This window comes from Vombatus ursinus, unplaced genomic scaffold, assembly GCF_900497805.2.
Source record: "Vombatus ursinus unplaced genomic scaffold, bare-nosed wombat genome assembly UNPS02014841.1, whole genome shotgun sequence".
In the NCBI taxonomy this organism is placed as follows: Eukaryota; Metazoa; Chordata; class Mammalia; order Diprotodontia; family Vombatidae; genus Vombatus; species Vombatus ursinus.
In genome coordinates this window covers 14,729,866-14,801,954 of record NW_020954619.1, presented here as the reverse complement: position 1 = coordinate 14,801,954, position 72,089 = coordinate 14,729,866, and positions in this window count along the sequence as shown.

Genomic DNA, 72,089 nt, shown 5'->3' with positions numbered 1-72,089 from the left:
AAAAAATTCATTTATTATGAGATATTTGGGGTAAGTTACAAGCTCCCTAAGCCTAGGTTGCCTTCTTTATAAAATGGGGAGAAGTATATTTTACATCTCTGCAGGCAACAAAATGAATCAAGCTATCTTCTAAGTTTTCTTCTAGTTCTAGGATCAAGGATTCTTTCTTTTTAGCAACCATTAGCACATCAGCAAAGATTAATTTATCAGATTCACCATGAGTCAGCCATCTGGTATAAATCTGTTCCTTGAGAAAAGAGGACATAGGATAGATAAGCTTTGATGGGAGAAGGAAAAAAGATGGCTAAGAAAAATCCTAAGCATGGAGTGATGCTTCTACCTGGTATATTGTATTAGGGGACAATGGACAGCTATTGAGGTTAGGAGGGGCAGCACAAGGGTATTCTGTGAAACACTGAACCAAAATACTAAGAGGGGGGGCTGAAAAGGGCTGGAAGATATTAAAGACAAACTCTTTACAGGTCTATCTAAGCCTGTCCCTGACACATAACGAGTCAGGAGATATACTGAATGTTCTCAGAATACTCCTAATTTCAGAGCAACATTAAAAATAAAGTGGATGTTTTCTCGGTAAAGCGCACTTTTTTGTTATCTTGAGCTATATTCCAGGTCTAAGCATAGCAATCCCCTGGAAACTGATGAGTGCTGAGTGGTTCAGCATAGTACAGATCCAAGCTATAGGAGAAAGGCTTCAGGAGTTCCTAAAGCTTCCTCCCCTCCCCTCCTCTCTCCTTCCCTTCTCTTCCCTTCTCTTCTCTTCTTTTCCCCTTCCCTCCCTTCTCCTGTTCTTTCATCTTCCCTGTCCTGTACTCCCTTCTTCTCTTCTTTTCTCTCCTCTCCACTATGCCTTTCCCTCTCCTTTTTTTTTCCTTTTCCTTCCCTTCCCTTCTTTTTCTATTTTCAAGAGAAACTACAGCTTTTCCAAGTAGCAGTGGTGGTGATTTTCTCTTCTGCGTCACAAAGTCACACACTACAATGTTTTTCTCTTTACAGTATTTCAAGCTTACAACTACAAGGAATCATTTTCCACTTTTATTTTCAACTCCTCTTTGGGGCTTTGTCTCTTCTTTACAGAAATGTTGGTTTCCATGGTAACTGGACACAACGATTCTTCCCCCCACTCAGTATAATAAAGGTAGACGTGCATTGGGGTGACCTGAAATGAGACACTTAGCTCTATTTAAACTTATCACTTGTGTCTTTTGAAAAGGATCAAAGCAGTGGATATAAACTTGAGACACTGAGTGCCCAATAAAGGAAAGAGAAATGAAGCTGAATGCCAAATATCTTAGAACTCAAAGGTTTAGATTTCAAACAGTAGAATTGAAGGTTCCTGCCCTCACCCTCCCAATCCCCTATGCTCCTGTCACCCTCCCCCCCAAAAAAACTCCTCATATTTAACAGTATGCTAATAGAAGATTACATAAGAAGTCACCAAATTTAAAACAAAGTCATATGGTGAGCTCTTTGTTTAGGGTGGGGGTGGGGAACATAACTTAGGAGTTTTGCTTTCAAATCTTCACGGAAAGTCCTTTGTGAATGGTCCAAATGTAACTCTATATCACTGAATTGGTATTTTCCATTTAACTTGAATTTTGTATTTGTATTTTCCTGTGTCCTTGGTGACCATACTTTGTGTTTCAGGACAGGCTAAAGTCACCTCAAATACAAATGGTGGCCTCACTACTCTCTATGTATATGAGAGACTGGATCAATTTCAGGGGAGTGCACATGGGTCTATAGTTAGCAGAGGTTTGCCTCCACGCATTAACATAGATAATCATTTTGAGCTTTTACAGGGCTTTATGTTTATCAAAGAATCTTCAGTTATTCAACCCTCCAATTAGTAAGGATTTGTTGATATGAAGGATCGTAGAGGTAGAGAAAGGGATCATTGAGGCCAATTAAGCATCAAATGCAGTAATTCACATATGGGTTGTTGAGATATGAGGTAAAATGGCAGCAGGAGAAATGTAGTAATTGAATGAATTTAGAAAGGATTTGGTGACTGGTTAGACTGACCTGGAGAATGAGAGAGGGACATTTGGAGTTTGAGTGACTAGCAAAATTCCTGTACTTTTGACACTAAAGTCGGGAAGGGGTTTTCACATGTGTTATCTGTTGTAGAATCATAAAATCATAGATTTAGAGCTAGAAGGATCCAGGGGCCAGCTAGTCCAACCTCTTTGTATGATGATGATGATGATGATGATGATGATGATGATGATTATGACGATGATGATGTTGATAACTAATTTTTACATGGCACCTTAAGGTTTACACATGACGTAACATATTATTTATGTTAACATATTATGTTATATATAACATATATGTTATATAATTAACATAATATGTTAACATATTATCATTTGCTATATCATTTTTGAACAATTTTGTGAAATGAGATGATATTCTCCTTTCATGATTGAAGATCCTGGGGACCCAGGTGATAGGTCCAAGATGTAAGACGGTATCACAGCTAATTAGTGGTAGAACCAGGACTAGAAACAATCCAGGTTTCCTGACTCTTAGTCCAATCCTCTTTCTATGTCCTCACAGAAAGCTCATCCCTTGTAACTGTGCACAATATGCCACCTAGTTGTTACTATTTCCTGGCATCACAGTGCAATGCAGGGCTTCATTGCTTAAGGTTCAGTTATAATGGATCCTAGTAGCATCTCTTTGGTGTCCTACACTGTCTGTGGTTGGCCGTCTCAATAGAATCTTTTGCAGTGTGCTGAGATACCTTGTTTGTCATCCTTCTCTGTGTACATTTGGACTGATGATGTAGCAATTCTAGCTGTAGTCAGGGTTTCATTCTTGATAATCCTGATGTTTGTAACTTGCCAGTTAGTGTGAAATAGGACTGAAAGATGATGACGGCAAAACTCTTCATAAGGTTTGAGTTAATATCTGTCTGTGAAAGATATGGATCCCCTAGCCACAGAGAATTTTGGGTCCTACTATTGTTCCATAAACCTTTTATGTTGGTCCAAGATGGTTACTCTACTTTGTCATTGTAACCACTACAATCTGGCCCTGCCTTTCCATGTTGATTTTATATTCTTTCTCCTTCATACTCACTCCTTGCTCTTCCTTGAACCAAACAGTTTATCTCATTCCTCTGAGCATTTATACAGCCCATTTTCCCATGTCTGGAATGCATTTGTTCCTCATTCCCACCAGTCAGAATCTCCTTCTTCTTTTAAGGCTGAGTTCCCATGCTCCTCCTCTCTAAATCTCTCCCTGATCTCACCTGTTGTTAGTATTCTCTCCCTCCTCAAATTAGTTTTTGGTTACCAGTGTATATACTAGTGTCTCTCCACTTCCAAATTACCTTGTATTTTACGTATTTTTGTATTTACTTATGTGTATATATTTGTTTTCCCTGATTGAATATGAACTTTTTGAAGCTACTTGAATGTGGCAACTGTTCCATTTTTATCTTGATAAATACAAGAAGGAGAAGTAGTATAGGGACCAAAGATTGGAGTGGTCAATGCATTTAGAAAAGGGTAAAACAATGAGAAGTGGAAAAATAGTTGTGAGCCAGCTCCGGAGAAAAAAGTGGAGTTTGGAATTTTTGAGAAAGCCAAAATTCCTGAGGAGGAAGACTTACAGCTACCTCAGAAAAGCTTCCGTAAAGCAATTAAGTGTGTAATGGCCTTGTTGGTCCTTGATGTTCCTGTGGCCTACAGCATCGCAAAACAGCAAGACCAGCAATAGCCCAGAGAAGGAGTTAGATCTTTTGGCTTCAGTTCTGTCATCTTCTTTCTCAGATTCCAGAAGGGTTGTAGGATCCGTGCCAAATGTCTAGAATGCCAGCTCTGATCTCTTCATTTTCCAACAGGCTGCAAACATCATATCCCCTTTCCTGATACCCTGTACCCCAATTCCCTCCATTCTCAGCTTTTTTTATATGTTGTTTCCTCCATTAGAATTTAAACTCCTGAGGGTCAAGGATTGTCTTTTTTCTTTCATTCTGCTTGAATTTGTATTCCCAACACTTAGCACAAGGTCTGGCATATAGGAAGCACTTCATAAATGCTTATTGACTTATTGACTATATCCTCAGGACCTATACAATGCCTGGTACATGGTAGGTGCAGAATAATTGATTTGAATTAATGATTGATGTTATATCCCCTCAATAAAATGCAAGCTCCTTTAGGGTAGAGACTATTTTGGTTTTTTCTTTATATTTCCAGCAATTGGCACAGTGACTTGTATATAGTAGTCACTCAATAAATGTTTATTCAATTAAATTATTAGCCTCCTCAAGTATGTTCTCAGGTGAGAATGGTTGTCTCATGACTATGGTTTTCCACAGAGCCTTATTTTTTTTTTTTAGACTTTTTTTTTTGGGTGAGGCAATTGGGGTTAAGTGAGTTGCTCATGGTCACACAGCTAGTAAGTGTTATGTGTCTGAGGCTAGATTTGAACTCAGGTCCTCCTGACTCCGAGGACAGTGCTCTATCCATTGAGCCATCTAGCTGCCCCCTTATTAGCTTGCAAAATAGACTATCATCTCATGTATATCTTTTAAAAAGGGGAGATTAACATGTGGAAGTGCACAGACGACTGTCATGGAAATTTTTGAAGATGCACATCACTAGAATTGAGTTGAATTATCCCCCTCTCCATCACATAAAGGGAATAGAATATTCACTGCTGGATCCCTTAAGAAATATTGTGCAAGAAGAAATTGGATACAGTTAGTCAGTCGGTCAACTAACATATATTAGCAACTGCTATCTGCCAGGCCTTGTGCTGAGTGCTAGGGATACATAGAAATGTGAAAAAACAGTCCCTGCTCTCAAGAAGCTTATGGTCTAATGGGATACAAATGAACCTATCATAAGGTGCTTCTTCAGTCTACTGGGAATCAGGTGGGTCCTAGGCCTTGGTTGGTTGTTGTTCTTTGTTCTCGAAGAAGACCAAAATGGCAACACTATGCTGGGGTCAGGGGACAGTGTATCTGACTGGCAAAACAGAGTTCAGAAAGCTCTGCAACAGATTGGGGCCTGTGCCTAGTGCTATCATGGAAACCTGAGGATGTCAGCATAGAAATTTCCATGTATGGAAGATTCCAGAAAAGGGATAGGGTGTCAGATAGAAGAGGGAAATTGTTCTAGAACAGAGACAGACTTTCATAAGAAAATTGAGGCCAATAAAACCCATAGGGTTTGCTGTAGTTATTATTGTACTGTTGTTGTTTTACCAACAATGACCTAATTAGGATGGCAGAACGTGACTCATCAGTGGCTATGAGCTAGCTCTATTGAAGCCATCATTGTGAGGATGTTCCTACATCAAGAAAGATGACTTAAGAAGAGTAAAGAACATGCCCAGAAGTCATATGGAGCTCATTCCAAAGTTGGAAGAAGGTAGCACTATTCTTCAGTCTGAGCTCCAGGATAAGACTTTATTGAAATTCAGAAGCTGATCCAAGAGGGATCTTGCTTAAAGTGAACCAAGGCTTTGGTGCAACTCATGACGGGGGCTGAGAAAAAACACCATGAGATTTAAAGTAGCGCTGGTTGTTGCTACCTTCAAAAATACAGAAAAAAAAGCAGAATGTATCTACTCAGAGTTCTTTATTTAGTTAATCAGCCAAGAAGCATTTATTAAGTGCCCCCTACATGCCAGGCACTGTGTCCTAGCACTCTTTTGGCAGCAATTCTGGTTACAACACCGATGCGTCACCAGGTGTGCTACTTGAGGCCACGATGAAGTAGACATTGGCCTTCTTGCCAAGCAGATAGAGTAGAATAACAGGGTGGAAAAATCAAGGACTCTGCCCTGTATTTATTGATCTTAAGACACTCACGCTTTATGTAATTTATGTTTGTGATGACCAATTTAGTGCTCCTCTGGGATCCATCACTTAATTAGGAGGGAGAAAGAAGCCATTACTTGATGTATGTGTCTTAATTATTTGCAAGTGGTAGAATTGATTTTTCCTCTTCATGAATTTGTCTCCATTTGTGATCATAATAAAGTGCCATTAAAGCAGATGAAAGGTCAGAGGTCATCTTTTCTTTCCGTTTGATTTCCCCAAACTGGTGGATTATTTATGAGCCTTATTGTGCCTAGTGTCATGTTTCCCCTTTTTAAAAATAGCTATATCAATACTAAAGATGAGACCCTATACATCCCTGAGACTTCACACAGGCTCCAGCTGCCAAGCTTGAAGTGGACTAAGATAGAGAGTGTGGAAACTTGGTTGATATGAACATTACCATAGACATTAACTTGGGTAACAACTACAATCTCAAACAGGACAATTTAGCAATTAGATAAAATGGCAAGCTAGGTGGTACAGTAGATAGAATGCCAGGCCTGGAGCTCAGAAGACTGATCTTTGTGAATTCAAATCTGGCCTCAGACACTTACTAGCTATGTGACCCTGGGCAGGTCACTTCACCCTGTTTGCCTCAATTTCCTCATCTCTAAAATGAGCTAGAGAAGGAAATGCAAACCGCTCCAGAATCTTTGCCAAGAAAACCCCAAATGAGATCATGAAGAGTCAAACACAACTGAAAATTACTAAACGATAACAGAAAGCTTTCAGGTACCTTACACCGTTCTCAGTTTCTCTCATCCAGTGTTGGGAGGTGGCATTTATTCTCTAAGAAAACTCATAGTTAGTTTTTTTTTTTTTTCAGGGAAATAATAGTAATGAGACTAAAATGCAAACTTTGGGTGTTTATTTCTGCCTCTCCCCATCTTTCAGCCTTTCTTATCAGATTATCCCTTTCTATAAATACATACAATACAAATAAATACAATAAATACATATGTAAGATCTTTATCAATCCATGATTCCAATATAGTTCTATAAACATTTGTGAAGTTCCTACACTAGGTATGGTATTGTGTATGGCCTGGGATACAAAGGAAAAACAACAAAAATCTGTGACCCCAAGGAGATTCTAATCTATTGTTGACTTGTTTAAGCCATAGCTGACTCTTCGTGACCCCATTTTGGGGTTTTCTTGGCAGTGGTTTGCCATTTTCTCCTCTAGCTCATTTTACAGATGAGTAAACTGAGGCAATTGGGGTTAAATGACTTGCCCAGTGTCACGCAACTAGTAAGTGCTGTGGCTGGATTTGAACTCATGAAGATGAGTCTTCCTGATTCCAAGACCAGTGCTCTATCCATTGCACCAACTAGCTGCCCAGCTTCCAATTTCCTGGGAGCATATAACATGTAAATAGATATGTAACACAAGATAATTTGAGGGAAGAGAGGGCACTATTAGGGGGTTGAGCAAAGGCATTCTGTAGAGGCAACTAGGTGACTCAATGGATAGAGTGCTGGGCCTGCGTCAGGAAGATCTGAGCTCAAATTCAGCTTCAGACATATGCCAGCTATGTGGCCATGGGCAAGTCACTCAAAGGCTCTCTTCCTCAGTTTCCTCTGCTGTAAAATAGAGATAATAATAGCACCTGTCTCACAGGGTTGTTGTGAGAATCAAATGAAATAATAATTGTAAAGCACTTAGACAGTGCCTAGAACACAGTAAGTACTTAATAAATACTTGTTCTCTTTCCCTTCCCTTGTAGAAAATAGCACATGAGTTGAGTCTTGAATGAAGCTAAAGATTTTATGTGGAGGTCAGGAAGGAGAGAATTCTAGGCCTCATGCAAAGGCACAAAGGTAGAAGATAGAACACCAGGTTTGAAAATGGTAACTTATTTTGGTGAAACATAACATAGAATATCTAAAGGGCAGTAGTAATTCGTAACAAGCCTAGAAAGGTAGACTGGAGCCAGATTTTGAAGGACCTTCAATGCTGCACTGAGGAGTTTGTTTTTGATACTAGAAACAGCAGGTAGGGACTGTATGTTATTAAGCACTAGAGAGACATGGTCAGAGTTTGGTTTTAGGAAGGTTAATTTGACGACTATATGGAGGATGAATTAAAGAGGGAGGAGAACAGGAGCCAAAAGTGGAGTAAAAAGTCTGTTGCAAAAGTCCAGAAAAAAGGTTAGCAGGGCCTGAACTAGGATTGTACCTGTGACTGTAAATATGTGACTGTAAAATATGTGACTGTAAAGAAGGAGCCAGACAAGAGAGTCCATGAGAAGGTTTAGAGTTAGGACCACTTTATTTCATGCTCCTACAACAAACGGAACACTTTTGTTTTTAATATATAAGTGAATACAAATTATTTTTGTTTTTACGTCTTGGAAATTTTTTATAACCTTTGAAATGTTTGGATGGGTCTATGTATACCCTGCTAGGGGCAGGTAGGTGTATAGTGGAGCACAGGGCCTAGAGCAGGGGTGGGGAACCTACAGTGAAGGTAATCTTCTGTGAAGACAGAAGTGAAATGTGGATTCAACCAAAGGGCTGCACTTGAGGACCTAGGGGGCCACATGTGGCCTCTAGGCTGTAGGTTCCCACCCCTGGCCTACAGTCAGGAAGATTCATCTGCCTGAGTTCAAATCAGGCCTCAGACACTCACTAGCTGTGTGACCCTGAACAAGTCACTTAACCCTATTTGCCTCAGTTTGCTCATCTGTAAATGAGCTGGAGAAGGAAATGGCAAACCACCCCAGTGTCTCTGCCAAGAAAACGCCAAATAGGGTCACAAAGAATCAGACACAACTGAAAATGACTGAACAACCACAAAAATGGATACCTCCTGTAATATTATAAAGCCTGGACTAGGAATTAATTATTTACATAGGGAGAGCATGCAGGAACCACACAAGATCAAATGAGATAATAGATGCAGGAATGTTTGACTTTCAAGGGTTTGAAAATGCAACCAGAGATAGTAAAAACTTGGTAATCAGAAGATGTAACCGAAATGTATTAGAAATTTCTTTCAGCCAAAATGCTTGAGAGGCAAACCTAGAGCATTAGGACGAACATTAAATTAGGAAAAAGAAGACATGTAACTCATCCCAGCCCCCATTGTATTCACTCACCATTTGACCTTGGATAAGTCACTGAAATTCTCTGCCCTTTCACATTTATAAAATGGAGATAATAATCTTTGCTCTTCAGTGTCACATGATTGCTGTGGTCAGTTGAGATCATGGATGTGGGAGTATTTTAAAAAAGCCATAAATCATTACACAAATGTAAAGTGTGATACAGTCAATGAGGCTGCCCCTCTAAAATTACAAAGTTATAGAATTCCAGCCAGAAGTTCAGTTAGAAGGGTCTTCAGCGGCCATCTTATCTGTACCATACATAAAAGGAATCCACACTGTAACATACCCAATGTGTGGTCACCCACCCAGTCTCTGCTTGAAGACCTCCAGTGAGGAAGGAACCCACTGCCTCTCAGGACAACTTATTCCACTTTTGGACAGCTCTAATTGTCAGGAAGGCTTTCCCCAAGTCAGTCCTAAAGTGACCTCTTTGTAACTTCTACCTATTGCTTCTGAAAATTATATAAATTGAATTTCCAGTCTTACATACTACTTCACAGGGTTGCTGTAGAAAGTCCTTCATCAATTTTAAAGTGCTATATAAATATGAATTGTTTTTGTAATTATTATTATTATTACAATTACTAATATAGATTCAGAAGAAATTGCTGTTTCTGGATAGTATTTTGAGGAGATTGGTAATGATGGATTATCATGATCAAGTCTCTGATATTTACAACCAGTGTCTTAACTCATCGTTTGAACAGATTCCATTGAATATGGTGCCTTACGATCTTTCAAATCTTTCTTTGGTTTCAGAGGCCTCATAGTTTGTCCTCTCTTCCTGGTTCAATTGTCTGCCCACGGTGCCATGCTCAGTAGATTTGACTGATTGGCTGAAGAGAAAGTTTGGGACGGGGGAGAGAGCACTGGGTTTGGGTTCAGAGGAGTTGGGGTTTACTTCTGAAGCTTCAGTTACTTACTGCTTATATGACTCTGGTCAAGTCACTGACAGCTCTGTGCCTTAATTATCTTCATCTGAAAATGAGAGGAGAGTACTTGATGAATGTCTGACTCTAAATCTAGGATCATCAGGCAGGACTAAAATTAGATGAGAGTAGCAAAGAATAATATCCTTTTATTTAAGTCAAAAAGTCACTTGAAAATATATAAAGTCCACTTAATTGCCTATAAGAAAGACTTTGACCTGGAGTTATGTAGTTCTGTTTCTGGAAGCCCTCCCTCTTCATCTATGGTCTGCTTCATCAGGTAGTGACTTCCTGCCAACTGGAGCTTTTTCAACAAAGACTGAACGGCCACTTATTGAGGGTATTATAGACACAATTTGATTTGAGGTGGGACTTGGATTACATTCCTTCCAAGGTCCTTTCCATCTTTGAGATTCTGTGATTCTGTGATTTCTTCCAGCAGAAATCCTACCCACTCTTCAAGGTCCAGCTCAAGGGTCACTTCTGAATTGTATCTGAAGTTATCCCTTCTTACTTTGTATTCTCATGCCACTTCTCCCCGCCCCCCCATCTCTTTTTCACTTTGTTTTTTTTTCAATTAAATTAAATATTTTGTTATATTTTAAGTTCCAAACTGTCTCTCTCCCTCCTCACCCTTCACTAGAGAAGGCCACCATTTGACATCAATTTATAAATATATATAAAACCATACTATGCATACTTCTATTTATCAGTTCTTTCTCTAGAAGTGGATAGCCTCTTCCTTCATAGGTTCTTTGTAGTTGATTTAAATATTTATAATTATAAATTTATAATTTATAAATCAAAGTTTTTAAAATGTGCATTCTTCTTTTTAGTTATTTGGGATATTGTTCCACATGACTATTGATTGCTTGCAATCCTTTTGAAACTTTGTTTTCATTGATGACTTATTTACTGGACAATAGATCTTAGTCATGTCTTTCAGTTACATGAGTAACTTACATAGTAGAGTTATCAAATACTAATAATTTTTTATACTCAACAATTTCTCTTCTTATTCTAGTGGTATTGATTTTTCTTTGCAAACACTCTTAAGTTTTATAACTGAAATGACATTTTTTTTTCCTTTTTTGAATTCTTCTATTTTTTAATTGGTTAGAAACCTCCCTCATGTCTCATTAGGGTTCTGAAAGGTACCTCTTCCTATTCTCTATTTTAAAAATAGATAAAGAAACATTTACTTATTATTTAAATATTATAATTTAATTATTTATAAATATATAAATATATGAATCCACAAATACAAATAATTTGATTATTTATTTAAAACTTATTTAATTGAATATTATTTATTAATTATTGTATAAATATATTAATATAAATATATTTTAAAACCTTTTTATTTTTAGATCATTTAAACATCTAAAGCTTATTATGGCCTGGTGTAAGATCAGTCAATGGATGAGCATTTATTAAGAATTCAATGATGTTCTAAACACTGTATTAAGTGCTAGGGATATAAAGAAAAAATGAAAAGTTGGTGTCTTAAAGAAGCTTGCACATAATTTGATCTATACAAGATACAGAGTAGGTAGAAGGTAACTTTAAGAGGGCAGGCATTAATACCAGCTGGGGGACTGGGAAAGGTTTCTGGCAGAAGGGATCTTTTGAGCTGAGTCTTAAAGAAAGCTAGGAATTCCAAGAGGTGTAAATGAGGAGAGAGAGCATTCCAGACATGGGGACAGAGACTACAAAGGTACAGGGGGGTGTTGTTTATGAATGATAGCAAGTATATCAGTATAGATGGACAGTACAGTGTTTGTATATAAGGGAATAATGTGAATTCTGGAAAGATAGGAAGGGGTCAGGTTGTGGAGAAGTTTAAATGTTCACATTCCTAGTTTTCTGGAAGTCCAGACTAGTGACTAGTATGAACAAGGCCTGGTGATTTTGTATCCCAGAATACTCCAGGAGCCTAGCAAGGAATCAAGAAATAGTATGTCTCTGGGCATCTAGAAGCCTATGGTCTAATGGCAAGTTAGAATAGGGCCTGGTGGTGTCTAAACCTATTTTCTACCAAACTGCTTTATTATTTTCCCAGCAATTCTTGTCAAATAGGGAGTCCTTCTTTCCAGTAATTTGTGTGTGTGTGTGTCTAACACTGAACTATTGTATTCATTGTTTCTGGGTCTTACTTGTCTACTCTGTTCCATTGATCTACTTTTCTATTTTTAACTAGTTCTAAATCATTTTGATGATTAGTGCTTTACAGTATAGTTTAAGAGCTGGTAATGGTAAGTCCCCTTGTTTCTACTTAAAAAAAATATTCCTCCATTGGATTCTAGACCTTTTTTTTTTAATGCCAATGATTTTTAGCACTATATATAGCTATATATATAAAGTAACTTCCCCTTTCTATTGCTATAGCATTGTTTGTAATTTAATTTAGACAGCATTGTCATTTTATTATATTGAAGTGGTTCAATCATGAACAATGAATATCTTTCTAATTATTTGTCTTTCTTTATTTCTTAAAGCATTTTTATGGTAGAATTCATATGTCTTGAATATGTCTTAGTAGGTTAACTCTCAGCAATTATGTGCACTTTGCATTTATTGTGTATGGATCTTCATTTTTCTACTTTTAAAAAGAGTAACATATAGAAATGATGGTGATTTCTTATACTTGTATTTATCTTGTAATTATCTTGTATATTTCTACTTTACTCAACTTACTAATAATCTGGGAATCACAGAATTTCAGAGTTGGAAGAGGTTCAGTAATCATCAAAACTTTCTATATCCTCCCTGGCCAAACTAATACCATCAAAATGATCATGACAACATATCTATTAAATGGCCATTCAGATTGCACATAAAGACCTCCAATGAGGGGGAAACTTGCTATTACTGCAGTAATTAATTTCACATTTGTATATCTCTAATTGTTAAGACATATTCCCTTCTATCAGGCCTAAATTTGACTCTTTGCAACCCCAACCCATGACCCCTAGTGCTAAAGGACTAAGCATAATGAGTCCAATCCCTCTTACCCATAACAACTTTTGAGGTGTTTGAACCCAACTGTCATGGTGCTCCTTAGTCTACTTTTCTCTAGGATGAACAAGCCCAGGTCCTATACTTGATCTTCATTTGTTATAGACTCTTATGTCCTTCACTGTTTTTGTTATCCTTCTCTAGATATTCTCCAGCTTATCAAGGTGCTAACTAAAATTTCAGTGCCCAGAAATGCACTCAACCCTCCAGATGTGATCTGAACAGGGCAGAGATCAGCAGGATTGTCAACTCTAAATTCTTGGATTTATTAATTTTAATAATATTAACATTTTTACTGATTTTCAGGAGTTTCCTGAAAAAAAAATTATATAATCTGTGAATAGGGATTTTTTTTGTTTTCTCTTTGTTAATGTTTACTTCCTTTATTTCTCTCTAGTTTTGTTGCTATAAATGGCAATATCTAGTACTATGTCAAATAATAATGGTGAAAGGGAGTATTTTTTGCTTTTCCCTTAAATTAGTTGGAAATATTCTAGTATTTCTAAATTGTAAACAATACCAGATTTTGTTTTTATCCATGCTTTTGACAATACTAGAACATTGTCTTTCCACTCTATGATTTTTAGGGCTTTCTTACATTGCAGTATTTTGTTGAAGGTACTTTCTGCATCTATATAAATTATCATACAACTTTTTTTTATTCATAAGATTTATTAGGCTAATTATTTTCCTGTTCTTGAATCATCCTTCTTTTCTTGGCATAAATCTAACTTGATTATCATATATACATTTTGACTATGTTGTAGGTTCTTTGATAAATTTTATTTAAATGTTTTCATCAATATTTATTAATAATTTTGGTCTATGATGTCTTTTTTTTAAAATCTTATTTCTCCCTAGTTTTTGTATCAGACCCATGGCTGTCTCATAAAAGGAATTTGGTTGAGTACCTTCTTTCTCAAATTTGAGAACAATATTTATAGCATATCTAATAATTGTACTTTAAAACTTTGGTAGAAGTCACCTGTAAATCAATCTGGACCAAGTAATTTTTCTTTGGCAATTTACTTAAGATTAGCTTTATCTTGCTCCCTTAAACTGAGTTATTCAAGTTTTCTTGTTTGGTTATTTTGGGTATTGCACATTTTTATATGTAATCGTCTATATTCCTGAAGTTCTCAGTTTTACTGACGTATAAATGTGTAATCTCTGATAATATTCTTTACTTATTGTATTCATTGTAAAGTTATCTGTTCCTGTATTGTTTTGGAAATGTAATTTTCCCTCACTCTTTAAAATTTTCAAGTCAGTTAATGGTTTAATGACGTTCAATAGATTGGCTCTTTGTTATGTTTATCATATACACACATACACATATATATATAATTTTCACTATTATAAATTTCTCAAATAATTTTCAAAATTTCTTCTTTTATGGTTGGTTTGTAGTTATTTGTTTGTTTAATCATTTATTTTTTAATATGTTTTAGGCACATATGTTTTCTCTAAGGACTATTAAACTGAATCTTATAAATTTTATATGTTGTCTCATGGTAATGCTATTTTAAAGAAATTATTTTTCTATATTTTGTTCTTTGATTCATTATGTAAGATGGTGTTACTTTGCTTTTAGGTTTATAACTGTCATGTTTCTTTTATTAATTATCATTTTATTGTGTTATGTCATAAAGCATAAGCTTATTTTTAACTTTTTAACATTTATTTATAATTTATTTATTATTTAATACACAATTTTGTGAAATCATTGTGTGATGCCAAGTATATGAATAATTCTTTAATATTTATTCCCACTGAAAAATCATTAGAAGTCTTGAAATGCTACTTTTCCAGACTTGTTTAGCTCTCTATTTTCTTTCTGTTAGATTAGTTGGAGCTAACAGAGAAATATTAAAAGATCTTATAGTATTATTTTACTTTTAATGTATTTTTAATGTATTTTCATTTTAAATGGATTTTTCCAATTCAGCTTGCATTTTTCTTAGGAACTTAGATGCTATGTCATTTGGCACATAGATAGATATGTAGATAGGTAGATAGATTTAAGAATTTTATATTTTCTTTGTCTATGGGACTTTTAAATATAATATAACTTCCCCATTTATTTCTTCTGAAATTGCCAACTTTTACTGTTGCCATATCTGAAATTATAATAGCCATTCCTGCTTTTTTGAATCATCTGAGAAATAATAAATTTTCTATCAGCCTCCCATTTTTACTATTTATATGTCTACATGTGTTTAGTGTACTTTTTGATTGAAATGAATTGTTGGGTTTGTTTTTTTATCCATTTTTCTATTCTTTTTCATTTTATTGGTGAGTTTAATCTATTTATTTTTAGGGTTATAATTGTAAAATTTGCATTTTCTTCCTCATTTAAATCAGCCTTTAGTCTCTGTAGTTTATTTTCTTTATACCAATGTATTCTTGGTCTAATAATAATAACTGATATTTGCATGATACTTTAACTGAAGACTGCTTTATATACATTACCTCATTTTAGTCTCACAAAAGTTGTGTGATTTTACTACAGATATGAGTAGTTCCATTTAACAGATGAGGAAATTGAGGCTCAGATATGACAGACACACAACTTATGGCATGTTTTGAATTTGAATCTGAGTCTAACTCCAAATGCTCCATTGATGATCATATTATGTCTCCTCCACCAATTTTATTTCTCTGTTCAGTCTTCTCATTCCTTAAGTTTCCAGTCATTGCCTTGTGTAGTCCATAAAAGAGTTTAGTACAGTTTTCTCCCTGATCCCCCCAGGCATTTTCAGTTTGAATAAAAATTATTTGTGGCACCCTTTCTTAAGAAATGTCAATTTAATTCACCTCCTATTCTTAATCTTTTCCTCTTGTAGTTTACTTTAGAACTTAGTCTTCTATTCATGGACTTTGCGCTCACATGTTTCTTCTTTATTTTCTCTGCCTTTCATACACAGTAGAACTTCCAGAAAACAAAAGCATTGCTGTCTTTCTCTGAATTCATCTGTTACTATGATTTCAGATCACCTTCAGATCATTCTTTTCTTCATCTGTCTTTTTAAAAATTATTTTAAAAAAATCACCTATTTCCCCCTGCATGCTTCCTCTTCCTGTTCCCCTCCCAAAGTACTGTTCTGTATATGTTTTTTTCTTTTATTAATCTGTTCCTCCTCCTATACCTATTCCCTCCCCCATTGAACAATTAAAAAAAAATACAAAGAATAATGACCTCAATACAAGTATGCATGGCCTGGCAAAACAAATTCCCACATTGACCACTTCCTCTTTACCTCCATCTCACAAAGTCCCTCTCTTTCTTTAAGTTGCAATTTAGGCACCACCTTCTATCTGGAACCTTTCCTGATCCTACCTAACTGCTAGTGCCCTCTCTCCTACATTACTTTGTATTTAATGGCTTTGTGTGTGTGAGAGAGTGTATAAGTGTTGATTTTACGTTTCTGCTGCATTTATAGTTTTATGTATACTCATCTCCCCAACTAGAATATAAGCTCACTGCAGCTAGAGATTTTTTCATTCTTTTTGCTTCTATCTCTAGTGCTTGATACACAGTAGTTGCCTAATAAATACTTTTGATTGAGTGTTTGATTGATTTAAGTAGGCAACATCTGAGCTTGACCTTGAAAAAAAATAAGCACTCGGAGAGGTAGAGATGGAAAAGAGGGTATTTCAACATGAGTGGAAATCTTTATGAATGTGGTTGGGGTTGAAGATGAGGTACCAAGGTTGAGGAAGGTTCAAGAAATAGACCAGTTTGACTGGAATGTTGAGTGTATAAAGAAGGTGAGTAATACGAAATAAGGCTTGAAAAGTAGGTTGGAGCCATTATGAAGAGGGTCTTTGATCCTGATGAGTTTGTATTTTATCCTAAATGCAATACGAAGATATTGAAGATTCTTGAGAAAAGCTAGAGAAGCTTCGTAGTTAGAAAGCTGGCCTGAGAATTTGAAAGACCTAGATTTGAATCCTTACTCTGACGACATTGAAGGACAAACAACAGGTTGTATGATCCTGTATAAGTCATTCCACTTCTCAGTGTATTGGGTAACTCTCTAAGAGGCTGCAGAGCCCACGCCGACCTGCATTGGTAGACACCGTTTCCTTATCAGGAGCTCCTATACTAGTGAAATCATAGTTTTATTAAAAAAAAAAAGGCTTAGAAAAAGAATTTTTGTGTATAATGTGTGTGTATAATGGATTGGGGAATTAAAAACTGGAAGTAGGGAAACTATGATTAGAAGGTGATTATAGTAATGCAGGTGAGAGGTGATGGTCTGAATCAGTCCATCAATGGGCATTTATTAAGCTCATACTAAGTGCCAGGCATTGTGCTAAACACTGGAGATACAAAGCAAGGCAAAAAACAAACCAAACAACAAACAACAGCAACAACAAACTCAGTTTCTTTCTTCCAGTAACTTACATTCTAATGGGACAGACCATTATGAATAAGGGTAGTGGCCATGTGAGTGAAAAGGAGAGATAAGCAGAAGAGATGGAAATGGAATGAACAGAACTTGGCAAGTCGATATGGGAGAGGCAGAGGAGTGAAAAGGCCAGAGTGCCTGGGAGTTTACCAACCTAGGTGCCTGGGTTGATGGTTTCTATGTCTAAAGAAACAGTGATGTTTGAAGAAGGGGCATGTTTAACCAATACCCAAATGTTCACACTGAACTGAGGTAAGGTTGTGTTACTCTGTAGGAGCTTAAAAATAAAAGAATTATGTGCTTGCAACTTCATATTCATCTTCTAGCCACTGAAGCTATTTTCTTCTAAAGACTGCTGAGAGCTAGCTGAGGGAACCATGTTTCAGTCAGTCTCAAATTACTTAAGTTTCTTTCATGCTGCCTGTTGCTTTGGTGCTGAGGAGTTTAAATGGGAAATCCCACCTAATTATGCAAATGTGGAGTGATAAATTATGTAACTAAACAATGTGCTGGGAATTAAGGCAGTTTTACTATTAATTTGATCTTTTGTCTTTTTTGGAAAGCCTATTTGATCTCTCTGATTTATTTAGATCGTTTGTGAAACTATTCATGGGGATCTGACTCTCTCTCTCTCTCTCTCTCTAGACAGATGGTGAGGGCTGCTTCCTCATGAATTTGTTATTGCCTTAATTGAAATCACATTTGGGTTTTGTTCTCCATCCTATGGCGGAAAAAATGGCGAGTTTCACTCCAAAAATGCAGAGCTGTGAAAATCCTCCAGAAGGTGAAGGCGGGGATTCTAGAACTCCATAGGTCATTGTTATAGTCACACAGCCCACTGTTGACCCCAGGTCAGGCACGAGCAGATTCCTCACAGCTGTGTGACTCCTCCTTTTCCCTGTGGAGAGGTGGGGAGGGAGTGGAGTTCCTCAAAAAGGAGATGCAAAGCCTGGGAAAGCTTCCCCACCTTCTGAGTCATTTCTAACATGAGAAATCCTAGGAGTGTATGATCTATCTTAACATCCATCACCCACTGGGGATGTTGTGGGGAGGTTTCTCCCCTCACAACTTCAACTCATTTTGAGCTCTTTCTTTATTGTTACATGATTTAGTCTTCCAGGAAACATCTTTTCTTTCTTTCTTTCTTTCTTTTTTTTTACTGAAGCGTTTTTTGTGCGAAAATGTTATCTTGCCAACTAGTCTGCAAATTCATCAAGCAAAAGGGCACATAACAGATAACACAAAATTAAAGAGTTGTTGGAAAGGATTTGAGTCCATCCAGCCCAACTCTGAACACGGATCCCTTCCACAACACACCCAGCAAATGACATTTGAAGACTTCAAGTTAGGTGGAACCCCCTTGAGTCCAGCTTAGCCACTCTACTTTTGGCTAACTCTAATGATTATTAGAAAGTTGTTGTTTTTCACTTTATATCAGGCTTCACTTTGACTCTATGCACCTTTCACTCATTTCTCCTATTACTGTTCTCTGAGACCAAACAGAATGATCCTCTAAGGACAGCAGTCTTGTCCCCTAAAAGGCTTCTCTTTTTCAGGCTAAATTTTCTCAGTTCCTTCCATATAATCTCATAGAGCACCAGTTACACAGGTCTTGGTCATTGTCTTGGTTGCCTTTCTCCTGACGCTCTCAATATTATCAGTATTCCTCTTAAAAGTTGCTCCTTAGAATTGAATAGAGTGCCCCAGATTCAGCCTGAGCAGGACAGAATAAAGTGAGATTGACAACTCCATAGTCTTGGATATTATGCCTCTTTTAATGCACCTCCAGACTTTGGGAGAATGCATCCAACTAACACCCCAGATCTCTTTTTGAAGGAATTTTTGCCTCACCTGGTCTCCCCCTATTTACACCTGTGGAACTGTTGGGTTTTTTCTGGGGACCCAGGTGGAAGACTTTTATGTCGTTTAGTCATTTCAGCTGCGTCCTGCTCTCCATGACCCTGTTTGGGATTTTCTTGGTGAAGATAGTGGAGTATCCTTTTCCAGCTCATTCAATGGATGAGGAAACTGAGGTAAACAGGGTTAAGTGACTTGCCCAGAGTCACGCAACTAGTAAGTGACCTATGGTTTTCAGGTTCTACTATCTTTCCTTAAAAAAAAAATAGAACTATTTGCCATTCTACCATCCTGTAGTATTTTTCTCCTTCTTCGAAGTCTTTCAAAGATCACTAAAAATAGCTCAACAATTAAATCAGCCAGTTCTTTTATTATCCAGAGACATAATCATCTGGCTCTGGTGTCATCTAGGACAACTAGGTGCTCCTTTACTTTCTGATAATCTTGGTTTTCAATTCCATTTTTGTTTTTATCTCAAGGAAAGGGCTAGCGGCTTTGGAGTCAGAGATTGTTACACGTTCATCTAAGTCACGTCCAACTTTTTGAGGTTTTCTTGGCTGAGATAGTAGAGTGGTTTGCCATTCCCTTCTCTAACTCATTTCACAGATGAGGAAACTGAGGCAGAGTTGAGTGGCTTGCCCACGGTCTCACAGCCAGTAAGTATCTGAGGCAGAATTTGAAATCAGGAACATGAGTCTTCCTTACTTACTCCAGGCCTGGCACTCCATCCACTGCCCCACCTAGCTGCCCAATGCAGTCAGAGGATCTGGGTTCAAATTCGACCTCTGTCTTGTTTTATCTGTGATCTTCATCAAGTAACTTCTCAGTTTTCTCATCTATAAACTGAGGGGCCTGGAGGAGACAGACTTTGAGGGTACTAGGGCCTTTCCATTACTGCTTATATCACACAGCTCGGTCAACTACTTATTTTCAGCTGACTGGAGAAGAAGGTATACTTTTTGTTTTTCCTTACTGAGTTCAAATCTGGCCTCAGACACTTACTAGCTATGTGACCCCGGGCGAGTCACTTACCCCTGTTTGCCTCAGTTTCCTCATCTGCAAAATCAGCTGGAGAAGGCTGCACTTGGTGGAGGATTTTTGTTATTTTTATCTGAAATGCTTTCTTTTCTATTCTATTTTATATCTAAGTTCATAAGATCCTCTTCTTGAGGAGGTCTTCCCTGATCCTGCCTCCCCTCCCACGCTGCTAATAGCCTTCTCTTTTTTAAACCCCACAAATCACTTTGTATTATGTCTCTCTCATGCACATGTAAATGTTATTTTGTCTTATAGTTCTCTGTATAGTTCCATGCCCTCTACAAAGCTGCAAGACTATGAATTCCTTAGGGGTTGGTTTCTTCCCCAACCTTTAAATCTTTCAGTATTCTAGGACAATGTTCTGTACCCGTTAAGTTCTTAATAAATATTTTCTGCGTAGTTGAATGTAACTCTTGCCTGAGAGCTCAGGAGTTTAACTGAGCAGGGGCTGAGAATAGCCCATTTTGTTTCTCTTGGGAGGAAGGGGAAAGATGCCAGAGGGGGAAGGCAAGATAAACAGAATTGGGACAAGACAAAATTTTCACTGGCTGTCTCCATGCATGGAATCCTCTCCCTCCTCATCTCTGCTTCCTGCCTTCCTTGGCTTCCTTCAGCTGTCAAATGAAATCACACCTTCTAACAAGAATCCCTCTTTGGCCTAGTGCCCTCCCTCTATGAATTACCTCCAAATTATACTGTATATATCTTATTTGCATATATTTGTTTGGGGGGTTGTCTGTTAGACTGTGAGTTCCTTGAGAGCAGGGAATTTGTTTGTAAATTTATTTGTAGCCTCAGCATTAAGTACAGTGCCTGACATGTAATAGGTGCTTAATAAATTCTTGTTGATTGACTGACTACAGCAGGGCCCCCCACCTGACCTTCCCTAGTAGTGCCTTATGATTCAGGCTTGTCCTGTCCCCTTATCCTGTCCAAACTGACTTACCCATTCTTTTATTCTCTCCAGTCTTGGTGGATGTCAGGCTCACAAACCTGGTAACTTTTTGTAATGTATTAATGAGTAATGGTTATTTAAAGTGTTTCTGCTTCAAGATAAAATACTGACATATAAATATGAGCGTTCAGTGCCTTCCAAGGATGTGATTATACTGGGAATTTTAGGCACCTGTGGAAGGGTGGTAGGTGGGATATTTGAGCTCAGTTAAGCCTCTCCATCACCCTATATATCAAACTGCTCAGTCAGCTGCTTATTTTTTCTTCAGACTTTCTACAGATTTTTTTTTTCCTTGTGGGTCTATCTCTCTTTATATTTGGTGCAGGATTTTTATCATCTTTCTCTGAAATGCTTTATATTCACTGTTATTATAATAGTACATTGGACCCTAGGCAAGTGCTTTATAACAAGGATGCTTTCTATTCTCCCAGTATTAAACTACTCATTAAAGGGGCAGCACAGTATAGTGGAAAGAGTCGTAACTCGGAGTCAGGAGACCTGTCTTTGCACCCTGAATCTGCCACTTACTGTGGGATTTTGGATGAGTCACTTAATCCATGTAAGTCTAGTTTCTTCATCTGAAAAATAAGGATAATACTGCTGCTACCTATATAGGCCTTTCCTCATCTCTCCTAACTGCTAGAAACTCCTTCTCAGAATTATCTTGTGTATATAAATACTCACACATTTGTATGTTTCTATCTGTCTGTCTGTCTATGTATCTATCTCAATAGAATGTTAACTCCTCAAGGGCCAGGACTATTTCCTTTTTATCTTTGTCACCCCAGAACCTAGAAAAATGCTCAACATATAGTAGTATATAATAAATGCTTATTGATTAATTGATTATCTAACTCACAGGGTTTTTGTGAGAATTAAATATAATGTGTGTCAAAGCACTTTGTAACTATAAAGCACTCTTATTAATGTAATTTACTTATTAATACTAATAATCTGTGAGATCTTCCTGGCCCTCATAATCCCTCACCAAGACAATAGCAATAGCCTCTTAACTATTTTCTCTACTTCCAGAGTTTGCCTTCTTCATTCTATCCTCTGCAATCTGATAAATACATTTTAAAAATATTTTATTTTCCCCCAATTACATGTAAAAACAATTTTCAACCTTCGTTGCTTTCCCCCCCCCAAAGTTTTGAGTTCCAAATCCTTATCCCTTTTTCCCGTTCTTCTCCCCTCCGTCAGGTGGTAAGCAATCTGATATAGGTTATATGTGTGTAAACATGTAAAAAAATTCCATTAAATTAGTATTTTTAAGACCCAGGTGTGACCATAGCACTCTGCTGCTGAAAAAATTTCAGTGACTTATTGCTTCTAGGATAAAAAACACAAACTCCTCAGTCTGGCAGTCAAGCAAGCCCTATCCACAATCTGTTTTCCACCTACCTTTCCAAATTTATTTCATATTAATCCCCTTCAAGCGTTCAGTGTTTGTAATGAACCCAGTAGCCTCCCCACCCTGTTAAACAAAGAAACTCAAGGAAGCTCAAAACCCCTGAGTCACTCGTTAAGAGTAAGACCTACAGTGTTGACTGGCCCAAAGCCCCTTTCCCTCCAAGAAGTTTGAATATCAACCAGCTGCCAATTCCCCATGAGTCTTCTCCCTGCCTCCAACTAGCAGGAATCAGTCTTCAGGTCCAGGCTCCTCACTCCCATCCCCTGATGCCTGCACCCATTCAAGCCAGATCAGACCTCTATAAAAACCCACCAGACTTGACTGGTTTTATGTACCCAATTCTACCTGGATTTCCAGAGGACCTGGCATATTCCCATCTTCTTCTTTGATGGATCTTCATGTCGTAAGTATGTTCCCTGAATAAAACTGACTTGCTTTATTTTTTTTATTGTGTACTGTGTGTTTCTTTGTACCGGAACTATTGGTATTCTGAACCTTTCTAAATCTCCAAGCTCAACAGTCTAATTCACATCTTCCATGAACTTCTACATAGGCTTTGTTCGTGTGTGAAATGCCTTCTCTCATCTCCAGAGTCCTTGGCTTCCCCCAAGGCTAAACCCTGATGTCACCCTGATCCTTTCCTGATTTTCCCCGTTGTTAAGTGCTCTTGGTCTCTTAAAATTATCTTCATTTACATATGCATGTTCAGTGCAGCCTGTTACTTTCTCCTCCAAGTAGACTGTAAGCTCCTTGCCCCTTTTTGTCTCGGTAATCCCAACACCTAACAGAGTGCCTTCTACTTAGATGGTGCTTAATAGCTGTTTTTTTTGTTATCGTTCGGTCATTTCAGTCATGTCCAACTCGTTGTGACCCTATCTGGGATTTTCTTGGCAAAGATACTGGAATGATCTACCATTTCCTTCTCCAGATTTTACAGATAAGGAAACTGAGGCAAACGGGGTTAAGTGACTCACCCAGGGTCGTATAGCTAGTGAGTGTCTGAGGGCAAATTTGAACTCAGGAAGATGAATCTTCCTGAATTCAGGCCCAGAACTCTATCCACTGCACCACCTAGCTCCCCTTTAATAACTGTTGAATTTAACTGAATAGAATAACAATAGCTCACATTTACATAATGGATTTTGGCTTTTGGAAAGCACTTTGCACACATGGGCTTATTTGCTGTCCATGACCACCCTGTGAGCAGGTCGTGCAAGTAGTATCCCTTTCATTTTATAGATGAGAAAATGAGGATTCAGAAAGGCCAGACGATACTTGCCAAAGGCTACAACAGCTAGGACACCATGGAGCTGAGACTTAAATGTGTTTTTCTGACTCCCAAGTCCAATGTAACATGGCATATTAGAAAAGATTACTTGACTTAAATAAGATGACCTGGGTTCGAATTTCAAGTCTACTTTTTGCTAGCTGGGTGGCCTTGGATAAGTCATAGGGCTTCTCTGAATCTCTGTTATGTGTAGAAAGGGGTTAATGATTCTGTGCTGCTGAAATCACTGGATTGTTAAGTATTTTACAAACTGCAAAACACTGAATGTGCACAAACTTTCAGCATCATTTATTATTGCATCAGAGTGACTCGGCACAAATGACAAATTTAGTTTTTGTCAATCTTCATGACTGAGGGACTGTTTCACTTTGTGCTGTATTGATTTTAAGGATTTTTGAAACACCGTTTTAGATTGGAATAGGGCAAAGATGCCTTGCAGGGGTGTCAACGTCACTCAGTTCTTTCTGTTCTCAGCTTTGCCATTTACTAGCTTTGTGACTTTGGATCAGTCATCTAACCTTTCTACCTTAGTTTCCTCGTATGTCAAATGAGGGAGTTGAATTAGTACCACAAATCTATGATCCTAAGATGAATAATTGTTATCTAGGAATATACATGGAATAATAGTCTGCTTTCAAAGTTTCATAAATACTTCATTAATCCAGAATTCTTGTCTACATCCCTGTGAAAGTGATGTTAAGAGCAGAAGTGTAACTAAGGTAGGGCTGGTGGGAATTTGTTCCAGAGTGGTGAGTTTTATTTATTATTTAGAGTTCATTGACTTTAAAGGCCTCTACATATATTATTTTATTTATTATTTATTATTTATTATTTAGACTTTAAAGTCCTCTAAAAACATTTGCAGTCCTTCAGCAGCATACTGGCAATAGAATTTAAAATCTAGCTAAGGAGGACTTAGTTAAAATGGGAAACTACCAGATGGTGGGCTCCTCTACTCTCTACCTTCATTTAAAGGTAAGGTCCATATCACTTGCCCCAGGTATGATTTGTTATCCTTGCCTAGGGGCAAAATTCTTAGATATGGCCCTGGTTAGGTGAACTACTTTTTAATTTAGAGTAGGACAGGGGTGGAAAGATTGGCAAGGAAAAAGAAATACATGAATTAACTGTAGATGACTAGAAAGATCCAGAGTTTGAAAAGGAAAGAAAATTAGAATGAGAAACATACTAGTTAGTTTTTTTTTTCTTTTCTTTTCAGGTCTTCCAAAACTGGTGAAGATATTATCAACCTAGTTGTGCTAATCATATTTTTTTTTCTTTCTGAAAGCGATAAGCTGTGGCTCTCTGTTAAATATTCAACCAAAGGATGTTTGCTTTTGCTGGAGGGCACAATGCTTGGCTCTGTTTGGGGTAGATGATGCGATTCACACTTCCTGCAGAAGGCCTGAGGAATGAACATTGATGACCCCACCATTGCTCATTTGGTGGCACTGTATTTACAGTCTTTGAGAACTTCCATTTGATTGGACACATGTTTTCAAGGAGAAAATCACTCAGCCTTCCCTGGAAAATCTGTAATGTTTATCTAAATGAGAGTTTTCCTGGCCTCAATGGGCACCAGCTGGCCCAGGTAAATGTGCCATTTATGGGTCTCTCTCTCTCTCTCCCCAAACCTAGCAGCCCTCTCTGTCTGGTGTTGTAGTTGCTCAGCCAGTTTAGGGCTAAGAGTTCAGTTAAGGTAGACCTCGGAGACTTGCTCCAGTTTGTAGTCACCTGATATGTACCCTAAGGGTCTGGGGGGCACTTGGAGGGCGGATTCAATTTAGGTTAACATAATTTTATCCTAAAACAGATTGGAATCTTATAGCAAAATAACAGAAGGAAAATTGCTAGAATTTTGAATTTATTCAGAGCAATAGGAATCAATCAATCAATAAGCATTTATTAATCACCTCCTATGTCCCAGGCACTGTGCTAAATGCTGGGTATACAAGTATAAAAAAAAAAAATGAAACAATTCCTACTTGCAAAGAGTTTACATTCTAATAAAGAAGACAGTTATATACAGAATAAACACAGACTAAATACAAATGAATACAAAATACTTAAGGATAGAGTAGATTGGTGGGGTGAGTGCTAGCAGTTGTAATAATTAAGCCTAAGGATTGTTTCTGCCATGAGTACCTTCTACCAGGTACCTATGGTATACCTGTCATTTAAGGACTTCCCTGTTCCCAATCTTGGTGTCCATCCCTGCTATCAAATCACATAGTTCTTATATATCAAATAATATAATTGTTTGTATGTTGTCTCTCTTATTAGATTGCGAGCTTCTCAAGAACAGGGACTATCTTTTTATCCCCAGAGTTTAATCCACCTGGCACATAGCAGGTGCTTATTGACTTCCAGTGACATCAGTAAATAGAAAAGGAACTAAAACCTATTCCAGATGTTAGCACAAAGCCAAGGGCCTTATACATCTGACCATCAAGTCCGTTCCCCTTTCCATCCTTTCCTTCTTTCTCCTTTTCTTTTTCCACTCCCTTACTCCTTTCATTTCCCCTTTCCCTTCTTCCTTTCCTTTAATCTCTTTTTCTTCTTCCTTTGCCCCTGGCTCCTTTCTCTTCCCTTCCTCTTTCATATTATAGAAAGAAAAATCAGCTTCTATTAAGCATTTACTATGAGGCATTGGGCTAAGCATATCTCTCTCTCACATGTAATGAAATGATGCTTTATTTTTATCTGTTGAGTTACACTTTCAATCCATTATAATAACTCTGAAAAGTAATCAAGCAATGTATTCTTTATTCCCTTATTACACATCAAAGAAAACTGAAGTACTGGAGATTAAGTCACTTAGCATCCCACAGCTGGTAAGAGTAATATCTAGGACAGAAGCAGTACTATTGACTCCTGATGGAATAATTTTAAATTAATGGACATTTTCTTTTCTGTCTTTTTTCCCTAGTATTCCAATGATCTTTTTATTATCTTGATAGTGAATAACCTTAAATATTGTATAATGATGTTTTCTTATAATAATAATGGCTTCCATTTCTATAGTGGCTTAACAGTAATGGCATTTGCTGCATAGTGCCTATCACATAGTAGGTATTTAGTAAATGCTATTTGATTGACTGATAACTCAATGGGGGTAATATTATTCTTATTTTGTAGCTGAAGGAAATGGGATCCAGATAAATGAAATATTAATATAACATTGATTATATTAATTACAGTAATTAATAATATCATATGGAAGCTCAGTCTTCCTGACTTCAGGCCCAGTGCTATCCATGACAAAATTTCTATTTTATAGATTTTTTTTAACCATTTAAATGAAAGATTTTCTCAAACATGTCACTCCACGCATTGTCTTCTTGATGGGGATGGGATCTGAATCCCTAAAAGAAAAAAACCATGTCTTTGGGATCTGGACCCCAAAAAAGAAAATCCTTGGACTTTCCCCATATCTCTGGCATTTGCCTGTTGCCGTAATCCACTCAATTGCCCTTTCATTGTGGCTATGCCAACAGGTTTAGTTAACAATCATTACAGCTACCACTAGGAAAATCAGGCTATTACTGTGATACAAATAAGAAATGCCTGTTAACTTGGTGTGAGTGCTGAGTAATTGTAAATGTGTCTTATTTGTTCATCGGGGTTCCCAGAGACTAAAAAGTGAGTGTGCATATCAAGAGAACAAATAACGAAAATTATGTATATTGATAATCCTTCTGTACACACATACGCAGCAATACCTAACTTATCAAAGACACTCTATTATCCAGAACGTAGTGGACTGAGAACAAGGAAAAAAAAAAAGGTTTCTAAGAAGCCAATCTAGATATCATAGAGTCCATGCACTAAAATATATATACTGTGCTCACAGCAGAGCCTCTTGGGCCTTCATTTCATTTACTTATTCCTTTATTGCATACAATTATAAGAAGCTTGGCTAACTGGTTTCTAGTATAATAGGTTATGAGAAGTTAAGTCTCAGACAAAGGAGAAAGTGATGTAGGTTAGTTAGCTAAAAGAAGCAAAAATGACAGATGGGAGTTTGATGGTAATAGAGAAGACCAAAAATTTCATATGTACATATATATGTGTGTGTGTCTGTATATATATATATATATAATATATATATATATATACATATATATACATACATACATACACATACAGACACACACACACATATATATATATACATATTATATATAAACATATTTAAAGCAAGTAGAGATAGGAGCTAAAAATCCACGTTGGGGTATATTAGTATAGGAGCAATGACCTTTCACATCTCACAATAACCCTTGAGGACATCACCATATTTTGGCAATAATAATAATCATTGTACCTAATGATGGTCCTGAGGCATTAGAATTGGTTAAATGATATAAAAAAAAATCCTCTGTTTTCTTTACTAAAACCCTACTTTCATGCCTCAGTATATGGGGGTCACGTCACCTTGGTGCCTTGAAGATTATGTTCAAGAAACTTCCCAGATTGGGAAGACTTTGAAAACGTTGAGGTTTAGGGGTGCTGGGACCCCAAAATCATGACACACGAGTTTTGTCTGAATGAATTCGACCCAAGCCTTCTTTCAGCCAAAGACTTAGATGTCCTTAGAACATCTGCCATATTGGCCAGACTCTTAAGGAATCTAAGCATTTGTATCAATAATGCAAGTGGGCTGATCTTAAGAATCTGAGCCCCTTAATGGAGACAAGATGAATCTTATATACAGAAAGACTGTGGGAGGGATCCAGGAGTGGCCAAGTCTGGATGGGAATGGCCAGTAAGCTGGGGTAAACAGAACAAGTAGCCAAGGGAGAATGGAGTCTAGATAGGATTAAGGGTAGGATGTGGCTAGGGGCAATGGGGAGGTAACAGAACAGAATTGGGAGATTGGGCATAGCCACGATGAAAGGCCAGTTGAGTGGATTACAGCCTCAGGCAAATGCCAGAGATCTGGGAAAAGTCCAGGGATTTTCTTTTTTGGGGTCCAGATCCCAAAGACATGGTCTTTTCCTTTTAGCGGTTCAGATCCCATCCCCATCAAGAAGACAATGCATGGAGTGACATGTTTTAGAACATCTCTCATTTAAGTGGTTAAAATAATGTGAGTTTTGGTGCTTAAAAGTGTAATAAGTTCCAGTTACCTGGTACATTTGCTTGTGTGGGAAGACCTTATCTTAAAATATCACCTAAAAGAGGTAAAATTGTATATCAGACAATGAACAGAAATGTATTAAGTACCTGCTATGTGCCAGGCATAATGGCAGCATGGTTTGGTGGGTAGAGCTGACCTCAGAGCCTTGAAGACTTGGGTTCAAGTCCCTTCTTAACATCATAGCACCTGGTACATAGTAAAAGCTTATTCAATGCTTATTGAGTGACTGACTGACTCAATGCTCTAGGCAACTCTCCAAGACTAAATTATAGAGAAAATGCTGCTTTTATTTGGTAGAGGAAATTTCCTTACACAATAGTTCCCCATACCTGTGAAATCACAAGTCTAAGTAATATTGTTCAGTTGTTTCAGTCGTGTCCGACTTTTCATGACCCCATTTGGGGTTGTCTTGGCAAAGATATGGGAGTGATTTGCCATTTCCTTCTCTAGTTCATTTTACAGATGAGGAAACTGAGGCAAATAGGCTTAAGAAAACCAAAAATGGAGTCAGGAAGAGTCAAACGTGACAGAAAAATGGCTCAACAACAACAAAATAGTTTAAGGATATTGATAAGTGGGAATGCAGGAATGCCTTCCAGAGGGAGGCAACCAGTTCATATCATAAGAAGATCAATGGAAGGAAATGGACATATTTACCCTGGAGAAAAGTAGACTCCAGGTGGGGGGGTGAGGGTGGAGCCTAAGAGTTATCTTCAACTATCTGAAGGGCTGTGATCCAGAGGAAGGATTACATTTGTTTGGTTTGGCCAGGGGCAGACCCTAGAGCAATGGCTAGAAGTTGGAATGAGGCTAAATTAAAAATTTTGATAACAGGGACCAGTCCCTAACAATTAGTGGGGTCCCAAAGTGGAATGGGCTGCCTTGACCAGGGCTGAGTTCCCCTGAGGCTTTCTTGGAGAGGCTAGAGGACCACTTTCCAGGTATGGGACAGTAAGGATTCCTTTGGTGCGTGGGTTGGATTAGAAGGCTTCTGAGGTCCCTTCCAAAGGTCAGATTTTATGTATTAACACCCTCAGTGATCACATCAATTCTAGCCATTCTAGAATAGATCTAGTCACTGCTTATGCCCAAAAATCTTCAGTGCCTCTCTACTGCCTATCACATAAAGTTCATACTATTTTGCTTGGTCTTCACAATTTTTTATCACTCTGGAGAACTTTGGCCAGACCTTATTGTGGCCCCCTCTCCCCAACCCTTCCCAAAGTCCTGCTTGCTATACATAGGTCAAGACTTGGGAAGTACCCCTATGGATGTTGGACAAACTAGGTGGGTTAAGTTAAATAAGACTGAAGGGGGAAATATTCCAGAAAAATAAAGTTATAAAATAGAAGAGAGGAAGAGTCCAGAGACATTCAGCCTAAAGTGATATAGACCTTGTTTTCACAATTACTCAAGCATGCCCTAATACCCCGCCCCACCATGGCAGCTAGCATTTAGGATAAAAGTATTTGCAGTAATGGGGGTGTCCTTGCTCTCCTGGCCCTTATGGTTTACATGGGCTGCTATTGGGATTTAGGATGACTCTCTGGGTGGGAGAAGCAAAAGGAGTCTATCTGATGGGTAATTACTATCAGATCCAAGTTTTCATCATATATCCTTGATTCCTATATCTTTTGGTGATTTTCAATAAAGGCATAATCAGCACTACTATATTCTGAGTGTATCAGAAAACTGAAGTCCCCACAGTTAACTCATACCTTATCTTTCCAGAATTATTTCCTACGAACCCCTCCATTCAATCAATACTTTCCCTAAACTGGACTGCTCTGTTTCTCAAACATGCTCTCTTGCCTTCTTCCATTTCTTTATGTTGTTTCGTCTATCAGGAATAACAACAACAACTACAATAATAATTAGAATTATAATAATACATTTATAGAACACTTTGAGCTTTTATATATATTATCTGATTTAAGCCTTGCAATAACTCTGTAAGATTAATACTACTGGCATTATTCATTCCATTTTACAGATGAGAAACTGAGGCTTAGAGAAATTAAATGACTTGCTCAGGATCACACTGCTAGTAAATATCACAGGTTGGATTTGATCCTGGCTTTTCCTGATTCCATTTGTTAGGCCTTTGTTAGGCAGAAACAGAAAAAATGCTTCTCAATATTCTCCCTCTCCCCTGCCCCACTCCCAATTCACCTGTTAAATTTTCACTTACCATTTAGAATCCAACTCAGAAACTCTCCTGCTGTATAACTCTTCCTCTGCTCTTCCTGGTAAGTGAAGACTTTACCCCTTAAGCTTCAAGTATTTTTTTACTTGCACCTTTCTGATGCACTTACCAAGTCATAGTTCCTTCTCCTGCCTATCCAAAGCCTCCTTCTAAACAGTAATCTCCATGAGGACAGAGCCTGCATTTTAGCGAAACTTGGAGTACTTTTGTATCTACGATGCTTTGTACATAGGAACCATTTAAACTATAGTAATTACATCCGAGGTGGGGGAACACAGCTCCATCTGAAGGTTTGCATGTTAGGGAGGGGAACTTCTGCAGGAAAGTACCTTAATTCTGTTCAAATACTTGGTTGAAATAACTATTCCAATCATCTTTCTTATCTTTTTCTGGCTTTCAGGAATCCCATTGGCTTTGCCTTTATTCTTTTATCTTGCCTAAGGTAGGGGTGGAGGGAGGAAAGTGGCGAATTCCTTGAATTCTGAGAAAGCATGCTGAATATGGAAGGAATTAAGGCAGCTTGACTGTGGATAAAGCACAAACTTGGTAAAAGGAAGGCCTGGATTCAAATTCTGACTTAGTTACTACCTGTATGATCCCGCGCAAGTCCCTTAGCCACTTTCAGCCTCACTATTATAATCTGTAAAATGGGAACAATAATAGCATCAATTTCATAGTGTTGTTGCAAGGATCAAATGAGATTTTATACACACACACACACACACACACGTGTGTGTGTGTGTATAGATGTAGAGTGAGAACGAGTAAGAGAGAAAGTAGAACCTTTTAGCAGAACCGATTTTATTTATATCTCTCCAAAAATAATTGGAGTTTCTTATGAAATTAGATATAGAAATTGCTTTGTAAACCTTGAAGCAATCATCAGTTTTTACTATTATTGTTGTTGTTATTGTTATTATCATATTTAATGTATAAACATAGTGGACTGGCTCTGTGACCAGATTTGCCATTTACAGGAAGTTACAAAATTTTATACCTTGTATGAGAACCTGTGGCCTCCAGGTCACGTGTGGCCCTTTAAGTCTTCAAGTGTGTCAATTTGACTGAAAGGGCTGAACTTGAGGACCTAAAGGGCCACACATGGCTTGGAGGTCACAGCTTCCCCACACCTGGTCTAGGTGGAGAGATAACTTTTTTGTCATAAATACCCAAGAAGACATATTTTTGGAGTAAGTTTTCCTTGAAAACTGCTTTCACATAGGAAAAAGAACAATAAGGCTATGGAAGCTGCCCTCCAAATTGTCTTTTGCATTTTCATTTCTGTCTCTGCAAGAAAAGAGGGAAATAAGTTAGCCTGGAAGATGGAACCATATTTACAGAATTAAAAGAAGCACAATTCACCTGCTCAGAAGTTTTAGTTTTAGCTGGGCAGAAATTTCCTATGACTAGTCAAGTTTCTCATATCGTTGGCTTTCCCACATTTTCTCCACAACTGTACTTAACTGAGGCACACCCCTCTAGGCTGGCAGGCAGGAAATAAACTGTATAAGTGAAGAGAAAGGAGGAGAGTATCGAATGGGCTGTGAAAGCACACAGGTGAAGACGATAAGAAAATATTTGGCATATTATGCGCTTCAGAGATAGCTTATCAAGGATTTGGTCAGCTTCATTGGCTGCACAAAGTGGTCTTGTTATGAGGGAAATTTCCAAGGCCAGTCAGCACTGTGACAGTTGTGGATGGGTTTCAAATTTAAGGGAGATTGTTGTCTCTATCATTCTTAAAGGCTTCAAAATGAGATTTTTTCCCCCTTTTTCTTTGGCAGGGGGTAACCTGATCTACACATTGTTGTTTGGAAGGCCATTTGGCATTAAGTTTCTAGGGAAGGTTACATCAATGCAATTCAGGTTTAGATGGTGTAGCTCAAACTTTGTAGTGTAAGTGGTGGGGAGGATAGGAGGGCCAAGCAAAAGTGCAATGAAAAAGAGTCACATTTTCACCGGTTAGGTGCTCTCAAATCTTGCATTTAGAGTTGCAGCAAGTAAATTATTTAATGTGGTGTTGGGATTTATTAATTTCACAACATCCAAAATAAGAAAAATACTATAAAAATACAGACTTGGAGGATGTCGTAAAAATGAATGCATTGTCCAGAAATTACGGATCATCTTACAAATATGGTTGTCAAGTCTGAGTAGAATTGTTTTATAGCTGGATTAACGAAAAAGTTATTTGGATTTGGAAAGTCAAAGGACCTGGGTTCAAATCCTAGCTGTATTATTTACTCCTGTGTTACCTTGGGCAAGTCACTTAACCTTTGTGGGTTTCATTTTCCTCCTCCATAAAATGAGGGGATTGGATGACATATTCTTTATAGTCCCTTCTAGCTTTAAATCTGTGACCCTATAATTCTACTAATATTCATTCTATGAGAAAAAATAGCTGACAGAGTAGTGTGCCTTTCTGGAAAATCCTAATTAGTTATTTATCTATCTATCCAGGATTCAGTTCCCTGGACAACTCCCAGCATGTCCAAATGAATAATTAGGCCCAAGCTGCTTTACGAAGGGCTTTGTGAAACTGAAATCAAAATATAAAATTAAGTTATTGGTATTATTATTTCAGAATTTCCATAGTACCTGATGGATGAGAAACATTGAGTTGAAGAAGGGCTCAGATAAAGAAACCAATAGTAAAGGACTTGTCATTGACATTGTTTGGGAATGGGGAGAAAGAAAAGAAACAAAACTCTTATACTTCCCTTATCTTTCGTTTCCATAACCCTGAGGTAAAAGGCAATAGCCTGGGAAAGGTAAGAGGTGGGATGGTTGGGTAAGAGTCTTTCTACTTTTCCTCCCTTGAAACACGGCCCAGGACTTGAATTACGGTGGGTCCCTCTCTAGAGATCAGGGCATGCAAGTTTGTCATGTGATAATTTAGGATTAGATTTGTGATGACTGCCAATGAGAATTCTGCATTCCTACCATGACTTTAGACTTATGTGCTCAAGAAAGCCTTTTGCTTGTTGGCTTACTGATCACGGATTATTGTTCCATACTAGTTATGCTATTGTTGTATTTCTATTTGAAGTCAAGGTAGGTAGGCTGTATACAGCTTTTCCTATGAATGTACATACCTCTAAGTAAATGATCTGTCATGGCTGATGAATATAAAACTGGCAAAATGCGTGGGTGACACCACAGAGTAGAAACCAGCTCAATTTTCCACCTTATCCCTGCCCCCCAGATGTGTGGTCCAGTTTGATGTAGATCTCACATACTGTACTGATTATGGAGGTATTTTAATAGGAAAAATGCCAAATTTAGCCAACAGGTTGAATTTTATTTTAGCCCCAGGAGTTAATTTCAGGAAAGAGACTAGGCCTCCCATTTCCCATCCCTTGGCCCTGAAATTTCCTACTTCTATCATTTTGATAGTTTTAAATTGGGAGGAGGAGGAGATGTTTAAGGCATATACTTGAATCATCTAATTTTTGGTACAAAGTCAGTCTTACAATTTAAGATTGCAAAGGCACAACTGTAGTCAGGACAAACTGCAGGGTGAGTACTGGACTTGGAGTTAGGAAAACCTGGGTTTGAATCTGGCTTGAAACACTAGCTATGTGACCCTGGGCAGGTCACTTAACCTCTACCTCAGTTTCCTAATCTATAAAATGGGGATCATAATAGCAACTACCTTCCAGGGTTGTATGAGGTTAGGATGAGAATATTTTCAAAGCATTTTGCAGACTTCAAGGCTCAATAAGAAATGTTAGTTGCCATTTAAGAACAAAATATATTAAGGATTTGTTATGTTCAGTTCCCTGTGCTAGGCACTATAGGAGAAACAAGGATTAGAACGACACCATTCTTCCATTCAAGGAGTTCCTTGAATGTCTAAGAATGAGATGAGACTTCATACTATGTGACCATACCTGACACTTAAAGATTTACGCAAATATGGGGGTGACTAGGTGGCACAGTGAATAGAGCTCTGGCCTTGGAGTCAGGAGGATCTGACTTCAAATCTAGCCTCAGACACTTAACACTTACTAGCTGTGTGACCCTAGGCAAGTCACTTAACCGCGATTGCCTAAGCAAAAGCAAAAGCAAAAGAAAAGAAAACAAAAAGATTTATACAAATAGTACTCTGCTAATTCTATTTATTGTTGACTTCATCCATATGGATAAAACATCAAACAATGCACAATGCCATCCATACATACCTGACTGAACAGGGCAACTCTTGTGTTTTTCCTCCTGTGAATATTCCATAGAGCAACTACTTAATGTACCAGGCATCTTCCTTTAGATCTCTTGACATTATAGGGATGCCAATGGAGGATGCAACTGTTCCCTGGGTTAATCATGTCTCCTACTGTGGCACCGGCTCATCTTTTTCTTTTCTTTTCTGGACATAACTCTCTTAGGTGACATTGTTCAGGCCACTTCCCCAACGTAATTTTTTTGATGGTAGGTTATGGAAATAACTATGACCCAAGATGAGAATGCAGTGAGAGAAATATAGATGCTGTGGTATGAGCAGTGGAGGGAATTTTCTGCTTTTAGTCAGGGGCTCACACTGAATTTTATCATCATTCTCAAATTTACTTCCTGCTAAGTGTGGTATAAGGGAAAGGGGAGTAGACTTCTAAGCTACGTGACCTTGGACAGGTCATTTACCTCTCAGAATCTCCATTTCCCTGAGAAAGGAAGGAAATAACATGTCTGTATCTCTACAGCAGTTCTCCAGCGGTAAAATTCTATGATTTGACCCGGAGGCTTATGGTAGGGCTCCTTTAGATTCTTACATTCCTCAGCCTACAGTTTTTTGTCCAAGAATTTCCTGTTTTCAGGTAGCTTCTCCAGGCTGGAAGGGGCATGGGGTTTTATCTCCCATCTCTGAAAGGCTGGCAGTGCTCCAGAGCTTTGGCTGCTGAAGTAGATTTCATGTCTATTGGCAATGCAGCAAAGCACCAGGCTGTTCTATAGGCAAGTTTTAGGGGTTTTATTCCTCAGGTTTGCACCCCCCCCACCCCCCAAGGTTTAGAGAAAGTTGCCCCATTCACTTTAAAATTGCCGGGTGGAGTAGAGGAGATTTAATTTACCTGGGATGTGCTTTGGCAGATCCTGAGGGTGACTTGTCCTGTCTGAGAGGAGGCAACCTTCCCAGATATCAAGGGCTTCCATAAGAGAAAGGGCCTGCCTGGGATGGAGTGCAGATCTAGAGCCTGAGATTTGTTTGGAACTGTTACAAAGGAAACATTATTTAATGAATGATTCCGTGTCATTGAACAACCGGACGTAGTCCCTTACCTTCCTGACACTGGTGCAGACTTGTTAGCTAATACATTCCACCTGTAAGAATCAGCAGGGAAACCCCTACTCTGGTCCCAGCCCCGCCCCACCTTCGTGAATTCTTGAATCAAACCTACTGCCAAACAGCAGAGTTAAGCCTGAGACCAGATCAGAGTTTGTGATTTTCCAGCCAGGTGGTTCCAGTCATTTGCTTCAAAGACTTTTCCTGAGGCTGAAAAGAGGTTATTGACAATGTGGTGTTGTGGGGAAGAAACAAAAACAAAAAACACCAGGATAGAAGTCGGGAGACTTCTAGTCATAGTTCTGTGACCTCGGACAAGTCACTTTTCAAACTCTTTCAAAACTCAGTTTCTTCATCTGTAAAACGAGGGGATTGGGTTAGATAATTTTTACGTCTCCAACGTCCTATGAATCTATACCTATATGTTGAAGGCTTGCTTCTTTGAAAGCCATTGTCTATGGGGATCTAATCTAGGGTGAGGTCGAATGTAATACTGAGTCATACATTTCCTAGGGATCCTAGAGATTAAATAATGGGCCTGATCTTCCTGAAAAAAAAAAAAGTCATTTTTAGGAGAGGAATTAACTGTCCAACCCTTAGGGTATCAATTAATCAGCAGCTTATCCAAGTAAAAACAATTGCATCTAGGCTTAAGAAGGACCAGTACACCCTATGAGGGTTAGATGAAGGAACTGGGTCTATTATCCTGAAGATGAGAAGATACCACAGGCCAACAATAGCTGTTCTGTTTTCAGATACTTGAAGTTCAGTCACAATCAAAAAAAAGGGTTTAGACCCATTCTACTTAGGCCCAGAGTACAGAATCAGGAGTTGTGGGTGGGAGTTGCAAAGGGACAAATTTAGGCTTAATGTAAGGAAAAACTTGCTAACAATTAGAGTTCTCTAAATGGAATGGTAATAGAGTTAATTCAGGAGGTAGTGTGGGTTCACTGTCATTGGAAGTTTTGTAGCACAGACTATAGCCACTTGCTGAGAATTTGTAGGGAAAAGTCATTTTTGTCTTTTTTAAAGGGGGTCAGAAGTATTGAATTTTTTTTTTTCTGGCAAGGCAATTGGGGTTAAGTGACTTGCCCATGGTCACACAGCTAGTAAGTGTCAAGTGTCTGGTCTGAGACCACATTTGAACTCGGGTCCTCCAGACTCCAAGGCCAGTACTTTATCTACTGCGCCACCTAACTGTCCCCAGAAGTATTGAATTTGAATCCTGGCTTGGACTGGATGAGCCCTAAGGTCCTTTTTAACTCCCTAATTCTTCTATTATACAATTCTGTGAGATCAAAATAATTTATTAAGTAGGATAGGAGAGATCTGAGAGAGAGGTTTGATGTACATCTAACAGGTGAATGATTTTTTTGCTTGCTTATCAAAGTATTTTAGAACTGAAAGAGATCCAAGGAGATCATTTACTCTAAACTCCTGATGCTACAGATGAGAAAATCAAGTGCCCAAAGTCATCACTTGTCCAAGCTCACTAATCACCAGTGTCTGGATTGGAACCCAAGCCTCTTGATTCCAGTACAGGGATTTTTCTATCATCATCATCATCATCACCACCACTATATTATTAGATTTGTCAAGGTGAGTTACAGGTAAGAGGTGGAACAAACTGAAATGAATTTTGATGGTAATAGTGACGAGTCGGCCTATTTAGCCCTGGTCCAGATGGTATTTGCATATGCCTAACCCCATGGAAACCTTGAAATAGAATCAACAAGAATGTTCATTAACTTATATCTGTGATTTTATGACCTGTGCTTAAGACCTGGCTCTGCCATTTTGAAGTCATCAAACATTCATTAACCACTCTTTTGTGTGCAGTGTTGCCCATACTACCTGTGTGACCTTAGGCAAATCCTTTAGCTTTCTGGGTCTCAACTTCCTTATCTGTAAGATGTGGGGGTCATAGATTTAAAGTTTGGATGGACTTTGGAGAATATCCAGTCTAATTTCATTTTAAAAGAAAAGTGACTTGCCTAAGGTCACACAAAGAGTAGGGTGCCAGGATTCAGATCTAATCCTTCTGACTCCTCTTTCCAAGGACTTTATAATCTCTAAAATATCTTCCATGTCCAGCTTTCTAGTCTAGTCTAATAAGAATTAGGGAGTTGGCAGTAGTCTTGAAAATGGGAAATACAATGTGAACTTCAACTATTAGTTTCAGTTGCTCCTTCAGAGAGAGAAGGGGAAGGAGAGAACAATTTGCAGCCCTCCCTCTGTTCATATGTTTGCTTTGCAGATGTTCAGGAAGTTAGCCCTGTTGGTTGATTTCCATAGTTACTACAGCAGTATGTAGCTTCTCTGTGGCCAGAGGATACTTGAGTGTTATGTGAGATACAGGAAAACAGGAATTTACTCTGACTGATGGGAATGCCCCATTTCAGATCATCTCTCTTGCCATCAAAATTCATTTAAGTTTCTTCCACCTCTTACCCATAACTTCCCTTGACAAATCTAATAATAAAGATGTGATGATGATGATAATAATAATAATGATAATAATAACTGACATTTATATAGGTTTGCAAATCACCTAATATACAGCATTTTGAATATCTCAGTAAGGTAAATATTATGGCCATTATTATTTCCGTTTTACAGATAAAGAAACTGAGCCTTAGAGAAGTAAATCTACTTGCCAAAACAACATAACCAGTAAATGTTAGAGATAAGAGAAAAATGTCTCTCCTGACTACCCTACCACCCTCAAAGTGACTCAACCAAAGGTGAGCTCTTCTCAGGATTTCTTTGCCGCTCACCATCTAATATCACTCGTTTGACAATTAACACATCAGCAAAGCTCCAAATTGAAGGATCCTAATCAATGATGTTAATTCGGTGCTTGGTAAGTGCTCAATGTTGGTTTTGCTATTTGTTTTTGTTGTAGGGATCTGTGATTTCATTGGTCAGGAGGGAGTTCAACTGGGGAGTTCCCAGTTGAAAAAACTCTCTCCACTTGGACAGATTAACAACTGCTGGGCAATTCATAGTCTTAGAGAGTTGTGTGGTAGCTCCAAAAGGTTAAGTAGCTGGCCCGGGTCACACATACTTGTGTGTATCAGAGACAGAACTTATATTTGGGTTGCAGTGATAACAAAGGCCAGATCTCTGGTCAGTATCCTACTTTGCTACTCATGAAATTAATAAATGTTCACTAAAAATCATTAATAAAAATATTTTTGCAAGAGCAAAAAAAGGTTTTTGCAATAATAAGAAATAAAATTTTTGTTTTTGAAATATTTGATCTTTATCTCATCCTTTTAAATGTCTATTTTATATAATTTCATAATGTATATAATTGTTCATATATAGGAAATATTTGATAAATAAATATCCATATATTAATGGTAAATACTCAACATTTCTATTGCAATGATGAGGGAACATGATTAAAAAAACAAAACAAAACAGGGACCATTAGTCTACCCTGTGTCTATCTTTTTTATAAGAATAGTATGAGAGATTTTAAAAAATGCTTTACTAAAATCTGGTAAATTATACAGCTATCCCTTCCACATTGCGACTTTCCCCATTGTGGGATATTTCAGGTTGGCACAAGAAATTAAATGAGGATTTTTTTGTGTACTTTTGCAGAAGTCGCAGACAGCACACAAAGGCCAGCAGATGACACAGAAAAAGTTTAGAAACTCAGAAATGCATAAAATACACGTATAGTATTGTATAAAATCAACATATTTTATCTTTTAACATCATAAATATACAAAATTTATTTTTTAAAATTGAAATAAATAAAAAAGTTTAAGTTTGCAAAAAGAACACAAAAACTAGCAGACAACACACATTTTTACATGGCTTTTCACATCAAGGGGGTTCTGAGCCCCTAACCCCCACAATGTGGAAGGGATAACTGTATTTCCAGCATTTCCTTGATCTAGATTATTGATCAGAATTGTCAAAAAAGGAAATAAGATGAATATGGTATAATTGGTCCTTGAAGCCATGTTGGCTCTTTATGATCACCAATTTCTTTGCTATATATTCACTGTCTATTCCTTTACAAATACATTCTAAAAATTTGCCAGGAATTGAAATTAGTCTCACTGGCCTGTAGTTAGCAGACCCTATTTTCTTCCTTTTTTTGAAAAGTGAAGCCTTCTTTGCCCTCTGCCCTGTGGCACCTCTCCTTTCCTCCAGGATCTTTGTTAGACCGTGATGTTGACTTAGGCCTCACATAGAATTTAATTTGCCTTTTGTCGTATACTTACTTATTTTTGTACTACTTTTAGGTGAGCACTTTAGGATTAGGATTACAGTTTAGATCTGAAAGGAACCTTAGATAGCATCTAATCTGAGGCTCTTATTTACAGATAAGGAAATTGAGACTCAGAGGAAAAAAAAAGTAGTTTGGCTAAAGTCACATAGCTAGTAGTAAGTGGCAGAGTTGGGTTTTGAACTCAGGTACTTTGCCTGAAAATTCAGTCCTTCTCTTTGTCTGCATCTGCTCTCTGTGCATTCTCTATCCTGGGGTGGGGAACCTGTGGCCTGGAGGCCACATGTGGCCCTCTAGGTCCTTAAGTGTAGCCCTTTGACTGAATTCACAGAACAAATCCCCTTAATAAAAGGATTTGTTCTATAAAACCTGGACTCTGTCAAAAGGCCTCACCCAAGGACCTAGAAGGCCACACTTGGCCTTCAGGCCACAGGTTCCTCAACCCCTGCCCTATCTCTTACTTATAGGCAAACCATATGAGGGTTCCACAGCCATCAGTGTGGCATGTCAAAGAAAGTAGACACTTAATAAATGTTTATTGAATGAATAAACACCCCCAATTAACTCCCTAATAATCATGGTATATTTTTCAGATCTTTTATTATCTTGGTCTTCCTTCTTTGTATGTGAGGTGGAGTTCCTTCTAAAATGTGCCTCCTAGAATTAAATGCAATACTCCAGATGTAATCTGACCAATGTCAAGTATAATGAGACTATTATCTCCTCTATCTTGCCACTATATTCTTATTTTTCCAGCCTAAACTCTTATTAGCCTTTTTAGCAATCTCCAAACACAGGACACTATTGGCTTATGTTGAGTGTATGGTCAATCAACTCCTCCCTCTCCCATCTTTTTCCATGTGAATCACTGCTCTAATAGCCTTCGTGGGGAATTGAATAGGGAATTAATAAGGGATGAACAAACAGATCTGTAAGAAGCAGTGAAGTCTCAGCTGAGGTTACCATGGATCTACAGTGTGATAAACCAAACCAACCCAACCTCCATGGTATTGTTATTTTCATCAGCAATGAGCTACACGTTGCCCTGCCCAGGGCCCTGCCCACTATTACTGGGGAACTCAAGAGTTAAAGGAATTGAAAAGCAGTTACTCCTCACAGAAAGGTTTCTGACTCTGACCTGAGACTGACTCCCTATATGCCACATGTCCAAGGCCTTCATGTTGTTTCCCTGATGCTGAAGCTTCTCCTTTTGAAAGACAGTGACCTATGCTCCTGTCTTTTCCCTTACCTGCCCTCTCTATTTTTCCCTTAAGACTTTTCTATAAAACTGGCTAGCAGCTAAGCAGCCACTAGCTCATGTAATAAACTGAATTATGTAAAGATGCTGAGGGACACTGGCTTGAATTACTTCTCCAGGGAGTACATTTGCATTATAACTTGGGCCCTCTGGAGATACAGTGCCTTCACTATTACTTGTAAGTAATATAACCTTGGAAAAGTTACTTAAGCTTTCAGTTTTCTCATCTATATAGTGGATATTATAATACTTCTAATGCCTACCTTACAGGGTTTTGGAGAGGAAAGTCCTTTTTAAACCTTAAAGTTCTGTGTAAATATGGTATCATTAATAATGCAGAAGGAGTCACTCTAATGTTGAGAATTTTAGGCTCCATGGGAAGCTGGTGAGGCAGATTTTATATCAGGGGCTAGGAAGGAGTGAGCTAGGGACATTTTTGGTGCCTTAAGTCAGGTTATGTTTAGGACTGACTGAATCCTGGTAGAATGAGACCCCACATCCTTTCCTGATGAGATGTGCCACTGGGAGCAACGAGGGAATTCAGCCCTCTGTCCCTAGCTCTCTTCAGACTCTCTTTGACCCTGAAAGCTCCTGAAGATTCTTTTTACATGTTAGTGGAATATTTCATGTAGCTTGTGATTTCCCTGGTGGGGACACTCCCTTGTTCACACAGATTTCAACCCACATATGAATTCTCAGCTTGCATGATTCTTGTCCATGTGTTCCCATTACACCGCCCACAGAGGATCTACCTGTGTGGCCTTGGGCAAGTCATTTAGTGTCCTTGACCGCAGTTTCTTCATTTACCAAATGAAGGGTTTGACTAGGTGTCCTCCAAATTCTCTTCTACCTCTAAATCTGTGATGCTAGACTAATATGTTTCAGACTTTCCTCAAGGTCTGTGGGTACAAGCAGAGCGCTTGGTTTTCTGCTATTATCCCTCACTCTTATCATTTGTGTGCCTTACCTCCTTTTCTGATCATATTTTCATCTGGATCAGATGCATGCTGGAGCCACAGCTCAGACTGGCCCTGGAAAGCCCATTATAATTTCAGCGTAAGCATGTATACCTCGGAAAGTGGCAAACACTACAAATCAGGTCTTGATTTATTATTTTGTTGCTGCTTAAGAAAGTGATGGAGAAAATGTTAATATTGCATATTAAATTTCAAAGTATGTCAAGTGTTTTTTTTTTTTTTTTCCTGTGAGCTGAGTGTTACACATTTACCAGCTCACCTCCTGAATACTTGTTTCTTCTGTCACTTACTCCAGCACAAAAAGAGCAGCTAGGTGGTTCAGTGGATAGAGTACCAGGCCTGGAGTCAGGAAGACTCACCTTCCTGAGTTCTAATCTGGCCTTAGACTCTTACTAGCTTTGTGACCCAGGGCAAGTAACTCAACCTGTTTGCCTCAGTTTCCTCATCTGTAAAACAAGCTGGAGAAGGAAATGGCAAACCACTCCAGTATCTTTACCAAGAAAACCCCAAAAGGGGCATGAAAAGTAGGACATGACTGAAATGAAACTGAACAACAACAGTAACAAAGTGGCACAAAAGAAACAGTTTGCACTCTCCAAATGTTATGGTTTTTACCAGTGGAGAGGCCTAAGGCCTAAGGCCTAAGGCCATTAAGATAAGGGGTGGATCAGGACTTATTGTGTTTCAAGGTCTTTGTTTTTGGCTTTGGGAACAAGGTGTAGATGTGATGCAGGTACTCATAACGTCTGAAATACCTTAAGATCTGCAAAGAATTCAGACCCAACTCTCTTCCCTTCCTCCACTCCCAAATTTTTCTCTCATCTTCAACCCTTCTGTTCTCCTCTGCAAGACATGAGAGCATATTGCATTTTAACACAAGGGAAATGGTTAAAAGGTATAAATAAATTAGGCTTGTCTTGTCTGAGCACTCAGCATGAGGTAGCATAAGACAGAGATTTTTGCTCATTATTCCATAATGGTTCAAAGCGCGATACATTTCTGAAGTCTCTTCTGGTTTGCTTTGAATGTCTTCTGTTTAGATTTGCCTTTCTTGTTTGCTGTGATTGGGTATGTACTTTTGGAGATGAATGTCATAAAAATTCGAGGCCCTTTGATGTTTCTAATATAGGACATGAATGTTCAACAGACGAAACTTATTTCAGGATTAACAAAATCACTATCAAATGCAGGAACACAATTAAAAAAACTTGTGTAACAGTTGCAAAAGGCCTGGCACAATCATTGCCCCCTCCCTTTCTCCCCAATAAAAATCAGCCATTTGGGGTAATAAAAGATTAAATACTTTTAGGAGAGAATATAATTCTCTAGTGTATTAAGAAAACATGAAACTAAAATAATCTGACATTAAAGATAATGTTTGGGACATACGTGACAAAACCATTCTGGGTGGTGGATGAAGTCTTAAACTTACCTAAGTAATAAAGGTTTGAAAATTCTAGGCAAATTCAACTGTTATGGTTTCAGTGGGATGGGAGAAGGCTGAGTAAGCAACAGTTAGATCCCTTTCATTCAAACAATCCCTTTCATTTCTCTTGGGTAAGGGAAGAGCTTGAGTTGGAAGGAGAATGCAAAATGTAATGAAGCTCTATTGTCCTCAGGTCCTAAATCTGTCCCATCCATTTTTAGTGTTTCCGAAGAATCCAGGAGTAGTCCTATCATCCATCCTCTCCACCATAGTCCAGTGGAAGGAGCATAGATTCGAATTAAAGGCATTAGGTTAAAAGTTAAACGCAGCTAGGTGGCACAGTGGATAGAGTGCTAAGCCTGGAGTCAGGAAGATCTGAATTGAAATCTAGCCTCAGGCATTTACTAACTGTGTGATTCTGGGCAAGTCATTTAATTTCTATTTGCCTTAGTTTGTTGTTGTCTGACTCCTCACTGCCCCATTTTTGGAGCTTTCTTGGCAAACATACTGGTGTGGTTTGCCATTTCCTTCTCCAGCTCATTTTACAGATGAGGAACTGAGGCAAACAGGCTTAAGTGACTTGCCCAGGGTCACACAGCTCGTAAGTGTCGGAGGCCAGATTTGAACTCAGGAAGATGAGTCTTCCTGCCTCCAAGCTGGGTACTCACTCTATCCACTGCACCACCAGCAGCACCATGAATTGGCTTAGTTTCCTTATCAATGAAATGAGAATGATAACAGCACCTACCTCCCACAGGTTTTTTGTTAGGATCAAATGAGACAGTAATTGTGAAGCGCTTAGAACAGTGCCTGGCACACAGTAAGTGCTATGTAAATGTTAGCTGTTATTATTACATATATAAGGCACATTGATAGTCACTATGGTCTCATCCAGCCCTGAATCATATGATCTAAATATCTTTTCTTCTCTGTTTTGGGATTGGCTTGGCAAGAGGTCATGCTTAGAGTACAGGTGAGGGGCTACATGGAGTATTTTTTCTAGCCCACTTTAAGCATTGGGCAAGGTGAAACTAATTTACTTTCTTTTCAGTCACTTGTATCATGGCTGACATGTCAAATATTTAGGGGAAAGTGGGGCATGAAGGGTGAGGGTGTGGACTGGGGAAGGAGTGTTGTGTAAACGGAATTGAATGTTGATGTAATTGAAATGATGGACAAATTGTTAATGATTTTGGAATTTGTGACTGATAAGTTTAGTTTTCCAACCATCCCAAGAATATGAAAAATCTGCTATAATCGAAAGGAATGTGCTTTCCTTTCAGTGTTAGTCCTGGAAAGATTTTGAGACCTAGACATTTTTAGAATGTCTAGGCAGCTCTGGCTTTAGAACATCTTTATCTCTGGATTTGTAGTTAAAATGGGAATTTGGAAATAATTCTGTTTTAGTCTTAAATCTGTCCTTTCCCACTAAATCACCATTTTCCCCCTGAAAACAGGGATGGGGGGAACTTCAACTGGGAGAAAAGCAGTGAAGGGTAGATAGATTAGCGAACGTTAGAAAATTGACAACCTACCTGGATATCATCCTGATTTTATTTTTGTGGTCAATTTGCACCAAGTACCTATTTATTTCATTTTAATATTTTTGTCTCTTTACAGATAACAAAAGGATAGTGGTAGAAGGTATCTTAGAATTCAAATAGTCCAACTGCTTCATTTTTTGGAAGAGAGATTGAAACCAAGAGAGGTGAAAATCATATAACTAGCAAGAGGGACAGGACCTTAAGCCAAGGATTCCTTTCACTCCAGCATGCGTTGTGGACAACCTGAAAGCATCAGTAAGATATTTTCGCTTTTAGTGATAAAGAAAAAGAGGTTAGACCCAGCTGCTCATATTTCCTTCTAAGGATTTTACTCTTATTTCTTGAGTTGTTTCTTGTCTTCTTCTTACTTTGACTCTAATCCTTTTCCTGCTGCCTAAATTGGGGTCTACACCAAGGCTCAGCCCTTGACCCTTTGCTCTACTCTTTCTCTCAGATATTTCATTCATTTTTAGGACATTTGATATCACCTCTATGCATATTATTTCCAAACTCCTTTTTGGGACCAATTATAGGAAGCTTTTCTCCTCACCGCAAATAATTTAGTTTACATAAAGCCTGAGTATTGCATAAAATCAGTGTTATTTTGTTTTTCAATGTATACCTATGCACTTTTTGCCTTTTAAAAGGACTTCCTTTATATTTGCACTAACATGAAATATTTCCTACCCCAATCTCTTTCTTGATTTCCATGTTATTAGTATATTGAATATATCTATTTCGATATGCCAGCATTACCTCAAATTCAACGAGTCTGAAGTGAAAAGCCATGATCTCTCTTCTTGAAATGTCCCCATATTCTACAGCTCTTGCAATCAATATTGGTTTCAAAGAACAGTAGAGGCTTCGGGCTAGGGGATTAAGAGAGGAAGTGAGGCAGTACAAAGCAAAAGATACGGTGGTCAGAGTAAGCCTGGAAGAGACAAAGGAATAAGCAACAGTGATGTAACTCTTTGTGTGTACCTGTTTCACTTGATTCCTTGCCAAGGCCACTGACGGTGCTCCATTATAGGTTGCCTATGACTAGATGAGTACAGAGGTCTTTGTTAGAGGCAGCTAGATTGCGTAATGGGGATAGAGTGCTGCACATGGAGTCAGGAAGACTTGAGTTTAAATTTCGCCTCAGATACTTACCGTGTGACCCTGGGTAAGTCATTTAACTTTTGTCTGTCTCAGTTTCCTCAACTATAAAATGGACATCATAATAACACCTACTTCACAAGGTTGTTTGGAGGATTAAATGAGATAATATTTTAGAAGTTCTTAGCACAGCATCTGACACATAAAAGGCACTTAAAAAATGTTTGCTTCTCTGTACTATCTTCTCCCTCCACCTCACCCCCCCTTCCTTTTTTAGTGATCATTCAGCTGAGACAGGGAAGTACCAGCCGTTTCTGAGTTCCAGTTCACAACAGATCCCATATTTCATACTCCTATTGTAAATACAAATTTTGATTAGAATTTTCTCATTTACACCTGAGATCAGCCCTTTGGGGAGTCTGCTTTGAACATAACCTTGAGAATTATGTTGCTATATTCCTTTGCCTGCTCAAGGAAGGGATTGAACTGTGTATGTACTAGAACTCCAAAGCCCAGATTGCTCATAAGTGTGGGGCACTTTCAGAGTCTAAGAGAGTGGCAGGCTTTCAGCTGCTTAGTAGATGTCTATTGTTCATTATTATATGTTGTCTCTTTGTTATAAAATACTATTTATTTGATTAATTGATTGTTGTTATTGTACGTCCTTCATTTTAGAAGAGGACCAGTGACAACACGGGGTGACGTCTTGACTCTTGAGTGAATTGGATTTAAGTGAGGCAAAGCAGCACCAGGTCATCAGCCTCTTTCACTTCTAGAGTTATCTTAGTCCAGTGGCAAGACAAAAGTCAAGATGACTAGTGATGATCTGGGATGCAGTGGATGACATTGCTGTCTTTGATATCTGACCAAGCTCTAAGTGCTCTACAGTGCCTGCTTCAGCCTCCATGATGGCTGTTGGAACAAATTATTCTCATCCACCCATTTCTCTGGGGAAAGTCTTTGTATGCTTGGGGTAGTCATCACCCTAATTCACTAATGGGTTTGAGGCTTGTCCATTACCCTCAACCTGGTTTAACCCTCTACTGAGACAGTTTTACCAGGGTATGTATACTACAGCTTCTTGGAGCTACATGTGAGAGTTGGATGGTGGAGACCAAAGGTGGATGAGCAGCCCTGAGTGTAGCAACTGCTCTCCTTTGACTCCACTCACTACCTCTGTATCTTTCCAAACAAAAATATCTCTCCTTGGTCACCTCTCCCTTAGATATGTTATTTCCCCCTATTAGAATGTGAACTCCTCAAGGGCAGGATTCTCTTGCTTGCATTTATATCCACAACACAGTGCAATGCTTGGCCCATAGTAAACACTTAATAAGTGCTTTTTCATTCATTCACTTGTTTATTCATTTAATAATCCAAATGGTAGAAGGCAACTCCTTTAGGGCAGGGATGCTTTTTTCCCCCCTACCTTTATATCCCTAGAACTTAACACAGTATCTTATACATAATAAATACCTAATAAATACTTATTGGGTTATACTCAACTCTAGAGTGTTCCAGTATTTTGGATCTGGATTCTGTCATTCAACATATTAGCTATGCCTCTAAGCTTCATGTGACAATTGGAGCATGTCTTCTGGGTCTTTATCCAAGTTACTGAAAAAATGTTGAACAGCACAGGACCAAGGACAGATCATTTGGGCTTTCCACTTTTGACCTCCCTTCAAGTAGATGTTGAACTCTCAATTACTACCCTTTAAGTCTAGACTATAAGCCACCTGAAGGCATGATTTATGTCTTAAACATCTTTGCATCTCAAATGCTTAGGGTCTTATATTATACACATTAAGTTATCCATAAACAGTTGATGATTACAATTATGAAATTATATGATTTGCCCTGGATCAGCTGGTTAGTGGCAGAGTAAGATCAGTCAAGTGTTCTCTTCCCACAATCAACTGCTTAATCTACTGGGACCCTTTATGTCCTGATAAATTGTTCAAAGGCAGGAACTCTTTCATCTTTGTCTTTGCATTCCCTGTGTCTAGTGCAGTTCCTGGTACATACTAGGTACTTAATACATGTTTGTTGTATGATTGATTTCTGTTGTGCACAGATTGATCTCTGTCTTTTATACTGAGTACTCTAAGTCTTAGTTAAGCCAACGATAGTGATTCTGGTTTGACAAGAATAGATGGAGGAGCCATAGTGTCAGAACAATTAATGGATTATCCATAATGGCAAAGAGGGGTAGGGAATTTTATCACTGGAATTCAGACAGTCAGTCATCTCTATTATTCTCTTCTGCATTCCCTAGAGAGAAGAATGCCAGAGCTTAAATTTTTTGTGTCTCAACCTTAGAGGGAAAAGTCACATTTACAATAATAAAATCCTAGTAGATGAGATGAATAGAAAGGCTGGCCTTGGAATCAAGAACTGCCTTATAGATAGATCTTGTTCACATGCAGTTATTTGCATGTGTCTCTGTTAGACTCTAACCTCCTTGAGGATAAGGGCTCTCCTTTACTTTTCTTTGTAAAACCAGAGGTTAAAATTGTGCCTGACACATAGTAGGTACTTGATAAGTCTTTATTGACTTGACTCGAAAACTACGTTTAAATCCTACCTCTGATCCATACTAGTTGCCCAAGTCAGCTCTTTAAAACTGAAAGTTGTAGACCAGTAGCTATTCACTTAGTGGATGGATCTCCTACACTGGGAGGTTCCCCTGAAATGATAAAATCCCAGGTTTGACCCCCATATCAAAACAATACTAATAGAAAAGGTATTTGAATTTTTTTAAAACTTTGTCCAAACCTGTGATTTAAGCGGCATGGAGAATTCCTAACATGTAAACTTTCATGGATGCTGAATGACATTTTATCTACAAGTCATAGTCTCCGAGTTTCCTAGGGGCACAAAGAGTTTAAGAAACTTGCCCGTGGTCATACAGCTAGTATGTGTCAGAGACTGAACTTGATTCCTAGAAAAACAACAACAACAACAACAATGCTTTATCTCTGAGTTTGGGTCAGCTTGGTGATGGGAGAGTTGCCTATTATCCATCCATTATCCACATTCTGTTAATAATAAGGGGGTCTTGATCATTCTTGTCACATCTGAGAAAAGACAAAAATTCTGTTCTAAAAATCATTTGCACTCAATCCTAAAAATGAGGCAAGAGCTATGTGAGAACTCTTGTTAGTAAGCCATTTAGTTTTCAACCGGGATCCCGTTTGGAAAGTGTTTCCATGATTCATTCATGTTACTACTCTCTTCTCACTCAGATTTCCAGTCAAAGCGACCTACTTACTGATCCCCAAAATCAACATTCTATTTCTTGCCCCTATGACTTTGCATAAGCCGTGTCTCACCTCATCTCTCCTCACCCTTTATTTGGGTTCCTGGCTTCTTTCAAGGCTCAGTTCAGGTGCCACCTTCTTTGGGAAGCCTTTCTGCGTGCTCCAGTTCAGGGGTTCTTAACTTAGGACTCACAGATGCCTGAGTGATCTATAGATAGATTTCAGGGAGTCTATGAACTCGGATGGAAAGACGATGCACCTTTATTTCAATATAACTGGGTTATTTTGTATACCTATGCCATTTATTTTATCCATTTAAAATTATTATTCTGAGAAGCAGTTCTTAGGCTTCATCAGACTTTTGTTTTATTGTTTGTTTTGCTCGGCAATGAAGTTAAGTGACTTGCCCGTGTATATTGTTGTTTTTTTGTTTTTTTATCAGACTTTTTTTTTTTTTTGGTGAGGCAATTGGGTTTAAATGACTTGCCCAGGGTCACACGGCTAATAAGTATTATGTGTCTGAGGCTGTATTTGAACTCAGGTCCTCCTGACTCCAGGGACAATGCTCTATCCACTGTGCCACCTAGCTGCCCCCTTCATTAGACTTTCAAAGGATTCCATGACACAGAAAAGATTGTCTCCTGCCCTAGCTGTTAATGCTTTCTTCCACTTCGAATTACCACAGATATATGTACCTACCTATTTTCATGGGTTCTCTGAAGGTAGTATTTTCTGTTTTTACTTTTACATTACTTTTATATTTTATTATATAGATAAAAGCATTTTATCTATATAGTAGCTGTATAGTATATATCTATATAGTACCTACAGTAGCACAGTACCTGGCATATAGTAGGTACTTAAAAATTGCTTCTCAGATTTGCCTGGAAATGAAGCCTTTCTCAAGAGCCTTGAAAAATAGCTGTGGGGCCTATGAATATGGCTAAGGGTCAGTTTTCACCTTACAAGTGACACACCCACACACCTTGTTATGGGTGGAATTAGCAAAATGGAAAGATGCTGAGTTAAGATGACAGGGAAAGTGTTTTAAGCTGGCCTTATTTCCTCTTGATTGTTCTTGGCTGCAAAGTGCTCTGAGGGCACAAAGTCTCGGCCAAGTTGGCCTTCATCTCTGCTTTCCCCCCACCACTTGGCATGACTGAAACCTAGTAGAAGCCAAGCACATTTCTCTTTCAGAGGCATCACAACTTAATCAAGTTATTGAAGAAGAAGAAAGCAAGCCCTTTCCCTTCTGGCCTAATCTACCTTCCCCATGCAGTAATTGATGTGAAATGTGAGTCTTACAGTTGGGGTAAGCCACCACATTGCCTCCTGTCTTCAACTGACTCATGTCATCAAACTGCCCCTTCCTGTGATTGTTATTTACTGTTCCTAGAGCTCTGGAAGCATACACAGCCCATACAATAACTCCGCTGGTGCCAAAACAAATAACAGTGCTCCAAACCAGAGCTGCTTATGGTTTAAAGACAAAAAATGATACCATTCAAAAGAAAAATGCAGAGTGGAGAATTCAGCTCCCCCTTTGTGTCCTGCTTCTTCAGCTGGTGTCCCTGTTGAATTGGCTTTTGTGGTGAAAGCTTGCTAGCTAGCTCTATGGCATACCTAAATAATTTCCCAGTAAACAGTGAACAGGGTCAAATATTTTAAGAACCTTATAAAAATGCAAAACAAACCAAACAAATAAACAAAAATACCTTTCACTGATTTCAGTTTTTTTTTCTGGGTGTGTGAAGCTGAATTCAACAATGAAGAGGAAAGTTTGTTGCTGGGTGATTAAAAATGGGACCTTTTTGACAAGGCAAAATATTAGGTGATGAGTGAGGATGAGAAGGGATGGGAAAGAGATACAGATGACTCAATGTTGGTTTCCTTATTATTTATTTATTATTATTTCATTTTCTATATCTGTATTTTGCACAATGTCTTAAACAATCCTGAGCTTCTTCTTGAAACAAAGGCCCAGCTTTTAAAGCCTAGTATTCTCCTGGTGAAGTATATCTGTGAGTCATGGAATTACCATCGTTTCTGGAGAACTGAAATTGAAGATCACCCAAAGGACAATAGAGAAGTACCTAATGGGTGTGAACAATCAGTAACACATGCACATGGGAAATCACATGGGAGAAATGGTGTGAGGGATGTCACCAGAGACGTGAATGGCCAGGAAAAAAAAAAAGGTGGGCTTGGCAAATGGTGAAAGTGAGGTAGAACTGAGGCATAGTTTGTGTGTCCAGATATTCACACAGTACCAAGGCATATGGAAGGAAGCTTATCTTCTCTCTTATCCACACAATATCAAGAGAGCTAGAAGGAAGCTTATGTTCTCTTTTATCCACACAGTGTTAAAGGAGCTAGAATGAGGTCTTTAATACATTGTGTATTGGAGGACTGGGGGAGGAAGGAGGTTGGAGAAATTATTGAGGAAATGGATGAGTCACACAGGATGGGCAGGTATGGAAGGCCTGCAATCTACATCATTGGCAGGCAGGTCTACATGAATGAGATCACAGAACCATCTAGAATATTGATGTAACAACTTTGGAATCATTGAAAAGTTGTTCCTGGTATGAGCTGAATCCCAAAATGCTGTGAGCCTAGAGGTTCTCTAATTCCATGTTTCACAACTGCCAGTTTGGAGAACTTTTACTACCAAAAATGTTAAATCCTGTATACTTTTAAAAATAAATGACCCCTCTTTATCCCTGAATCCTGTTCTTGTCACCCTTGTCTACTTCCTTATTACCAACTCCTGCACTCATCCCTTGAGCCCTTGTAAACCATTGTATTGAAACTTCAAAGGATGGAATAGTCTCTTAGAGGAAGTGTATTCAACCCTCTGTCTCATGTTTTCCTCATCCATAAAATAAAGGGTTTAGATTAGATTGATGAAATTTGTTCTAGGCCACGAATTCTAGAAGTATACCATAATTATGTAAGTAAGAGGCAGGATTGTATGATGGAAAGAATGCTGGCCTTGAAGTTAATTAGACCTAAGCTCAAATCCAGTCTTAAAGACAATAGCTGGGTGACTCTGGCCAAGTCGTTTATCTTCTCCAAGTTTTAGTTTCCACATCTGGAAAATGGGAATAATGTTACTCTCATATAACAAAGCTATGGGGCCGAATTAGATAATTTATATGCAACACTTTAAATATGTTAAAGATCTATCTATCCATATATATGAACTGATGCTCTTGTTATTAATAACATTAAGTCATTACAAGCTATTAACACCACAATTCATAGTAATGCATCAGTTGTCTACAAAAAAAAAAGACATTGATGAATGGATAGGTTTATCTTGACTATAAGAAGCATTTTATGGGATAACCTAATGGGATGCCTATGAAGGCAAATTTGCCCAAGTTTTAAGGAAAGGGATTTTCTTTTATGAACATTGGAGATGACCTGTATGTCCAGTGGAATGGTTCTGATTAGATGCGTATACATCTATCTAACTATATTTTCTTATTTTCTTTAGGAAAGGTAAGTTAAGTAGTCAATCATTGGCTAGGAATGGGGTCGGAGTATTCAGAAACTTGCCAATCATTAGGCTTCGCAATTGGCTGAGTGAGAGCAGAGGTTTAACACAGAATCACAGTATCTTGGTTTGGAATTAAAAGGAATCTCAATGGTTATTTAATTTTGTCTGGATACAAATGGGAAGCTTCTCTCTGACTTCTCCTATGGAAGACCTCCAAGAGAGATGGAATTTTTTCCTTTTTTTTTTCTAGTAAAGGTTGGGAACCATGAATCTAGCTCACATCTCTTCATTTGGTAGACAAGGATAATTTGAGGCACTTTGTCAAATGACTTGTTAAAATTCAAGGATGCTATTTCTATGGCATTTCCCTGATAATCCCAATTTAAGAATTCCATCCAAAAAGGAAATAAGGTTAGCATGGTATGATTTGTTCTTGATAAAGCCTGCTCCTAGGGATTACTGTTTCCCTTTCTAAATGCTCACATTCCATCATGTTATAATATGTTCTCTATTTGTGCCAGAAATTGACATCAGACTAAGTGCTCTATAATTTGAAGAATAATCCCCTTCCCCTAGTTTTGAAAACTGAGATGACATTTGCCCATCGTCATTCCTGCACTATCCCAGAGTTGTAATTAGGGTGGGACAACCAGGGCTTTGTCTGAGGGTGTCTGTATCCAGGAAGAGACACTTCCTCCCTGTGATGGTTTGGAGACTTCTGTGGCTGGGCTTCCTACCTCATTGTCCTTGCCTACCTTATGCCAGTTGGAATGCGTCTGCTATTTTCTGGCCCACAATTCCTGTTCCCAGGATCTGTTGTCTTGTCACCTCACTCTCAAGCCCCATTTCAGTTCCTAATTCCCGCTGGGATGGCAGCCGGACTTTCTTGGGGATAAAGTGCCCTATCTCTCAGCCTCGCTGCATGATCTCATGATCTTCTGCCTTGCTTCTATGTTCTTCCCTCCATAACTCTTTTTTTCCACGTGGAAAAAAAAAATCCTAATTGTGGCTCTGAGAATCTCTCCTATTCTCCAGAGTCTCTCAAAGCTCACTGAACCTTTTTGTCTTCTCCAGTGCAGAGATGATCCTAAATATTTATTCTACATAATGATTACTTATTACTGACAGAAACAAATAGCACTTTCGAAGTGCAGTGGATAGAGTTCTGGGCTGGAGTCAGGAAGACTCATCTTCATGAGTTCAAATCTGGCCTCAGATATTTACTAGCTGTGTGACCCTGAGCAAGTCACTTAACTCTGTTTGCCTTAGTTCTTCTTATAAAAAGAGCTGGAGAAGGAAATGGCAAACCACTCCAGTATCTTTACCAAGAAAACCCTGAACAGGGTCATGAAAAGTAGGACGTGACTGAATAGCAACAACAAGAAGTCATTTTAAAATTCCCCTTGCCTAAATGTGGCAGATAGCTGAACCTAGGGAGTGAGTCAGTCTCCAGTCCTGGGCAGATTGAAAAATTCTGTGATTTGTAGTAGAGATCACTGGAGGTTTAGAACTCAGTGAAAAGCATGGGAGTCTAAGGCCAAGGTCTTCTCACTTGGCTCTGAGAAGTCACTTGAATCCCAGGAAAGCTGGAATATAATCAGTGAGGCCTGAGGGCTGCGGCTGGATCCTTCACATAGCTCTTCCTTATGGTGGATGAGCCATGTGAGCTCTTGAGAACTCTACATTATAAATTCAACACTTTTTTTTTTTTTTTTTGGTGTCACTTCTTTCTCCTTTTCCTTCTTTCTCTTCTTTTTTTTTTAATAGCAAAAAATACTATAATTGATTATTTGAAGGTATTACAGGATGCCACAGAATCATAGAGGGGGCAACATGATTTTCAGTTTTCATTTTGCACAAATATTACTTGTATGAGATTTGTAGTGATTTTGGATAAATAAGAGGTTACTGTATATCCAGGACTACATCACATCCTTTGCTATAATCATATTTAACTACATATATAAGATAAATGTCTTATGTTGTATTCTTCTTTCCCCAAAGCATGATTCCTGTAGGTATTATCATTAAAGTATTTGAGATATACCCGAAGACATGCTATTCTTTTTTAAAATTTTTTTAAAAATTTATTTTGATTTATCAACAATCACTTCCATATGCTTTTGAGTTTAAAATTTTTCTCCCCCTTCCTTCCCACCACCCTCCCTGAGACGGTTCACAATCTGAAATAGGCTATACATATACATTCCTATTAAACATATTTTCACATTAGTGATATTGTAAGTAAGAATTAGAACCAATAGGAGGAACCACCAGAAAGAGGAAACAAAATTCAACAGAAGAGATAAAAAAATAGCAGATAGTATGCTTCAATCTGCATTCAAATTCCATAGTTCTTTCTTTGGATGTGGATAGCATTTTCCATCATAAGGCCTCTGGAGATGTCTTAGATCCTTGTATTGCTGGGAAGGGTTAAGTTTATCAATATTAGTCATCGCACAATATGGCTGTTATTGTGTACAACGTTCTCTTGGTTCTGCTCACTTCACTCAGCATCAGACCATACAAGTCTTTCCAGGTTTTTCTGAAATCAGCCTGTTCATCATTTCTTATAGCACAATAGTATTCCATTATATTCACATACCACACCTTGTTCAGCCATTCCCTAATGATGGGGATCCCCTCAATTTCCAATTCTTTGCCACCACAAAAAGAGCTGTTATAAATATTTTTGTACATGTGAGTCCTTTTCCCATTTGTATGATCTCTTTGGGATGTAGCCCTAGAAGTGCTATTGCTGGGTCAAAGGGTATGCACATTTTGATAGCCCTTTGGGCATAGTTCCAAATTGCTCTCCAAAATGGTTGGATCATTTCACAACTCCACCAACAGTGTATTAATGTTCCAATTTCCCCACATCTTCACCAACATTTATCAGTTTCCTGTTTCGTCATCTTGGCCAATCTGATAGGTGTGATGTGGTACCTCAGAGTTGTTTTGATTTGCATTTCTCTAATCAATAGTGATTTAGAGCACCTTCTTTCTCTTCTGTCACACTTTTTTCCTCTTTTACTCTCCAAGCCACATTCATTTTCTCTTCTCTCTTTTATTTCCTTTTTTTGCCTTAGTCCTACTACTGACACACAGGAATTCCTTATATCCATTGGCTGTCCAAGGAGCTAGATGTTGCAGTATCATCTTCTTCCATGTTGTATCCCTTAAACATTAAATAATCTAGCAAGTCCCCCCATTCCATGTGCAAAAATTAGATAATTGTATACAGATCACATATTAGGCTTTTAAGTTAGAATACTAGAAATGAGATTATATGCATCATCACCACTGGACACCAAACATTAAGCATTTTGAATAAGTTCTGCCAATCCAGAACCATGATTCATCCACGAGTTTTATCCCACCCGTCAGTGATAACTTTGAGGTCAAATTAGCCCCATAGCTCTAGGATGTCTAATTCCTCTTGCCTAGATTCTCAGCATTTGTATATAGGCATTCAAGGCCGTGGATTTTACTACTGACTCCTTTCTTGGATTTTGTCCAGGAAAGAGATGCTAAGGCAATACGTTAATGATTATTCGAATGAAAAATAGACAGAGGGGAGATACGTTGGGGGGGTAGAAATGACAAGACTCAGTAGCTGATTAGGACATGGGGGCAGAGGAGGTGAATAGGAGTGATGAATCAAGAATCACTCCTAGGTTGTGAGTGTAGGTGACAGAAAGAATGGAAGCAACCTAGACTGTAACAAGGAAACTAGTGGGAGAAGTTTGTGTTGTTTTGGATGTGTCGCATTTGAGATGTCTATGGGATACCCAAACAGAGATATCAATCATGCAGTTAGAAATATGAGAAAGGATCTCAGGAGAGAAAAGGAGAGATCAGCAGAACAATCCTCCCAGGAATTCTGGGGGCTGCCATGCATAGTTGTGGGAGTCATCTTCATAGAGATGAAAGAAATCAAGAAGATAGAAAACATAGAAAGAGAAGAGGCCTCAGAAGAGATCTCTGGGATTTATCCACACATCAGGGGCAGGGCATGGATAAACCTCCAAAGGTGAGTAAGAAGGATTAGTCCAAAAGAAAACCATGACCCAGAAGAGTCACTAAAAAGACCACGGATGAGAGTGTATCCAGAAGGATTGTTCAACAGGGTCAAATACTGCAGAGAAGTTAAGTGGGATGACGTCTGAGGAAAAGGTCATTGGATTTTACAAAAACGAGAACATTGATGACTTTGGAGAGAGCAGTTTCAGTCAAGCAGTGGGAAGGGAAGCCATACTGTAAGGGACTGAAAAGTGAGTGGAAGGTAAGGAAGTAGAGGTAATGAGGATGGATAGCTTTTTCTAGAAGTCTAGCTTTATCTGATTTTCATGAACGGGTAGGAAGTGGTGCTTGGGGGGATATTGTGGGAATCTTGGAGAAAAGGGAACAATCCATCCTAGAGTTTGAAATAGAAGAGAGGAAATATGAGTACAGTCTGAAAGGTACCCTGGATTTTGAGATTCATAAAGGATTCAGGGGAAAGACATTCATGATCTTTCAGGGTCTTGTAAGTAATTATTAGCACAGGTAAGACTCGAACCCAGATGCTCGGATGTCACAGTAAGTACTCTGCCCATTGTGCCACACTGCCTCTCCAATGAACCCACACTTACAAAATGTTCATCTTTCATTATCTGAGGAGAAAGTATTTTTATGGTGAAGCCCCAGGAAAGGTGCAATACTGATATGGCTTGTAATGCTAGAAGGAATTTTGCCATAAGAAAGGTTTTTTGTATACTAAAATAGAAAGAAATCATGAATTTTAGAGCAGGAAGGAACCTGAGTAATACTGTCAGAGACTGAGTCATAATATGTTAGGGTCACAGACTTAGAGTTGGAAGAGAGATCAGGAGCTATTTAGTTCATCTCCATTTTACAGATGGGGAAATTGAGGTCCATGGAGGTTAAATGACTTCCCCAAGGTCAGCATAGATAGAATACTGGCCTTCAAGTTAGAGATACTTGGGTGAGAACCCTGTCTCAGATACATTGACTGTATTGCTCTAGTCACTTAATATCTCTCAGCCTCAGTTTCCTCATTTATAAAATGGGTCAGGAGGGGATTTGATGACATATGAGAACTCTAACAGCTCTAACTCTATGATCCTGAAACTATTCTAGCCCCTTTATTTAGCTTTCCTCTCTCTCTGTCGCTCTTTTTCTCTGTCTCTCTCTTTCTCTGTCTCTCTCTGTCTCTGTCTCTGTCTGTCTGTCTCCCTTTTTTTTTCTCTCTCTCTCCCTGTCCCTTTCCCTCTCTGTCTGTCTCCCACCCCCACCACCCCATCCGCTTCACTCTCTCTCCCCCAGTGGATAGAGTTCTGGGTTGAGTCAAGAAGAGCTAAGGTCTAATCCTGCTTCAGACACTCACTGACTGTAGTCCTGGACTGGTCATTTAAACTCTTAGTTTCCTTATGTGCGAAATTTGGTTCATAATAGCACCTACCTTACAGGTTCTTAAGCAACTCAAATAAGATGATATATGCAAAGAGCTTTGTAGACCTTAAAATACAATATAAATGCTGATCTCTATATTCTTTAGGTAAGGAAACTGAGAAGTCAGAGAGGGGAAGTGACTTGGCCAAGATGACACATTACACTGTCTCCATTTTCATAGTAAGGATTTGAATAAATGTTTTGTTTATTTGTCTGATTTCTTGGTTTCTAGACCTTTGTAAGAGTCACTGGGATCACTGCACAGAATGACAAAAATAGCCATTTCCGGATGTTTTCCTGAAATATTCCCCACATCCTCACTTCTCAAACAAACTCTGTTATTTGTTATCTTTTATTTCATTAATTAACTGTGTCTGAATTCCCTTTCTGCCATTTCATTACTCCACTGGCCCAGATTAGTAGAAAAATCAATTAAACAGAACTGTCTATCGTGGAAGCATTTCCAAAGGGACTGTTGAATGCTCTTGATTCTTTATCAGCCATCTAGATAGCTCTGAAAATTAAACAGCAGGTTTTCATGGGGCACATAGAGTAATGCAATACTTGGAAATCCTTGTTTTAGTTTAGTCCCAGAAGCCAAATTAAATATTATAGTTTATTAATAATTACAGAGGTTCTATGTATATTGGTGAACATTTCCTTACAGACACACATTTCACATCTTAGTCAGCTAATAAGTATTTATTAAGTGCTCAGTGTGTGTAAGGCACTGTACTAAGCTCTGGGAATACAAAGAGTCCCTGATCTCAAGGAGCTCATAATCTAATGGGGAAGACAGCAAGCTAGACAGCTATGACAGGTAATTATGACAAGCTAGATAACTATGTGTAAACAAGCTATATAAAGGAGAAATAGGGAATAATTAAAAGAGAAAGGATTTTATTTGAAGATGAAGGATGTAAGAGTGGAGAACCCTAGGTGTTTCATGTGGGACAGAGGTGCTGCGAAGGTGGACTTCCCAGAGCTGGATACAGGTCAAGACAGTTAAGCATGTACTGTTTTAACATTCTCATTCTTTACGCAGAGACCTGAGGACTAGTGAAATGAAGGCTTTGTGAGACAGACATGGAGTTAAGATACTGAGGCCTATCAAAGACACAGCTCTCCCTAATGCCTTCCAGAAACCAATTTAGTCTTTTTTAAGTTTGTGCTTATTAAATAAAAGACTTTATGATGCCAAAATTTAGGAAATCTGTGGACAAAGTCAGAAGGCGCTAGGTAGCTCAATGGCCAGAATACTGTACTGTAGGTCAAGAAGACCTGCATTCAAATCCAGACTCGGATGCTTACTAACCATGACTCTTGACAAATCACTTAACTTCTGTTTGTCTCACTTTCTTTATCTATAAAATGGGGATAATAACAGTAACTCCCTCACAGGGTTGTTGTGAGGATACAAATGAGATATGTCTAGGTCCTGATTAGTGCAAATAATAAACCTCCTGAATGGTTGTGGTTAAATGGTTGAATTTACACTCTTCAAAGTTATAATTATGTAAAATATGGTAATTGGTTCTAGCCTAGTGGAAGTATACAATGGAAATTTGAATAATATGATCACTATAGGTAATTCATTATTCATAGTAATCAAGGCCTAGCTGTAATACATGCAAATCACTTTGGAAACCTTAAAGTACTATATAAATGTTAGCTATTATTAATTATTATTATTATTATTATTATTATTACCCCTCAATTCTTCTCCAGTGCACATTTTTGGCAATCATTTTCTTCCCTGTTTAGATATTTCTGGGAGAATTGCCTTAACCCAAGTATTGAGAGATGGATTAAGATAATGGCTGTTTCCCTGTCCTGCCATTTTTGGTCCTTGCCCACCACAGAGGTGGTCATGTCATTTATCTTTCATGTTGCCAGTTTTGAAATGGAAAAACAGTAATTATTTAAAGGAACCCCCAAATAGTATTCTGCTGCCTGTTGTACCACAAATAAGGAACTCTGACATGATAATCTAAAGCATATTTTATAGCATAATAGTGTCTCTGAATATTAAATCTGAATGCATCTTTCTAGAGTTTTATGATGAAAGAGTTGGCTTCTTCCCCTCTCCCCCCTTCCACCCTTGTAGTTGGTTGTAGTAAATTCTGGGCTTGTAATCATGAGGCTCCTGAGTTTTGGTTCTTTTCCTGACACAACTGCTGTGAACATGAGTGACTCACCTGTCTTTTTGTATCTCAGTTTTTTTATCTGTTATAACACTTGCAGTACTTATATCACAGGATTGTTGTGAGGATCAAGTGAAATAACATATGTAAATCACTTTGTGAACAATGAAGTGTTTTATAAACATCAGGTTTGTTTGTTTTTTCCTCTAGACCTGTGATTTCATTAGTGTGTGTGTGTGTGTGTGTGTGTGTGTGTGGACTCCTGGTATGAGAATTCTCTCCACACATGCCATTAAGTCATTCATTCATGGTTACACAGCTGGTATGTTTGAGAGAAAGGACTTGAACTTTTATTCCCCCTGTCCAACTATCTATACAACCATACCACATCTCTAATCTAGTTATCATTATTATTTTCTAATAAATGTTTCAGTAAGAGGCAGATTGGTGGAGTAGATAGAGACCTGGTTTGGAAGGCAGGATGACTTAGGTACCAGTTCTCACTCTGCAAGCTATTAACCTCCCAGTGCCCTAGGCAACTCCATAAGACTATATAAGTCCCAGAACAGCTGCTGATCTGTATTTGTTGAAGAAGTTTCCTAGACCAATGAAATCACATGTTGGGAACAAAAAGACAGGAACATTTTATGGACTGAGCTTTTTTTTTTTTTTTTGAGTTTTGCCAATAGAACTGCATAATATTGTTTCTCAGTTTGGTAGTCTGATCATAAAAGTCATTGTAAAAATGACACCTTCTCCCTCAGCATTTGTGGTGTGTTGTGTTTTTGAGTCATAATTGTTGACTGACAAAAACAAATTTTCAGGCTTGTAATATCTGGCAAGGTGGCATAACAACAGAGAGTATAAATCTTGACATCTTCTTCCATGCCCATCATCAACAGAAAGGTCAGATATTCTCAGATTATGAAATTCGTTTTTACTTGTCATGGTGAACTCAGTAGAAAAGCATTTTCTGATTTAATTTAATTCTCAGATCCGAGGTTATATCCAGAACACTGCCATGTGAAGAAATTACATTGAGTTAAACAAATATTCATTGAATATCTAGTAGGTCCTCAGAACTGTGTGGAAAATAAAAGAAGTACATGACATGTTCTTTGAATCATAGGATCAAGAACTAGAAGGACCCTTAGAGATCATTAAGGTCAACCCACTCATTTTACAAACAAGGGAACTGAGGGACAGAGAAAAGTAACTTCCCTATGGCCATGTAGCAAATGACAGAGTCAGGATTCAAACTCAGTACCACTAACTCCAAATTCACTGTCCATTCTTTGTCCTCAAGACAATAGTTTTGTTGGAAAGTAAAGACCTTCTTTGGTAAGTCTTACCTAATTGGTAAGTGGAGAGGCCAATGAGTTAATTACTAACTAACTTTACCACTATGAATATGTGTAGAATTCACAAGGATTTCCTCCTTGACAGTCAAGGCTGGGATTCTCTTTACCAAGCAGGCTTGGCCAGGGCATTGGGCAGTCCTGCTGTTCTTGATTTTACAAGAATGCTGTTGTTGTTGTTTGTCATTCCTTTTTGAAGAGGACCGTGACATCAGGAAGATGATGCCATGACTTGCAAGTGAATTGGATTTAAGAGAGGGAGGGTTGTGCAAAGTCACCAGCCTCACTTTCTTCTACAGAGCCATCTGGTTCCAGTGGTGAGATATAGATCAGGACAACTGGAGATGGCTCTGGATACTTTGGCCTTTTTGAGGTAAGGTATTTAACAGGTCTCAGTTTGATTTAGGCAACACTCATCCAATGATTAAGACTAGGTAAGAAATGAGGCAGAGAATGGCTTCTTTACCTAGTAAAAAAAAAAATCAATCTGGGAAGGGAAGACCTTCAGGGTTTCTGGCCAAAATTGTTATTTATATTTACTCTGAGCCAATCAGGGCCCAAACAATGACCTAATTGGGCTTGGCCTGGGACCTATTGTTGGCCAATCAATGAAAGCCAGAGGATTTGGGCAGACCATTCTGGTTAGTCCACAGGTCAAATGTCTGTTTTCTCCCTGGGGAGCCTACAGAAAAACTAGGGTTCAAGTGAAGTCTTCATCAGGAAATTCAATAATGTTTCTTTCATATTTGCTTACTTTATCCCACCAATTTGATTTTTGTTTCTTTCTGTTCGGTGGTAGGGATACGAAACAGAAGAAATACTAGTAACTGGTTGGGTAAATCACATATTGGAGGGAGAAATTAAAAACTCAATGGTGGTGAGGAGCTAGGATTTCTAATCATCGAACCCCACTCAGACACAGCGGCTGGTATATTGTTTGATGCCAAGTTCATACTGGACATTGCTGGCTGCCTGGGGAGCAGGGAAACCCAAGGAAGCCAAGTGTGGCAGGAAGTCTGAAGGGCAGTCTTCCTTGTTCTTCTTTCTCCTTATTAGAGCAGTCTGAAAAGAAAACAGAAATAGCATCTGCTCAAATTGGTGTCTTTTCTCCTTTCTACTAAAACTCCATGTTAAGGGAAAGTAGCTGTGGGAAAAGAGGAAGGAGTGCAAGAGGCCAGAGTAGCCCAATATAGTGGAAAGAGCATTATCCTTAAGCGTCAGGGAACTGGGTTCAAGCCCCAGCTCTGACACTTCCCAGCTGTGTGACCCTGGGCAAGCCCTTTCACGTTAGTTTCCTCGGCTATGAAATGGGGATAGTGACATCTTTGCTCTCTTTTTTTTTTCCTTCCCTTCCATCTTTCTGTCTCTCTCTCTCTTCTGTTGTAAAGAGCATTATTAATGTATTAAAAGGCAATAGAAATGGGAGATGTTATTATTGTTAAAATTGATTATCTGAAATAAAAACTGAGGACAAAGTTATGAGGCCATCTATGATTTAATTTGCAAAGCTAGCATTTGCAAATTAAACCAGGTCACCAGACTCCTCAGAGGTTGGAGACCCAGAGTGATTTATACCGATGGTTTGTATAACAAAAAAGGAATCTGGAAAAATTATAGAAGCTTGTTTTGAACATAATTCAATTGAACAAGGTAAGTAACCTGACTAATTAGGTTCTCTGAGACTTTCTTAATTCTGTGCCAGACATCTTTTCCTCCAGGTGGTACCTTTTGTAACCAGAAAGTGTGCTAGGAAAGAGAAACTTATGGTCAGTGGTTAGAGGTCACACCCCCATCTTTCTTAGCAGAGTCCTTTACTCAACTCAGACTCTGGCTAAAGAAAAAGAAAAGGGGGCTTAACTTAACCTCTGACTAGCCTTTCTCCAGCTTCCAAAACAGGGAACTTGGCCTCTGGTCAATCCTGCTTTCTGCTTAGCATTTCGTCTAACCCTCTTTGAGAAAGGGGTTTGAGAAACCTTATAATCTTATGGTTATTTTATTCTTCTAAATTATCTGCTACTAATTGATAAACTCTTCTCAATCTATCTGTTGATTAAGTCTATAGGTAACCTATATTGAAGAGACTATCTGTGTTAGTTTGGCTTAGCTGTTAGGGCTAGCTTTTCCTAAAGAAGGAAGCCTAATCCTATAATCAAACTAAAAATAAATTGAAGTAATCAATAAAATATGATTTCATTATTATTATTGTTATTATTATTAATCTGTCCAGTCATTATTGAATGGGGTTTGGGGCTAATCGACCTCTCCTTTCAAAATGCCTCAAATGTAATTATTACTTTTTTTTCTTCTCCAAGCCTAAAAGAGTTAGCAGAGCTGCTAAAATGTCATTTGATGTTCATTTTGAGTTTACAACAGTATGATTGCCCTTGGAATGTGATTTCCCAGTCTACTCCCTGTGATAACTGAGAGGTAAACCCAGTTGTAATGCAGGAAGACAACCACACTAGGTTGAAGAGAGGTGAGTGGTGAGTATGGGGGAAGGAGAGACACAGAAACCACACATCATGTAGGATCAGTATTCTGTCCATCCCTTTCCCCCACCTGCCCCAACACTCTCCTGCAGAATAAAAGCACCAGGGAAAGCTGGTTCTTTGTGACAGATGCAAAAAGAACTTCGGGAAATGCTGTTTCAGAGTTGGGAAGGCTGACAGAAGGAAAAGACCAAATGCATGAGAATCTCCTTAAAATATATTTTCCCCTTATTTCATTTATATTTGTGAGAAGAGGCAAGATCAGCAAAGCAATCCTCCCAAGAATTCCATTTAACTTATTTATTTTGGAGTTGTGGCAAAGTTGAACAGAAGCAGGGAGGGAGCACAATGACTAATTAATAGCTTCAGCCCTGCTTCTCCTTGTCCTGTCTGTTTCTTTCCCTTTCTTACAGGGAGTGCTTTTGAAAAGGGTCTCCTATCCCTCTCTTCCTTGTCTGATGTGACGTCAGTTCATTTGAATGGGAAGATTTTTCTGAGCCTGGGATAAGCTCAGTACAGGAAATTGCTATTGAAAGGGTCCCTTTATTCTTGCTGTCATCATCACCTCAGAATGAGGGACAACGGAAGGGGATCGGGATGAGGGTAGGAGCTGGTTCCAAGACGAATGACCCAGGAATCAGAGGTAACGGCAGGAAGGGACAAATCATCAGAACAGAGGTCGTCAGGGATGGCCCAAGTGGTGAACCTTACTTCCTAGCCCACATTAGTGAGATCTTAGTTCATGGTCTTGAGACTTCGATGAGTCAGGGACTGTTTTGGTGGCCACTTGTGTTAGAGGTCACTGCCTACCTACTCACACAGAAAGAAAACAAAACCCAAAACATTTCCTGAAGTTTTACTGCACCTGAAAGACCAAGTACATGTGGTGGCCAAATGCAAGGATCCATTCCCCAGAATGCTCTTGGTTCTAGGGAATGAGTTAGAGCTACAATTTTCCTTTTGATTTTTGTCTGTTTAAATTTGGAGCCCATTCCCACCAAGGTACTTATGCAGACACTCTGGTTTTTTGATCGTTGTGCAGGGGTTGTGTGACAAAAAATTATCTTTGTCAATTAGCTGTGACTCTTTGTGACCACGTTTGGGGTTTTTTTTGGGCAAAGAGACTGGAGTGGTTTGCCATTTTCTTTTCCAGCTTGTTTTACAGATGAGGAAACTGAGGCAAACAGGGTTAAGTGACTTGCCCAAGATCATACAGACATTAAATGTCTGAGGTCTGATTTGAACTCTGGTCCTTACGATTCCAGGGCCAGCACTCTATCCACTGCTCTACCTAGCTGTCCCCATCACCCCAAAAATATAAGCCAATGGTAATATATTATAAACAAGAAATTTCATTGAAGTGGTAGGAAGAATGTCGTTAATGAAGTGTATGATTGAAAAAGAAATAGTGTGAAGACAGTGAGGGTTTACTGATGGGCAAATCACTGGTATTGTGATATCAGGAGAGCTTGAAGAAAGCCCTTCATGTGGTGGACTCTTTACGGTGAACTGAAACAAGCAGTCATGGATAAGCCTCAATCATAATTGTTAGAAGGATTTTTCCTTTTCAAGGTGGTATTTCCAGCTGTCATACTGCTCTGCTAGCTTGAGACCATGAAAAACAGGTAGTGGCACAGTAACTAGAGTGCTGAACTTGGAATCAGGGCCATCTTAGTTCCTCTCCTGTCTTTGCTGCTGACTGACTGTACGAGGCTACAGGCATCACTTAACCATTTTCAACTTTAATTTATTCATCTGTAAAATGAGGGGATTGGACTCAATGGTCTCTAAAGCCCCTTCCAGCTCTGAATCTGTGATTCTGAATAGCTGTGGTTTCCTACTGTTCTTGCCAATGTTCTCTTCAGACTTTGATCATTGAGAGAGTTCATTATGTTGATTTCTTGTTTCTAAGTAAGCTCCAAGTTGAAGGGGCTAGAAATCATACATTTCTACAGGTGTCAGATATACTTTCTAAGCAGCCTCCAAACTTATGGAAGATCCCTAAAGGACCTCCATTGACTGGATGGCCACTTGTTAGGAATGGGGATTCTTGATTTTGGTATGAATTGGACTGGATGGCTAAAGTCCCTTCCAACTCTGAAATTCTATGATATTGTATGAGTGTACCTCACTGTGAGGATTAGTTCCATTCCTGAAAAGTTGACTTTAAAGCAAATATCTGCATATTGAATCCCATTTTCTCACTGGCTTTTGATATAAATAGGAAAATCTCCTTGGGGAGCAGGGAGGGAGGATGATTCCAACCCATAATAAAATTACATTTAAAAAATTGTTGGATCTTTAAGATCACATACTTAAGAGGGGAAATCATAATTTCCTGAGGATTTAGCAATAATATGTCTCTAAATAAATAAAAATATGGAAGCAAAAGTAATTTGATATCTCGTTGTGATATGGAGATAACGCTGTGTTCTTGAAAGCTATACCAGGTGATTGCAATCCCTGGAATGTTCTACCAAGCTGGAAAGGCTTTGATGGACTGTATGTCTGTTGTCCAAAGACGATGCGACTAGTCCCATCATCAGGCTGATGGCATGGTAATTAAAAAAAAAAAGATTATTTATTTATTTATTTTAGTTACCACAATGCTTGAAGAATATCTACTAGGTTGTAGAAGGGTTAAGTCTGTGCTGACAGAAGGAGTGCCCATACTAATAACATTCTAGATACTTGAAGTATTGAAGAATGGATACAATTATTTCAGGATATTTTTTGTTTGTCACTGAATTATTCAATCAACAATCATTGATTAACTCCTATTATATGCCAAGCCCTGTGCTAGGCACTGAAGATACAAAGACAAAAATGAAACAGTCCTTACCCTCAGGGAGCTTACATTTTAAGTGGTGACAACATGTACATATATAAGTATATAGAAAATATAATATAAAAATAACTATAATGAATGCCAGTTTAAGTTAACAGAACATACCAGACTAAACAAAACTAGATTTCTATCAAATTTTCTCCTCTAGAGTACAGAGAAGAATGGCACACCAATACCTTTGATGCTCAGAAACTGCGTATGAAAGGAAGCTTCTAGTTTTCAGAAATTAAAAGGTTGATCAAGCAGAAAGGAAGGTTCTAAATGCAACTGGATAGTGCCTAGACAGTGCCTGAACATTGTAGGCACTCAATGTTTGGTGGACAAATGACTGAATATAAGCATGGTTATCTTACCATTCTGCCAATAAATTATAAGGCATTAATTTTTTTTTTATTTCTAAATTTGGTAAAATAAAATTTTACTTTTACATGTTCTTGTGTAACTAGATATACCTAATATTTTTCCCCCAAATCTTTTCAATGATAGCTGGAGTTTATAGTTTATGATAGCTTATAGTTTTCACATGTGCTGTAGGTTACAAGCATTAATCACTTTACAAACAATGTCAATATTGGAAAACCTGTTTAAAACATTGTTTTAGGAAAGAAGTTAGATGTATTTCTGTAACTCAATCTTTTGTCTCTCTTCTTTTTGTGATCCCTGATTGGGAAAAAAAAAATTGTTCCATTAGAAAATATTGCTGTGTAAATATATAAAGGGGAAGTTTAGTGTAGTAGAAAGTGAGAATATTGATGTGCTATTATTCAGTCATTCAGTATTGTCTGACTCTTGATGACCCCATGAACTATAGCATGTGGATTCTTCTTTCCTCTACTATTTTTCAACGTCTGTCCAACCTCATATTCACTACTTCCATGACTATCTATCCATCTCATCCTTTGCCATCCCCTTCTCCATTTGCCTTCAATCTTTCCCAGCATCAGGGATTTTTTTCCAGAGTCCTGTCTTTCCATTATGTGGCCAAAGTATTTAAGCTTCAACTTCAATGTTTGACCTTCCAGTGAATAATCTGAATTAATTTCTTTAAGTATTGATTGATTTGATCTCCTTGTTGTCCAAGGGACTCTTAAAAGTCTTCTTCAGCACCACAGTCCAAAGTGTCGATTCTGTGTTGTCAATTTCTTTATAGTCCAATTCTCGCAGCTATACATGCCACTGGAAAAACCAGAACTTTGACCACATGGACCTTTTTCAGCAAGGTGATATCTCTAATTTTTAATATTTATTGAGGTGCTAGTCTTTAATTAGTTTTGTGATTGTGGCCAAAGAACACTGGATCTGGAATAAGAATTTGAATTCAATCCTGAGTCTGCCATTTACTCCACTTGTATGACTTTGGGTAAACCACTCAATCTCACTGGGCCTCAGTTTCCTTATTTGTAAAGTGGAAGGATTTTAACTAGATGACCTCTAAGGTTCCTTCCAATTCCCAAACAATGATCTGATGAAACTTATTGGTCCTCTTCTGGAAAATTAGGGCATTGGGATGGATATATATTTTTTAAAGTCCCTTGCAGCTCTAATATTCTAATATTAATGTTCAGTTGTTGCAGCTGAAAGTAATCTAGACATGGCTACCAGGCTATCTCCTTTATTGATTTTATTTTGAGAGCCTAATAATTTTGCTACCATTTCTATTCATTTTTCTTCTAAGTGAGAAAATTTTGTGAATTAATTTTTTTCAGTAGGCCTGTAGTTAAGTTCCATGTTTATTAGTCATATTTGCCAATTAAGTTGTAAAGCTTCTTGTGAGTAGACTACTTCTTTGTTGTATCCCTACATATCACACAGATGTCAGAGTTCAAAGAGACCAATTTATACCCCCTTTTCTTACAGATAAGGAGACTTAGGGCCAGAGAGTGGGCCTCAGGTAAAGTGACTTACCTAAGGTCACACAATTAGTCAGTGGGCAAATAGTATTGGGATGCAAATATTCTGGTTCTTAGTCTGATACTTTCAACTCTAGCACCCTATTTCTCATGCAGGCAGCTGGATGGCTCAGTGGATAGAGTACTGGGCCTGGAATCAGGAAGACTCTTCTTCCTGAATTCAAATCTGGCCTCAGACACTACTTGTGTGATCTTGGACAAAGCACCTAGCTCTGTTTGCCTCAGTTTCCTCATCTGTCAAGTGAACAGAAGAAGAAAATGGCAAACCACTCCAGTACTTTTGCCAAGAATATCCCAAATGGAGTCACGAAGAGTTGGACAGGACCGAACAACAATTTCTCATGCAGTGCTGTACATATTGTAGCTACTTAATTAGTAATTGATTTGCCAATTTATATGCAAACAACTTTGCATTTGGAATCAGTGGCTTGGATTCAAATTGGGGCCCTTGCCTTTCAAGTCCTTGGGGGAAAATTCATCTTTCTGTTGCTTATCCTTCTTGTTTGTAAAGTAAGGACATTTGACTAAATCAGAAGATCTTGACCTAGGAATCTCAGACCCCTAGATTTCAGGAGTTTTGTGAACTAAGATGGGAAAAAATACATCTTTATTTTTACTAGCCTTTGGCTTCATTTGTTATCCCATATAGTATTTTCTTTTATGCATCTAAGAGCATTGTTTTGAGAAGGGGTCCATCGGTTTCACCAGATGGCCGGAAGGGGTCCATGACACAAAAACATTAAAAACCATTAGCCTACATGATGTCTAATTTTCCTCCCAGCTCTAGAGCCTCTGATTCCATTGTAAACTTTGATACAGACTAAATATGGTACAAATGCAAGCTATTTAGAGTGTTCCTGTATCTCAGTTCTCACTGTTAGCTGATTCTCAGTAAATAAAGTCATTTAGCCAATAAGTACATCAGGCAACTTTCAACCTGCCCTATCTTTGAATTTTGCATTAGAAATGGCAGGCAGAGATTCTGAGTGCCCAGCCAAGTCACGTGGACTTGCCCACATGCTGCTCCCATTTTCTTTTTATAGAAACTGTATATTTGAACAGAGAATGTGGCTAGTCTTGGGAAAATACTTAACAGAGAGGAAGTTTTTATCCTATTTAAGAAAGAACATTCTTTGTGTGTGTGTGTGTGTGTGTGAGAGAGAGAGAGAGTCTTGCTTCATTTCTTGAATTAATATGTACTTAAGCATTCCTGTAGATTCAAGAGACCAGCAAACACTAAAAATTCTTTTTTATTAAAAAAAAAAAAACACAAAACACAAGACACAAAACTTGCTTAGCAAGAAGGGTTTTCCCAAATTCTCACAGCTCTAATCTGGATACCATTTAGTGTGACAGGCTTCTTCCTGGGTTCCCACAGCTGGTTAATGTTTTGAATTCCAGCCTCATGAACTCATATCAGGCTACATGGACTAATGCTCAGAGCCCAACCTAAAGCTGATGTCTTTGATGACAGAGTAATGGAGAAAATGCCGGTACTTTCTCCCTATTTTCAAATGCAATGCTATTTGAGGTGTTCTTTCATTTAGAAGCAGTATGGGTAAGAAAAAAATCCATTAAAACATAACTTGTGCAAAACCATCCAAATGACCTTGACCCTCATGTGCAAAGGCTGTGGAAGCATCATTGATCTGGATCTGAAAATCAATTAATCAGGAAACATTTTTGAAACATCTGCTATGTGCAAGGCAGCTAGCTATGTCGGGGCACAAAGACAAATGAAACAGTTATTGCTCTCAAGGTGCTTACATTCTATCAGGAAAACATATACAGAAAGGGAAATGGAGGGCAGTGGGGGAGATCAGGAAAGGCTTCATGTAGGTGTCCCTTGAGCAAAGTTTTGAAGCAAATAGGGGTTCTAAGAAATGAACATGAGAAGGGAATATATTCCAAGCATGAGGGACAAAGGGAACAAAAGGATGGTGATGGGAGACAGAGCAAGAAGACCAGTTTGACTGCATTATAGAATAAATGAAAGGCAAAAATGTATGATAACATTGAAGAAGTAAAGGTCAAGGTAAAGGTCAAAGGAGT